Raw genomic sequence first — 72,089 nt, 5'->3', positions numbered from 1 at the left:
GGGTGCCCCCATAGAAAGCTGCTCGCTGTGGGGACACTCAGCAGGAAGGAGGGGCCAGGAGAGCCTGTGGGGGACCAGAGAAGAGGAGGATGGGGCTGCTGTGTGCAAAATCATTCCACAGAACAGGTAAGTATAACAAAAAAATTAGACTTTAGTATTACTTTAAATAGTTTTATTTTCATTAAAGAAAATCACAAAGCCGTGTTCTTTCCACACATTTTCCTGTTTCCCCACTTAAGAAAGTTGCATATCTTCATTCTTCCAGCAGTGGCAGTGAGAAGTCCTTCCATTGTACTGAAGGGGTATCCCATGAGCACTGTCCATTTCTGTAATACTAAAGAAGAGCTTATTCACATCATGTCCATTGATCTGCATTTTGCTGCACACCTCCACACATGTATAATACAGCAGGATCCATAGGAAACTATTGTATTCTATGTTCACACCATGCATGTGTGTTGTTGTGCAGTAAACGAGGGCCATCTTTAAGGCAGGGCAAAAGGGGCAGGGTCCTGTCCTGGGTCCTGTCATTGTTGTGGGGCCCAAAGCAGCTGCCCCATACTTGCCAAATATCTCAGTTTAAATTCCCTTTCTCAGTTTAAAACTTCCCCTGAAGTTTTAGTCCTGTGTTGTGTCCCGATATCTCAGTGCGAAGTGCTGGTACTAATGCTGCCCAGCTTTGCCCTATTGTTGTGTACAGATGACTCACCTGCAGACCCTGTGTTTACATGTAAAAGCGTTGGCATTATTAAGTAAATAGCTGTGGCTAGCGGCATTGATATGTAAATAAAGGTGTCAGTCATATGTATATCATGCTCCCCTGCAGTGAGGAGATGATGTGCTGTAACCTCTAGCAACCATTCAGTGAGCAGTATTACTGTACAGTAATCTCTAGCAACCAATTAACAAGCAGAAATCATTTGTTGTAACCTCTAGCAACTAATCAGTGAGCCGTAATGTGTGCTGTAACCTCTAGCAACCAGTCATTAAGCAGTAATGATATGCTGTAACTACTGGCAACAATCAAAATTGCTGCCTGATCTGATACGGTAAACGGACTTTAAGTCTAGCTGCTATTTATTGTATGTCTCAGAGCAGGTGGAGAGTGAAATTGCAGGGGGGTAGGGGGGGCCCAAGAAAATTTTTACCCAGGGTCCAATCAATATTAAAGATATCCCTGCAGTAAACGGACACGGTGTGAAGAAGCTCTGTGCCTGTTCACACATAATATGGTGACTGGCATTTTCTGCACTAGAACACCAGTCACACAGTTGCTATCTATGTGCCCCGGGTGCTCTGCAGCCTGGAGCCGCTGTAAAATGCAGACATGCTGCACTGTATGGTACGGCACAGGAAGGCACTACATGTTACATAGTTGCCAACATTGTAAAAAAAAAAATTCGGGACACTTTTTTGGCAGTTGGCAGAGTTGTATTATAATTAGGGGGCGGGGCATGTGGTTATAGGTGTGGCACAGGAAAAGGTGAAAATGTGGCGCGTGCAGCTCACGTGGCAAAATATGGGCGTGAATTACGTAAAATCGTGGGCGTGGCTTACATGGGGCGTGGCTCAAAGGGGTGTGGTTAGTGTCAGAGATGAATACGGGACAGAGAGGGAAAGGGAAAGGGGGGGCAGAGGGATGGAGGGACAGCAGCCCCCGATCCTACACCACAATAGCAATGTGTTTTCCAGAGTTTGACAATCAGCAGATAAAGATACTCCAAATACCTGGTGTTAGCGCTTCAATCATCCCGGCGCCATGATTGTTATGGTGTCAGGATGATTGAAGCGCATTATTTCTATTATTACATTGTAATATGAAATTAAATCATTCAACTCACCATAATGCAGAATCAGTGGGAGCCATGAGCACGTCACTAGCCACGTTGCCTGCTACCAGATGCCATCAGGTGCCCCCAGCAGAGTTCCTCCTTACATCAGGTGCCCCATCAGAGCAGCCTTCCTTACATCTGGTGTCCCCATCAGTCCTCCTAACATCTGGTGCCCCTTTGACTCTGACTGCGCCCTCTGACATCCAGACTCTGACTGGCCCTTCTGACATCCAGACTCACTGGCGCCCCCGACATCCAGACTCACTGGCTCCCCCGACATCCAGACTCACTGGCGCCCCCGACATCCAGACTCACTGGCTCCCCCGACATCCAGACTCACTGGCGCCCCCGACATCCAGACTCACTGGCGCCCCCGACATCCAGACTCACTTGCGCCCCCGACATCCAGACTCATTGGCGCCCCGACATCCAGACTCACTGGCCCCCGACATACACAGACTCACTGGCCCCCGACATACACAGACTGGCCCCCCCGACATCCACAGACTGGCAGACTGGCCCCCGACATCCACAGACTGGCCTCCGACATACTGGCCCCCGACATCCACAGACTGGCCCCCGACATACACAGACTCACTGGGCCCCGACATCCCGTCGTTGCCACGCAGAGACTTTGAACTGCGGCGCCGCCCACTGCACTTCAAACACACACTGGCAGTGGGGGTGGGTGGCGCCACAGCATCTCTATTGAATACCAGCTTCTGGTCTCCTTTAAAATGGCGGGCGGCCGCGGACCTCTTGCGGCCGGCGGCGAAAAACTGGAAATTTGAATTTCCAGGGACAAACCGAATTTCCCAGGACAAAATAAATTCAGGACAAATGTCCTAATCCCAGGAATGTCCCGGGAAATTCGAGACCGTTGGCAACTATGATGTTACTGTACATAAGCTCATCACACTGCACTGCTCTATGGTGACATCAATGACTTGTCCCTTTGTGCGCTTCACATAAAGTTCACACAAAAAAAGAGAAAAAAAAGAGCCGTGTGATGCGGTAGAATGTGCATCGCTCCGCCTCCTACCGCTGGCTCACATCGACCGGAATGGACAGCTGCCTGCACATTAAACCGCCCCAGTTTGATGTGTGGGCAGTATGAACAGACCCCCAATAATCAAAATAAAATATCCGGCTTCCTCTTCCTAATTATAGTTGGACAATCACACTCTTTTTTGCAAGACGATGAAAAATAAATAAAATGAATCCGGCCTCTTCCTCGCTTTATAGCCGGCCAAATCACGCTCCTTTATTGCAAAAAGTGACACTAAACTCTGGTTTACAAAAAAGAAATGTTCTGTTCAGGTATGTGTTGTTAAAGCGTTTGTTACCTCAGCACTTCATATTCCTGATATGTGCCCGCTGTACCATCTACTTGTATGAGAAAGTCTCCTGTTCTCTTTGTATTGCCTCCTTTTTGTGAAATCCCTGGTGTTCCTGCCAGTCCCCCTGCTTTCCTATTAAATAAATGACCACTGTAAAGAGGACCTGTCATGCCATATTCCTATTACAAGGGATGTTTACATTCCTTGTAATAGGAATAAAAGTGATCAAAAAATTTATTTTTGGGGAAAAAAGTGTCAAATAAAGTAAAATGAATAATAAAACAAATTTTTTTTTTAAAGCGCTCCTGTCCCCATGTGCTCGCATGCAGAAGCGAACGCATACGCATACGTAAGTCCTGCCCACATATGAAAACGGTGTTCAAACCACACATGTGAGATATCGCTGCGAATGTTAGAGAGAGAGAAATAATTTTGGCCCTAGACCTCCTCTGTAACTCAAAACATGTAACTAGTAAAAAAAATTAAAGCGTCGCCTATGGGGATTTTTAAGTAGCGACGTTTGGTGCCATTCCACGAGCGTGTGCAATTTTGATCGCCGCGGGCATACCTGCGATCGTCTCACAGGGCGGCTGAATGAGGAGATGCCATTGTAAACGGCATCTCCCCGTTCTGCCTAGCAACAAGTGACGCTGATCTCTGCTCCATGTGATTGGAGCAGAGATCAGTGTTCACTAAAACAAAGCCCAGCCCCCCACAGTTAGTAACACGCCCCTAGGAACACTTAACCCCTAAACTGCCACCCCCTGGTTAACCCCTTCACTGCCAGTGTAATTTACACAGGAATCACTGCATTTGTATAGCAGTGATTGCTGTATAAATGACAATGGTCCCAAAAATGTGTCAAAAATGTCCGATGTGTCCGCCATAATGTCGTAGTCAATAAAAATTGCTGATCGCTGCCATTACTAGTAAAAAAAAAATATTAATAAAAATGCCATAAAACTATCCCCTATTTTGTAAATGCTATAACTTATTTTTTTTTTACCAAAAATATGTAGAAGAATACATATCGGCCTAAACTGAGGGAAAAAAAAAATATTTATATATTTTTGGGGGATATTTATTATACTAGAAAGTAAAAAATAATGCGTTTTTTTCAAAATTGTCACTCTATTTTTGTTTATAGTGCAAAAAATAAAAACCGCAGGGGTGATCAAATACCACCAAAAGCTCTATTTGTGGGAAAAAAAGGACGTTAATTTTGTTTGGGAGCCACGTCGCACAAGTTTTCAGTTAAAGCGACGCAGTGCCGAATCGCAAAAAGTGGTCTGGTCTTAAGCCAGCAAAATGGTCCGGTCTGAAAGTGGTTAAAGCACAAAACTGTTTTTTCCAAAAAAAAAAAAAACATTTAAAAACATTTTTAAAAGCCTTTAAATGCCTTTACAGGTGACCACTTTAGATTTACGGAGGAGGTCTACTGCTAAAATTAGTACCCTCGATCAGACCTTCGCGGTGATACCTCACATGCATGGTGCAATTGCTGTTTACATATGACACCAGACCAACGCTTGCGTTCGACGTTGCGCCTTACCAGGGGGGACAGGGGTGTTTTTGTTTTTGTTTTGTTTTTTATTTATTTTGCTATATTATTTTATTTTTAAACTGTTCATTTATATCGTTTTTTTTTAATCATTTTTATTATTATCAGACCCTAGATCTCTACTCTGTCCTCAAAGCATCTGACCACACCAAGATCGGTGTGATAAAATGCTTTCTCAATTTCCCAATGGCGCTGTTTACATCCCGCAAAATCTAAGTCATAAAATACTCGTAGCTTCCGGTGTCTTAGGCCATAGAGATGATTGGAGCCATTCTGGTCTCTGATCAGCTCTATGGTCAGCTGGCGGAACCACCGGCTGCATTCTCAGGTTCCCTGTTGGGACAGGAGAGCCTGAGAAAACCATTGAAGATGGTGCGGGGAGGACATTCCCTCCCACTGCTTGTAAAAGTAGTCCAGAGGCTAATTAGCCGCTAGGATTGCTTTTACGTAAAAGCCGACCGCTGGTTGAAAAGAATGATACCAAGATGATACCTAAACCTGCAGGCATCATTCTGGTATAAGCACTCAAAGTCCAGCAACATACCAGTATGTTGCTGGAACTGGTTGGGCATATAATGTAATTTTTTTTTCATGCAGCCTGTGGGCTGAACGAAAAAAAAGTATTGATCGGTGGGTATGCCCACCATTAGAATACCTCCCTTCATCCACCCACTTCTAATGGTGGGCATACATGCACCATTTATATATGCCGAAGCATGGGGGCATCCTCCCGCAAAAGGTAGGAGCAAATCGCTCCTCCACCCCTTATGCCCCCATGCTTCGGCATATATGCTCTTTTTTAACTGTGGTGGTGAAATCACCTCCGACAGTGCTGGAGTCACGGCTTTATGTAGGTCAGAGTGAAGGGACTCCTTTTCGGTTGTTATTGGTCTTGGAGCCTCCACCCGCGATCTAGAAGCCGTGTCGGGGTGAAGGCTATTTTCGGTAGTAGTAGCCTGGAGCCTCCACCCGCGAGCTCAAGGCCACGTCAGAGTGAAGTGACTCCTTTTTGGTGGTAGTAGCCTGGAGCCTCCACCCGTGATCTAGAGGCCTCATTGGGTGAAAGGACTCCTTTTTAGTTATTCGTCTTGGCGCCTCCACCCGCGGTCTAGAGGCCATGTCGGGGTGAAGGGACTCCTTTTCGGTAGTAGTAGCCTGAAGCCTCCACCAGCGAGCTCAAGGCCACGTCAGAGTGAAGGGACTCCTTTTCGGTTGTTATTTGCCTTGAAGCCTCCACCCGCGAGCTCAAGGCCACGTCAGAGTGAAGTGACTCCTTTTTAGTAGTAGTAGCCTGGAGCCTCCACCCGTGATCTAGAGGCCTCATTGGGTGAAAGGACTCCTTTTCAGTTATTCGTCTTGGCGCCTCCACCCGTGATCTAGAGGCTGCGTCGGGGTGAAGGGACTCCTTTTCGGTAGTAGTAGCCTGAAGCCTCCACCAGCGAGCTCAAGGCCACGTCAGAGTGAAGGGACTCCTTTTCGGTTGTTATTTGCCTTGAAGCCTCAACCCGCGAGCTCAAGGCCACGTCAGAGTGAAGGGACTCCTTTTCGGTTTTACTTGTCTTGAAGCCTCCACCCGCGAGCTCAAGGCCACGTCAGAGTGAAGTGACTCCTTTTTGGTAGTAGTAGCCTGGAGCCTCCACCCGTGATCTAGAGGCCTCATTGGTTGAAAGGACTCCTTTTTAGTTATTCGTCTTGGCGCCTCCACCCGCGATCTAGAGGCCATGTCGGGGTGAAGGGACTCCTTTTCGGTAGTAGCCTGAAGCCTCCACCAGCGAGCTCAAGGCCACGTCAGAGTGAAGGGACTCCTTTTCGGTTGTTATTTGCCTTGAAGCCTCCACCCGCGAGCTCAAGGCCTCGTCAGAGTGAAGTGACTCCTTTTTGGTAGTAGTAGCCTGGAGCCTCCTCCCGTGATCTAGAGGCCTCATTGGGTGAAAGGACTCCTTTTCAGTTATTCGTCTTGGCGCCTCCACCCGCGATCTAGAGGCTGCGTCGGGGTGAAGGGACTCCTTTTCGGTAGTAGTAGCCTGAAGCCTCCACCAGCGAGCTCAAGACCACGTCAGAGTGAAGGGACTCCTTTTCGGTTGTTATTTGCCTTGAAGCCTCCACCCGCGAGCTCAAGGCCACGTCAGAGTGAAGGGACTCCTTTTCAGTTGTTATTTGCCTTGAAGCCTCCAGCCGCGAGCTCAAGGCCTCGTCAGAGTGAAGTGACTCCTTTTTGGTAGTAGTAGCCTGGAGCCTCCACCCGTGATCTAGAGGCCTCATTGGGTGAAAGGACTCCTTTTCAGTTATTCGTCTTGGCGCATCCACCCGCGATCTAGAGGCTGCGTCGGGGTGAAGGGACTCCTTTTCGGTAGTAGTAGCCTGAAGCCTCCACCAGCGAGCTCAAGGCCACGTCAGAGTGAAGGGACTCCTTTTCGGTTGTTATTTGCCTTGAAGCCTCCACCCGCGAGCTCAAGGCCACGTCAGAGTGAAGTGACTCCTTTTTGGTGGTAGTAGCCTGGAGCCTCCACCCGTGATCTAGAGGCCTCATTGGGTGAAAGGACTCCTTTTTAGTTATTCGTCTTGGCGCCTCCACCCGCGATCTAGAGGCCATGTCGGGGTGAAGGGACTCCTTTTCGGTAGTAGCAGCCTGAAGCCTCCACCAGCGAGCTCAAGGCCACGTCAGAGTGAAGGGACTCCTTTTCGGTTGTTATTTGCCTTGAAGCCTCCACCCGCGAGCTCAAGGCCACGTCAGAGTTAAGTGACTCCTTTTTTGGTAGTAGTAGCCTGGAGCCTCCACCCGTGATCTAGAGGCCTCATTGGGTGAAAGGACTCCTTTTCAGTTATTCGTCTTGGCGCCTCCACCCGCGATCTAGAGGCCATGTCGGGGTGAAGGGACTCCTTTTCGGTAGTAGTAGCCTGAAGCCTCCACCAGCGAGCTCAAGGCCACGTCAGAGTGAAGGGACTCCTTTTCGGTTGTTATTTGCCTTGAAGCCTCCACCCGCGAGCTCAAGGCCACGTCAGAGTGAAGGGACTCCTTTTCGGTTGTTATTTGCCTTGAAGCCTCCACCCGCGAGCTCAAGGCCACGTCAAAGTGAAGGGACTCCTTTTCAGTTGTTATTTGCCTTGAAGCCTCCACCCGCGAGCTCAAGGCCACGTCAGAGTGAAGTGACTCCTTTTTGGTAGTAGTAGCCTGGAGCCTCCGCCCGTGATCTAGAGGCCTCATTGGGTTAAAGGACTCCTTTTCAGTTATTCGTCTTGGCGCCTCCACCCGCGATCTAGAGGCTGCGTCGGGGTGAAGGGACTCCTTTTCGGTAGTAGTAGCCTGAAGCCTCCACCAGCGAGCTCAAGGCCACGTCAGAGTGAAGGGACTCCTTTTCGGTTGTTATTTGCCTTGAAGCCTCCACCCGCGAGCTCAAGGCCACGTCAGAGTGAAGTGACTCCTTTTTGGTAGTAGTAGCCTGGAGCCTCCACCCATGATCTAGAGGCCTCATTGGGTGAAAGGACTCCTTTTCAGTTATTCGTCTTGGCGCCTCCACCCACGATCTAGAGGCTGCGTCGGGGTGAAGGGACTCCTTTTCGGTAGTAGTAGCCTGAAGCCTTCACCAGCGAGCTCAAGGCCACGTCAGAGTGAAGGGACTCCTTTTCGGTTGTTATTTGCCTTGAAGCCTCCACCCGCGAGCTCAAGGCCACGTCAGAGTGAAGTGACTCCTTTTTGGTAGTAGTAGCCTGGAGCCTCCACCCGTGATCTAGAGGCCTCATTGGGTGAAAGGACTCCTTTTCAGTTATTCGTCTTGGCGCCTCCACCCGCGATCTAGAGGCTGCGTCGGGGTGAAGGGACTCCTTTTCGGTAGTAGTAGCCTGAAGCCTCCACCAGCGAGCTCAAGGCCACGTCAGAGTGAAGGGACTCCTTTTCGGTTGTTATTTGCCTTGAAGCCTCCACCCGCGAGCTCAAGGCCACGTCAGAGTGAAGGGACTCCTTTTCAGTTGTTATTTGCCTTGAAGCCTCCACCCGCGAGCTCAAGGCCACGTCAGAGTGAAGTGACTCCTTTTTGGTAGTAGTAGCCTGGAGCCTCCACCCGTGATCTAGAGGCCTCATTGGGTGAAAGGACTCCTTTTCAGTTATTCGTCTTGGCGCCTCCACCCGCGATCTAGAGGCTGCGTCGGGGTGAAGGGACTCCTTTTCGGTAGTAGTAGCCTGAAGCCTCCACCAGCGAGCTCAAGGCCACGTCAGAGTGAAGGGACTCCTTTTCGGTTGTTATTTGCCTTGAAGCCTCCACCCGCGAGCTCAAGGCCACGTCAGAGTGAAGGGACTCCTTTTCGGTTTTTATTTGTCTTGAAGCATCCACCCGCGAGCTCAAGGCCACGGGAGAGTGAAGTGACTCCTTTTTGGTAGTAGTAGTCTGGAGCCTCCACCCGTGATCTAGAGGCCTCATTGGGTGAAAGGACTTCTTTTCAGTTATTCGTCTTGGCGCCTCCACCCGCGATCTAGAGGCTGCGTCGGGGTGAAGGGACTCCTTTTCGGTAGTAGTAGCCTGAAGCCTCCACCAGCGAGCTCAAGGCCACGTCAGAGTGAAGGGACTCCTTTTCAGTTGTTATTTGCCTTGAAGCCTCCACCCGTGAGCTCAAGGCCACGTCAGAGTGAAGTGACTCCTTTTTGGTAGTAGTAGCCTGGAGCCTCCACCCGTGATCTAGAGGCCTCATTGGGTGAAAGGACTTCTTTTCAGTTATTCGTCTTGGCGCCTCCACCCGCGATCTAGAGGCTGCGTCGGGGTGAAGGGACTCCTTTTCGGTAGTAGTAGCCTGAAGCCTCCACCAGCGAGCTCAAGGCCACGTCAGAGTGAAGGGACTCCTTTTCGGTTGTTATTTGCCTTGAAGCCTCCACACGCGAGCTCAAGGCCACGTCAGAGTGAAGTGACTCCTTTTTGGTGGTAGTAGCCTGGAGCCTCCACCCGTGATCTAGAGGCCTCATTGGGTGAAAGGACTCCTTTTTAGTTATTCGTCTTGGCGCCTCCACCCGCGATCTAGAGGCCATGTCGGGGTGAAGGGACTCCTTTTCGGTAGTAGTAGCCTGAAGCCTCCACCAGCGAGCTCAAGGCCACGTCAGAGTGAAGGGACTCCTTTTCGGTTGTTATTTGCCTTGAAGCCTCCACCCGCGAGCTCAAAGCCACGTCAGAGTGAAGTGACTCCTTTTTTGGTAGTAGTAGCCTGGAGCCTCCACCCGTGATCTAGAGGCCTCATTGGGTGAAAGGACTCCTTTTCAGTTATTCGTCTTGGCGCCTCCACCCGCGATCTAGAGGCTGCGTCGGGGTGAAGGGACTCCTTTTCGGTAGTAGTAGCCTGAAGCCTCCACCAGCGAGCTCAAGGCCACGTCAGAGTGAAGGGACTCCTTTTCGGTTGTTATTTGCCTTGAAGCCTCCACCCGCGAGCTCAAGGCCACGTCAGAGTGAAGGGACTCCTTTTCAGTTGTTATTTGCCTTGAAGCCTCCACCCGCGAGCTCAAGGCCACGTCAGAGTGAAGTGACTCCTTTTTGGTAGTAGTAGCCTGGAGCCTCCTCCCGTGATCTAGAGGCCTCATTGGGTGAAAGGACTCCTTTTCAGTTATTCGTCTTGGCGCCTCCACCCGCGATCTAGAGGCTGCGTCGGGGTGAAGGGACTCCTTTTCGGTAGTAGTAGCCTGAAGCCTCCACCAGCGAGCTCAAGGCCACGTCAGAGTGAAGGGACTCCTTTTCGGTTGTTATTTGCCTTGAAGCCTCCACCCGCGAGCTCAAGGCCACGTCAGAGTGAAGGGACTCCTTTTCGGTTGTTATTTGCCTTGAAGCCTCCACCCGCGAGCTCAAGGCCACGTCAGAGTGAAGGGACTCCTTTTCAGTTGTTATTTGCCTTGAAGCCTCCACCCGCGAGCTCAAGGCCACGTCAGAGTGAAGTGACTCCTTTTTGGTAGTAGTAGCCTGGAGCCTCCACCCGTGATCTAGAGGCCTCATTGGGTGAAAGGACTCCTTTTCAGTTATTTGTCTTGGCGCCTCCACCCGCGATCTAGAGGCTGAGTCGGGGTGAAGGGACTCCTTTTCGGTAGTAGTAGCCTGAAGCCTCCACCAGCGAGCTCAAGGCCACGTCAGAGTGAAGGGACTCCTTTTCGGTTGTTATTTGCCTTGAAGCCTCCACCCGCGAGCTCAAGGCCACGTCAGAGTGAAGCGACTCCTTTTTGGTAGTAGTAGCCTGGAGCCTCCACCCGTGATCTAGAGGCCTCATTGGGTGAAAGGACTCCTTTTCAGTTATTCGTCTTGGCGCCTCCACCCGCGATCTAGAGGCTGCGTCGGGGTGAAGGGACTCCTTTTCGGTAGTAGTAGCCTGAAGCCTCCACCAGCGAGCTCAAGGCCACGTCAGAGTGAAGGGACTCCTTTTCGGTTGTTATTTGCCTTGAAGCCTCCACCCGTGAGCTCAAGGCCACATCAGAGTGAAGGGACTCCTTTTCGGTTTTTATTTGTCTTGAAGCCTCCACCCGCGAGCTCAAGGCCACGTCAGAGTGAAGTGACTCCTTTTTGGTAGTAGTAGCCTGGAGCCTCCACCCGTGATCTAGAGGCCTCATTGGGTGAAAGGACTCCTTTTTAGTTATTCGTCTTGGCGCCTCCACCCGCGATGTAGAGGCCATGTCGGGGTGAAGGGACTCCTTTTCGGTAGTAGCAGCCTGAAGCCTCCACCAGCGAGCTCAAGGCCACGTCAGAGTGAAGGGACTCCTTTTCGGTTGTTATTTGCCTTGAAGCCTCCACCCGCGAGCTCAAGGCCACGTCAGAGTGAAGTGACTCCTTTTTGGTAGTAGTAGCCTGGAGCCTCCACCCGTGATCTAAAGGCCTCATTGGGTGAAAGGACTCCTTTTTAGTTATTCGTCTTGGCGCCTCCACCCGCGATCTAGAGGCTGCGTCGGGGTGAAGGGACTCCTTTTCGGTAGTTGTAGCCTGAAGCCTCCACCAGCGAGCTCAAGGCCACGTCAGAGTGAAGGCACTCCTTTTCGGTTGTTATTTGCCTTGAAGCCTCCACCCGCGAGCTCAAGGCCACGTCAGAGTGAAGGGACTCCTTTTCAGTTGTTATTTGCCTTGAAGCCTCCACCCGAGAGCTCAAGGCCACGTCAGAGTGAAGGGACTCCTTTTTTAGTTGTTATTTGCCTTGAAGCCTCCACCCGCGAGCTCAAGGCCACGTCAGAGTGAAGTGACTCCTTTTTGGTAGTAGTAGCTTGGAGCCTCCACCCGTGATCTAGAGGCCTCATTGGGTGAAAGGACTCCTTTTCAGTTATTCGTCTTGGCGCCTTCACCCGCGATCTAGAGGCCATGTCGGGGTGAAGGGACTCCTTTTCGGTAGTAGTAGCCTGAAGCCTCCACCAGTGAGCTCAAGGCCACGTCAGAGTGAAGGGACTCCTTTTCGGGTATTATTTGCCTTGAAGCCTCCACCCGCGAGCTCAAGGCCACGTCAGAGTGAAGTGACTCCTTTTTGGTAGTAGTAGCCTGGAGCCTCCACCCGTGATCTAGAGGCCTCATTGGGTGTAAGGACTCCTTTTTAGTTATTCGTCTTGGCTCCTCCACCCGCGATCTAGAGGCTGCGTCGGGGTGAAGGGACAACTTTTCGGTAGTAGTAGCCTGAAGCCTCCACCCACGAGCTCAAGGCCACGTCAGAGTGAAGGGACTCCTTTTCGGTTTTTATTTGTCTTGAAGCCTCCACCCGCGAGCTCAAGGCCACGTCAGGGTGAAGGGTCTCCTTTTCATTGTTAATTGTCTTTAGTATATTCTTTTTCCAGCCATTATCTAATATATAACATGAAGCGCTGTGAAAAGAAATCTTTTAGTGAAGATCTCAGGAGTCACCCCCATGGATGAAAGTAAAAGATATTGGTGGAAATCCCCGGAGTCACCTCTTGGGATGGGTGTTAAACTAGTGAATAGCAGCAGGTGTGTTCGCAAGCTCCACGTGCAGAGTCCGCCAGGAAGTCGGCGCAGCGCTAATCACAGGCAGTGAGACATTGCCCGATTTCTGCAGCCGCACATCGGGACAATGTCTCACTGCCTGTGATTAGCGCAGCACTGCGCCGACTTCCTGGCGGGCTCTGCACGTGGAGCATGCGAAGACGCCTGAGCTTATCCTTACTTACCACAGGTGGTGGGAACACATGCCGTACAGCGGTGGGTTAAACGAGCCTTTAAGCCATCCACTCCGGTGGATCTTAACTGGGAAATGATGGTGTGATGGTGAACCTCGACCACATCTACAGCAGCAACCGGTGGGAGACTGGCACCAAAAATCCCGATAGGTAGACATCCCTACATGGGAATCGTGAAAAAACAATAAAAGAAAAAGGGCCTCCAGATGCAAGAATCCAAGTGAAAAAAAGATTTTGAAAAAATAAATAAAAATGTACAATCACCAATCATGATGGGTACATAAAGTGATCACATAAAAAAATGGCGTACAATAGGCCAGCAACCTGACGTATTTCGGACAATAGTCCATCTACTGGGGCATATGCCCTTTTATTTATTTATTTAATTTTTTTTTTTTTTCAGGTTGCTGGCCTATTGTGCTCTCGTTACCACGCCATTTTTTATGTGATCACTTTATGTACCCATCATGATTGGTGATTGTACATTTTTATTTATTTTTTAAATAAAACAAAAATCTTTTTTCACTTGGATTCATGTACTATGTGGAGGCTCTTTTCTTTTATTGTTTTTTTCAAGATTTTAAACTCCGACTGGATGCTATTGTAAGTACAGCAGACCATTCCAGCTGGTGATCGCCTTCCCATGTAGGGACATCTACCTGTCGGCATTTTTGGTGCCAGTCTCCCATCGGTTTCACTAAAATTTTCTTTTCACGGTGCTGCATTTTATAGTTTTCATTGTATTACACAATCTACTATATTGTTGATGTTACCTGCTGGTCCATTATTTCACCACATTCATATGCAGGAAATATAAAAAAAAACATACATATTGGTATACTCTACGTTACCCCATGCTGTTTTTGAGGCCTGTAATAAGAGAAAGGTGGTACATTAGTGGATAAACATTCGGATGCCCAGATTTCGGCGAAGCCTCGCCCAATGATGAATCTGGAAGGCAGGGGCTTGGTATGGTGAAGTCAATGCTCGGCACAGAGGACAAGTTGGCATTTGTAGAAGCCATCTGTAAATACAAGAAGAATGGAAAGTGTGAGAACATGGTAATGTTCTGGTGGTCCCTGCATTACACTCACAGAGGCAAATGGAACAGTTAGGCTGCCCCACTGCCGGTGGTCTCGGTGGTGCTGGGTGGTGTTCTGCAGCTCTGTCTCTGGGAGAACGGCTTCGGTTGTTTTCTGCCTCCTCCCGTCTCCTCCGAAGTTGTCCTCTTGTCCGGTGAGCAACTGGAGACTCTCCTCCCTCCTGACGGGATCGCCTTCCACGGGACGGACGGCGTGAAGCTCGTGGCATGGTGGTGGTGACTGATGCCGGTGTATCTGGAAAAAACTAAAAATGTTAAATACTAATAGTACTAATATATACAATAATAGTACGATAGCAATATATTTGAATAAAAAAGCTAATAATCCCAGGAGACACAATCTGACGATGTGACTCGGTCAGCTCCCAGTGCAGGAATGTTTTGAAACAACTGCAGTCCGGTTTGAACCGGTTTGCAGCCCACTGTGACATCACACACCTCATACCAACTGCCACTTTTCTAGTATGAAAACTTTGACTGGGAATACCTCAGCCATGTAACACTGTAGCCAAATATATTTTATATCATTTCATAGATTTTACATATAATTAAACTGTACTATGGTCATTCTAATGGCTGGGTATGCTGGGCATAATTCTCAGTATCTGTTCTTATTCTGTTTGTGTGGACCCTGCACAGTACCACTTCTCTTGTCCCTTATGCTGGGAGTTTTTCCCAGTATCATACTTATCTAGGTGGATGCTGCATCTGCCCCCCGGCCCCTCTACATGGAGAACTGAGCGATTGAAAACTGTCGATCCCTTGGTTCTGACAGCTCCATGAGCAGAGAGCTGCAGACTGTCAGTCACTGCTCTCTACTCTGCCCCCTCCTCACTCTCTGGAGCGCTGTGCTGTGGAGGGGGTGGAGTGGTCGGCTCAGGCTCTCAGCGGCTCACTGAGAGGCTGATTCGGGTGTTGGTCCAGGGACCTGGTGGATCCCAACTTCCATTGTTTTGATGACACAGGTTCCTGGACAGTGGCGTAACTAGAACCTTCAGGGCCCCGATGCAAGAAACCATGAAGGACCCCTCTGAACCCAAGCTAGGGCCCTTCCCTCCGAGTCCCGCGGTGCAACTCCAGGGCGTGGTCACAGGTATGACCTTTGTGAGCCCTGTAGTTCCACCACTGGCATCAGCAGTTTTTTTTTAATTATTTTTTTTTATTTTTAGGTGCCCCATTGGGGGACTGTCCCTAGGCAGGATGGGGTCCCCGTCACCAGAAGAGATGAGGTCCTTTTCTCCAGGGCAGATGAAGTTACTGCCCCCAGGTGAGAAGGGGCCCCTGTCCCCAGGAGAGATGGGGGTCCCTGTCCCCAGGGGGAGATGGAGGGGGTATGTAATGGTGTGTGGGGGATGGGGTCCTCTCACTCACCATGACCAAGCTGCAGGCTGCGCACTCATCCATGTTGGCCTGGGATCCATCCAGTGTGCTGGACGGGTGATCAGCATATCTCCCAGAAAGACTTTTCATCATCTGTGTATGACGGGGGAGGAGGGGGGCTGGCAGACAAGCCTGCAGTGTCCTCCGGGGGGCTCTCATAGGGCTGCACTGCATCTGGGTGCTAAAAGTTTATTTACCCGGGAGAAGTATGCAGTGCAGTGTGGACCGGACTTGGTGGGGGGCGGGACTCTGGCTGGGGAGAATAGACATCGGACTGAGCGGCAGTGCATGGAGCAGGAGAGGGGTACTCTGAGGAGCCGGCCGAGGACACAGGTCATGCGGGGAATGCACAACTAAAGAGCAGCCAGTGCGAAAGTCGAGCATGGAGCTCTGCTAGTCACCCTCCACCTCCAGCCACCCGTGTGCATGGTGCACTGGTACCCCTAGCTGCCTATGCTGCTGCCGGCCATATGTAGAAGGGGGCTGCATGGGCCCCCTGCAGCACAGGGCCCAGTTGCGGTCGCGACTGGTGCACCCCCTATAGTTACGCCCCTGTTCCTGGATCGACTTCTGTGACGTGTCACAGGAGTGCAAAACGAGCTTTGGCTGTACTTCCCCTTTAACCCCTTGACACCCAGGCCAATTCTGACATTTCTCTCCTAAATGTAAAAGTCATCATTTTTTTTCTAGAAAATTACATAGAATCCCCAAACATTATAGATGTTTTTTTAGCAGAGATCATAGAGAATACAATGGTGGTCATTGCAACTTTTGCTCTTACACAGTATTTATCAAACGCGCTTTTTTTGAAAAAAAAAAATAGTTTCATGCTTTAAAAAAGCAAAACATTAAAGTTAGCCCATTTTGTTTTGCATAATGTGAAAGATGAAGTTACGCTGAGAAAATAGATAACTAACATGTCATGCTTCAAAATTGCACACGTTAGTGGAATGCTGCCAAACCTTGGTACTTTAAAATTCCCATAGGCGACGCTTTAAATTTTTTTACTGGTTATATGTTTTGATATGTTTTGTTTACAAAGGAGGGCTAGAATTATTGCTCTCACTCTAGCGTTCGCGGCGACACCTCACATGGGTGGTTTTAACACCGTTTTCATATGTGGGCGGGACTTGCGTATGCATTCACTTCTGCGTGCGAGCAAACGGGGACAGGGGCACTTTAACTTTTTTCTATTTTGTTAATTTTACTTTACATTTTTTAGTTTGACACTTTAAAAAAAAAAAAAAAAATTTTTGATCACTTTTATTCATATTACAAGGAATGTAAACATCCCTTTTAATAGGAATATGGCATGATCGGTCCTCTTTACAATGAGATATGGGGTCAATAAGACCCCACATCTCACCTCTAGGCTGGGACAGCTGAAATAAAACAACAATCTCCCAGCCGAGGCGGCGCTGTTTGAATGCAGAGGCCGGGCATGATGTCATAACATCGCGTCCCCCTCTAAACAATCATAGAAATCTCTATGGTAAAGATCCGGGCCTGTCTGGACCTGGATCCGGATCTGTTTTCCTCAGCGGTAAGTCAGTAGAAGCACCGGAGGGTGGCAGGAGGGGGGGGGGAGTCCCCTCTCACCACCCATAAGAACGATCAAGCGGCTGAGTGAGTACACTGAGGTAAATCAGGGTTTTCAGAGCACCCTCTATATCACAGTTCCCCTTTACACCAGAGGCCATAGTGTTCCCCCTTACATCAGAGTCCTCACCGTGCATCAGAGTACTGAGTGTTCCCCCTTAAATCAGGGTTCTCAGAGCATCCCTTATGTTAGAGTCCCCAGGGTTCTCCCTTACATCAGAGTCTGCAGAGTCCCCCCTTACAGTGTAAGGGAACTCTGTGGATTCACATGTAAAGGGGGAACTGTGCTCCCAATGGGTAGTATGTGCCTCCTGGCAGGCATCTCTGTGCCCCCATTGGGTAGTGTGTGCCCCCTGGTGGGGGATCTCTGTGCCCCTACTGGGTAGTGTGTGCCCCCATCAGGGATTTCTGCACCCCCACTTGGTAGTGTGTGTTCCCCCAGGTGTGGATCTCTGTGCTCCCACTTGATAGTGTGTGTGCCCCCAGGTAAGGATACCTGTGCCCCCTAGCAGGGATCCCTGTGCCCAATTGGGCAGTGTGTGCCAGTGTTGCCAACTTACCAGAAATTTACTGGCACGACACCCAAAGTTTACTGGCAAAGCCAAATTTTTACTGGCATTTTAAAAAAAGTTACAAAATTACAGTTTTAAGTGCAAATTTCAGTATTTAGGCTACAAACAAGTACACTATCTGAATAGCAATGCAATTTAAAGCGGAGGTCCACCCTAAAGTGGACCTTCCGCTCATTGGAACCCTCCCCCCCTCCGGCGCCACAATTGGCACCTTTCAGGGGGGAGGGGGGTGCAGGTACCTGTACAGTACAGGTATCTGCACCCACTTCCAGCGTAGATTCTGCAGAAGGTATGCCCCTTTCCGCAGAATCTACGCCCCTTTCCGAAGGTCCCCCGCTGCCTGCTGGGAAACACACGGATCCCAGAGACAGCGGGGACCATCCTTATTGCGCAGCGCGACTCGCGCATGCGCAGTAGGGAACCAGGAAATGAAGCCGAAAGGCTCCACTTCCTGATTCCCATACCCAAGATGGTAGCGGCAGCACCCGAGAGACGATCGAGAGATCGGCTTCGGGTGCCGACATCGCGGGCGCACTAGGCGGGTAAGTGTCATTATTTTAAAAGTCAGCAGCTGCAGTATTTGTAGCTGCTGGCTTTTAAAAAAAACGAAATCTCGGCGGAGTCCCGCTTTAAGGTTCAATATTAACCACTTGCCTACTGGGCACTTAAACACCCTTCCTGCCCAGACCAATTTTCAGCTTTCGGTGCTCTCACACTTTGAATGACAATTACTCAGTAATGCAACACTGTACCCAAATGAATATTTTGTCCTTTTTTTTCCCACAAATAGAGATTTCTTTTGGTGGCATTTGATCACCTCTGGGGTTTTTATTTTTTGCGCTATAAATGAAAAAAGACCGAAAATTTTGAAAAAAAAACGCATATTTCTTTGTTTCTGTGACAAAATTATGCAAATTATTAATTTTTCTTCATAAATTTTGGCCACAATTTATACTGCTACATATCTTTGGTAAAAATAACGCAAATTAGTGGATATTATTTGGTCTTTGTGAAAGTTAGAGAGTCTACAAGCTGTGGTGCAAATCGCACAAAATTGATCACATCTGATGTACTGGTGGCCTATCTCACTTCTTGCGACCCGAACAAGTCAGGAAAGTACAAATACCCCCAAATGACCCCTTTTTGGAAAGTAGACATTCCAAGGTATTTAGTAAGAGGCATGGTGAGCTTTTTGATGTTGTCATTTTTTCCCACAATTCTTTGCAAAATTAAGATTTTTTTATTTTTTTTTATTTTTTCCCACAAAATTGTCATTGTAATAGGTTATTTCTCTCACATGGCATGTGTATACCACAAATGATACCCCCAAAAAAATTCTGATACTCCTCCTGAGTATTACAATACCACATGTGTGGAACTTTTTCACAGCCTGGCCACATAGAGAGGGCGAACATGCAGGGAGCGCCGTCACATGTTCTAGGAGCATAAATTACACATCTAACTTGTTGACTACCTATTACACTTTTGAAGGCCCTGGAGCACCAGGACAATGACACGTGACACTGATGACAGATGGCACTGATACGGGGCACTGATGACACTTATACGTGGCACTGATGACAGATGGCACTGACATGTGGCACTAATACGTGGCACTGATGACACTTATACGTGGCACTGATGACAGATGGCACTGACATGTGGCACTAATACGTGGCACTGATGACAGATGGCATTAATACGTGTCACCGATGACACGTGACACTGATGACAGATGGCACTGATAACACGTGACACTGACAACAGATGGCACGTGACACTGACAGGTGGCACTGATGACAAATGGTACTGATACGTGGCACTGATGACACGTGACAGGTGGGGTGTTGGGGGCCCCTGTCGGTGGGGTCAGGTGTTCAGGCCCCTGTCGGGTGGGGTGTTGGGGGCCCTTGTCGGTGGGGTATTCGGGGCCCCTGTCAGTGGCGTCAAGTGTTCGGGTCCCTGTCAGGTGGGGTGTTGGGGGACACTGTCAGTGGGGTGTTTGGGTCCCCTGTCGGTAGGGTGTTCGGGGGCCCCTGTCGGTAGGGTGTGTGGATGCCCCTGTCAAGTGGGGTGTTGTTGGGCCCTGCCGGGTAGGGTGTTGGGGGCCCCTGCCGGGTAGGGTGTTGGGGGCCCCTGTCGGTGGGGTGTTGGGAGCCCCTGTCGGCGGGGTCAGGTGTTCAGGCCCCTGTCGGGTGGGGTGTTGGGGGCCCCTGTCAGTGGGGTCAGGTGTTCAGGCCTCTGTCGGGTGGGGTGTTTGGGTCCCCTGTCGGTAGGGTGTTCGGGGGCCCCTGTCGGTGGGGTGTTGGGGGCCCCTGCGTCGGTGGGGTGTTGGGGGCCCCTGCGTCGGTGGGGTGTTGGGGCCCACTGCGTCGGTGCGTTTGGGTGCCCCTGTCGGCGGGGCTTGTGGGACCCCTGTCGGTGGGATGTGCAGGGGCCCCTGTCGGTGGGGGTCAGGTGTTCGAGCCCCTATCAGGTGGGGTGTTCTGGGCCCCCGTCAGGTGGGGTGTTGGGGGCCCCTGTCGATGGGGCCAGGTGTTCAGGCCTGTCGGGTGCGGTGTTGGGGGCCCCTGTCAGAGGGGTCAGGTGTTGGGGGCCCCTATCAGGTGGGGTGTTCTGGGCCCCCGTCAGGTGGGGTGTTGGGGGCCCCTGTCGATGGGTCCAGGTGTTCAGGCCCCTGTCAGTGGGGTGTTTGGCTCCCGTCGGTAGGGTTGTTCAGGGGCCCCTGTCGGGTGGGGTGTGTGGGACCCCTGTCGGTGGGGTGTGCGGGGGCCCCTGTCGGGTGGGGTGTGCGGGGACCCCTGCCGGGTGGGGTATGCTGGGGCCCTGTCGGGTGGGGTGTGCGGGGGCCCTTGTCGGGTGGGGTGTGCGGGGACCCCTGCCGGGTAGGGTGTTTGGGGCCCCTATCAGGTGGGGTGTTGGGGTCCCCTGTTGGCAGGGTCAGGTGTTCAGGCCCCTGTTGGGTGGGGTGTTGGGGGCCCCTGTCAGTGGGGTCAGATGTTCAGGCCCCTGCTGGGTGGGGTGTTGGGAGACACTGTCAGTGGGGTGTTCGGGGCCCCTGTCGGCGGGGCGTGCGGGGGCCCCTGTCGGCGGGGTGTTGGGGCCCCTGTCCGTGGAGTGTTGGGGCTCCTGTGATCTCCATTGGCAGGAGAAAGGAGGAGAGAAAACACTGACCGATCATTACAGTACAAGCCGCGCCCCTTCTCTATTGTCCCCGCCCCCCCCCACACATCCCGACACTGGACCCGATCTCACTACTAAGGTGACATCACTGGTAAATGACACTTACTATAACTCCGATGAAAAGCTGTGCCTGTAATCTCCAAAAATTCCGCTGTATGGCGCTGTTCCTCTTCTGTGACCAGAGCCTTGGAAACACAGAAGAAAATGGCGCCGGTCGGCTGGCGAGTTCCTGGTATGATCGTTAGCCCACTGTCCCCTCCGCCAATCAGCGTAAGCGCGTCCCCGCCCCCTCCGCCAATCAGAGTAAACCCGACCCCCCCGCCGCACAGGGCATGCGCGGGCTGTGTGCACCGCTCAGCCCCAATGTACTGACAGAAGACAGATAGCTGGAGAGAGAATTCGGCTTTCTTCTCCCTCCAGCCTGCAGGTGGAAATAGAGAGCGCCGCTGTGCAGTGAGGGAAGGCTGTGCCCGTTCTCACTCATTCTATGCCCTTGTCACATGACTGGAGGGAGGAAGAAGAATATATTTCTCAGTGGGTACGTAGAAGGAGGGAGAGGGGACAACTTACCACAGACCTTCCCTCTCTGCTCCTCACACAGCCCCCCTCTCTCCTCTCTCCTCTCTCCTCTCTCAGGGCTCATTATAACACATGGAGGTCACACTACTAGATTGTTCTGTGTGATAAGAGACGAATTCTATGCTCTGCACTGTCTGCCTTTCTCCAGAATAAAGCTTCTCCCATCCATGTAGATCTATACCTTATCATTACAAGAATGTCATTAAAAATGATCCTCAGTCATAGAACAGAACATGAAACCAAGATTAACCTCTTCAGCCCCAGGAGATTTACCCCCCATGACCAGGCCATTTTTTGCGATACGGCTCTGCGTTACTATAAGTTACAATTGCGCAGTTGTGTGACGTCTTCTGCCAGTATGTGCCCACAAAACAGAAGATTTTGTGCGGCATCTGGACAGCAAGCACATGGTATGTGTGATGGAGAGAGAGGAGGCAGCCAGGAAGATGTTCAGCAAGTGAGTATAGCAGATCAGCAACTGCGGGCACCTTGTGGAGATGGCACTTAGATTTCACTTCAACTAGTTTTCTTAGAGCCTTGGAAGTGCCTAAATCCCAGGCTATACCTACAGCCTGGTGCTAATAATAAGCCCGGTCTCGCCAGCCTACATGTGGAAGCCTTTATAGTCAAGGTGCTTATATTGGATATTTGAACAGCAGAGAGATTATATCTGAGGTGGACGGAGCTCATCAATCACTACAGACAAAACTCAAGAACTTATGTAAGGTGTGGGCCTGGAATTGGAGGGTTGCCCAGGAGCAGAAAAAAGTACCTTATGACTAAGCAGTGTGTGCTACTTGCTCACTTAAAGAGGAAGTAAACCCTGATGAGTTTACTTCCTCTTTCATTCCCTGCAAAGGTAAAGCATAATGGACTACTATGCATCGCATAGTAGCCCATTATGTGTCACTTACCTGACAGGAGCCAGCGAAGTCACCGCTGTCCCCTGTAGTCCGGAGCATCCATCTTCTCGGTGGGTCTCGCCGCTGTCATTCAGTGAAGCTGTGTGACGTCACTCCCGCGAATGCGCACGGGAGCCTCCACACGCTGCATATCGCCTTTGGCGGGCGCCGCGCTCAGTGCGCCTGCGCGCCGCTGTCTATGGCACATGCGCCCTAGACAGCGGTGCCCGTCTTTCGGCAAATATCTCCTAAACCGTGTAGGTTTAGGAGATATTTCTTGGACCTACAGGTAAGCCTTAATCTAGGCTTACCTGTAGGTCAAAGTGTGTTGTAAGGGTTTACAACCACTTTAAATCTTCAGTTATGCGAGCATTATTGACACATTCGTGTGATGTAGTTGTGTTGTAGCAAGAAGAGGCAAGGGCTGGGATGCCTTGGCATACTTTGCTTAGTGAAGGTGATATTCAGTCTCCCTTACAGCAGCAATAATTTAGTTCTTTAGCATAGGTAAGGGTTTACAAGCTTTTACAGTTATCCCTGGGTTTCTTTATTTTGGCACTAGAAATGCGGTCACCTGGTAAATTCACTTTTAAAGCTCTATATCCAGCTCAGAAAATAGTGTCTTAGTGAAGCTCAGTTTTTATAGAGATGCTCTGTACTATGCTTAAAGCGGAGTTCCACCTAGGGAAAAAAAATAAGTTGGCGGCTTCACTCCTGGCTCCCTACTGCGCGTGCTCGAGTCGCATTGCACGTTCTAAATGGTCCCTGCTGTTTTCTGGGACCTGTGTCTCCCAGAAGACAGTGGTGGGGGGTGGGAAAGGGCAGGACATGGCGCAGTTTGCAGCAGAAAGTGCAGCAATTTATGCCCTGAAGTGGGAGCAAATTTCTGAATTTGACAGATATCTGCTCCCTGCTTTTCTTTTTCTTTTTTTTTATCGCAACCTTTTTAGAATCGCTTTAATGCAGGGCTTTGGCTTTTAGTTCAGGAAGAAAAAGCCTCCACTGCTGGTTTTCCAAAGTCTTTCTGCGCAAATGATGGGTGGCGTAATGTCTTCGTTTATTTTGACATAATGGTAAAAGTGCTTGCTGACCTGGGATGAGCATTGGTAGGACAAAGCACTGAGGAACCATCTCCCGTAGACTAGGACGTGCTTGTTGCATTTTTTTTTTTAAATCGGACATATCCTAAAATGTTTTATTATAATTGAATATTTGTATCGCATGCACAGATCAAAGCAATGGTTGTTTTTTGCCGGATATCCAGGAGACTCGGCAGTGGCAGCTGGAGCTCATCTATGTGCAGGCTCTCCACCAAACAAATTAATAAACCACTTAATGAATGTATTCAGGAAGATGCTGACCAGCCCAAGAGAATGACCCGGCAATGGAAACAAGCCAGCACAGCATGCATGCCAGTATTGGAGAAACCACTGCAAGATCTTGCTAATGCATCCAATGATCGCATCTTGCAGGTGAAGATCCGTGCTGAAGAACACCGTAGTGCAGAACAGCGATGTGAAGAGATGATTGCACTGGGCTTAGTGAAAAAAGAGAATCCAGAAACTATTGTCCCAACTGTGCCAGTCTCCTCCTTCAGTGACCATCACACAACCCCTTGATTCTATCACCCCTGAAAACAATGGCCACACACAGCTAAGTTAAAGATTGCAGACAGCTTCACGCCTAAGGTTGCTTATAAAGAAATGATAGACTTGACAAGTGAAACGCCCCAGCGTGTTGAAGAAGCCGCTAAAACGCTGTCATTAGAATTGTCAAGTCACAGCACAACACCTACAGGCTCTAAGTCAGACGGACGCTCAGTGTGTCACAAGCATTGTGGGTCGCAAGTTGGTCAGCTGTCATCCTTCCTTAGCTAACCAGTTCTCCCTAGCCAAGAAGTGTGAATGCATGACTCGAGAAGCTGTTTGGCAATCCATTCGTCACTCAATATCGAAAAAGAGAGCTACAGAGAATTCTGCTTCTAGCTACAAGAGTTGTAAGTACTCCTCTTTGCCCCCCTCCCCCAATTTCAAGGTAATGAAACCCCACTTATCTTTCCAACTATGTTGTATTGATAATTTATAATGCACCCAAGATTGGGCTGGCACCAGCACCATCTTGTTGTGCTCACTGACAGATGAACATGAGGACAGATGGAGATGTTGGGATGATGGAGATGAGGACAGATGAGGATGATGGAGATGACAGATGGAGATGATGACAGATGGAGATGAGGACAGATGGAGATGTTGGGATGATGGAGATGAGGACAGATGGAGATAAGGACAGTTGATGGGAGGATGGAGATGAGGACAGATGGAGATGAGGATGATGGAGATGAGGACAGATGGATATGAGGACAGTTGATGCGATGATGGAGATGAGGGCAGATGGAGATGAGGACAGATGGAGATGGTGAGGATGATGGAGATGAGGACAGATGGAGATGGTGAGGATGATGGAGATGAGGACAGATGGGGATGGTGAGGATGATGGAGATGAGGACAGATGGGGATGGTGAGGATGATGGAGATGAGGACAGATGGGGATGGTGAGGATGATGGAGATGAGGACAGATGGAGATGAGGGCAGATGGAGATGAGGACAGATGGAGATGGTGAGGATGATGGAGATGGGGACAGATGGAGATGGTGAGGATGATGGAGATGAGGACAGATGGGGATGGTGAGGATGATGGAGATGAGGACAGATGGGGATGGTGAGGATGATGGAGATGAGGACAGATTAAGATGGTGAGGATGATGGAGATGAGGACAGATGGAGATGGTGAGGATGATGGAGATGAGGACAGATAGAGATGAGCCCACTCAGCCTATAGACCTAATATTTACATCCAGCAACCCTTGCAGGCTGCTGCGCTGTGTGTGTGGAGTAGAAGCGCAGCAGGCCGCTTGGCATTGGCCCAGAGCTGGGCACGGCGCCCGTACACTGCGCATTACGGTAGCAGAGAGGAGCATCGCCCGGAGCTGCAGCAGCAGCCGAGCATCCCAGTGAAGAGCGGGGAGCCGTGCCCGCAGCCATGGCCAAGGAGCGGCCGGAGAAAGCCGAGGAGACCGAGCAGATGATAGAGAAGGAAGCCGTGAAGGAGGCGGCCAAAGAGGAGGCGGTAGGAGCGGCGGATGGCCAGGAGATGAGAGCCGTGCTCCTCTCCGGATTCGGAGGACTCAACAAGCTGCGGGTTGCTAATATTCCCTTTTTTTTTGGAAGGATTAATCATCTTATTATTCCAAGTATGGTGTGCATTTTGTCTTTTTAGCCACTTGAACTGCAGATAACTATTTAGTTTTTTCTAGCCCCACCTTGAAAGGATTATTCATCTGATTACAGTGAAGAGTGACCAGCAATGAGCAATCCGTTTATAAAACTAAATTTGTTCTTCCTTCACAGATTCCAGAAATAAATACGGAAAGCAATGCACTAAATCATGCAGTAGTAATAATTCCTATATCAATCCGCCATGGGTAGCTGAAAAACAATAGCGTCCATTATATCGTCTGATGAAGATGAAGCATTGATGACCAGCCAGTGTAGATGATGCTTGTGATAGGTGTACAAAGTTTAGAAATAGTCACATGCTGGCCTGCTCTATGCCGTGGCATCCTGATGACATCCTTCTCGCCTTTGCTGATTCAAACTCACAATGAGTAGATCCACAGTTACTGAAATGACAGAAAAAAATACTTAGGATCAGCCAAACCCCATCCCCTATTAGTGCAATGAGGTTTCTGGGAGAATGTATTTATAGCAGTGATTCTCAACCAGGGTTATGTGGAACCCTGGGGTTCCCCCAGAGGTTGCTAGGGGTTCCTTCAGCATTGACCCATTTCTGCCTCTCCGATAAGTTCCCACTGACACCATTGATCTTTTTAGCTATCTGTAAGGGGGTCATTCTTCCCAATGACCACAAGTGTAAGGAGCATTCTTACCACTGACCATCACACTAATGTATCATGAGTTGTAGATTTCGAATTGAAGAAGTGAAAGATCTTCTGAAAGCAATGTTAACCCCCCTGGCGGTATTCCCGAAACTGACTCGGGGTGGATTTTTCATACCAAAAGCGGTATCCCCGAGCCAGACTCGGGACCGCGTCGCTGGATCCAGGAGGAGGTTTACTTACCTTCTCCCTCGGATCCAGCGTTGTCTCCCCGCTGTACGAGCGAGCCGTGTCTCGCTCGATGCATTACATCGCCGATCTCCGTGCCCTGCGAGCGTTGCGACGCACGGGCACGGAGATCGGCGCCAAATTCAAAAAGTGAAACAAACAGTAAACATACAGTATAATGTAATCTTACAGATTACATTGCTGTATGTAAATATTTCACATCCCCGTTGTCCCTAGTGGTCTGTCCAGTGTCCTGCATGCAGTTTTATATAATAAAAACTGTTCTTTATGCCTGGAAACTGGAGATTGCCCATAGCAACCAAAACTGTCACTGGACATCAAAAATGATTTTAGACCAGCTAGAAAACAGCGATAATAAATTAGAATCACTCGCAGAATTGAGCGATAGCGATTTGTGGGGAGATCCGTCATCAAATACTGAAAAGTAATGACAGCGACAATTCTGCAACTGAGCAAATTTCAGTGTTTTTGATTTGATTACATTATTGAATAATTTTTATTATTGTTATATTATTATTTGGTACAATTATTTATAATTATTTATTATATTATAATTTATGATTTAATTTTTCAAACTTTATCATACCCAGGATGTCTGCTAGACTCTGGTTTGGACAGATTTAAGAGAGTTATTCCTAAGAATTGCAGGACTACAATATAAAACGCCAAATTTTCATGCAAAATAATGGTACCGCTTTTAGCACCTAAAATCCGAAATAATCGTACCGCCAGGGAGGTTAATAGGGAGAGGGCTCACAATCATGCCTCTACTGGTTGATGAGCCAGATAGGTTCACAATCATGCCTCTACTGGTTGATGAGCCAGATAGAGTGATACCCTGGCCCTCCAGGCAGAAGGCTAGGAATGGAGTGTTGAAACTGGTTTTGCAAAATACAGTGTTTGACTAGAGGAGGTGTGAGATTCAAGGGACCAGACTGATTAGGCAAGTGACCATGTGCTCCAGTGTTCCGATTTCAATCCTAAAAGGTGTTCAGTAGGGTTGAGGTCATGGCTCTGTGAAGGCCACTTGAGTTCCTCAACACTAAACCAGTCGAACCATGTCTATACGGAGCTAGCTTTGTACACGGGCACAGTCATACTGTAAGAAAAAAAAGGGTCTTCCCCAAACTATTACTCCAAGGGTGGAAAATAAAAATTGTCTACAGTTTCTTTGTATAACCCAATATTACCATAGCCTAACCTTTCAGTGAAAGCACTTGAACTCCTTCATTTGGAGGGAGGCCCACATAGGTATGGCCAAATCTGTGGGCCTGTGAAGCTGAGACCCCAGCCAGTTCCTAGAAGAACATAAGCTGGTTCTTTATTTGCCCAAATCCCTCTATTGACCCATGACCCATTCCTTTGGGACTAAAATTAAATAAATAATTTGAAATTTGGTTTGTTTTCAATCCTGATGGGTAGTCTGGTTTCAGCCTCACTGTTTCCAGCCATCAACATTTATGTAATCTGAGTGAATACATTTATAAGTCTAGTTACCTCCAGCAGATGGGCGATCCTTGGGATTCCTCTGTAAGAGGTGTTTGATGAGATCACGGAACATATCAGGGCATGAAGATGGAAAGTCATTGTCTAGGGAGGCCCACCACTTCTCCTGCATCTCCCCCAGATTGTCTGCTGTCACCTCCAGACCTGAAGAGATCATGAAACAATAGTTATTAAAAGGAAGGCTCTTCTCTTGAATGACAAGTAATGTGTGTATTAATATTATTATTATTTAAGGTACTTGTATAGCACCGTCAATTTACGCAGTGCTTTACATATACATTAAAAAATTCCCATTGGTCCCTATCCTCCAGGACTTTACAATCTAAGGTGTGTATGAGATATATTAATGGGATTTCTATTCATTCAAAGGAGAGGAGTTTATACACAGATACCCCCTACAGCTACTCAAGCAAGGAGCTTATTTTAGGATTTAGGAAGAACACAACACCCAGAGACACAACTAGAACCTTGAGGGCCCTGGTCCAAGAAACCATGAAAGGCCCCCTGACCCCTGGCTGGGGCCCTTCCCTCTGCACCCAGTGGTGGAATGCCAGGGACCAGTTGCAACTGAGATCCTGGTAGTTCCACCACTGGTGTCAGCAGTTTTTTTTTTAAATTATTCTTTTTTACAATTTTTTTAAATTATTTTTTGCGATTATTTTCGTTTTAGGACCCCTGTTAGGGTGCTTTGGTGAGATATCAGGGGTCCTTCCATCCGAACCCAATGGTGGAATGCTGGGCACCAGTTGCAAGTTTGATCCTGGTAGTTCCACCACTGGTGTCAGCAGTTTTTTTTTATTATTCTTTTTTACAATTTTTTTAAATTATTTTTTGCGATTATTTTAGTTTTAGGACCCCGTTAGGGGGATTTGGTGAGATATCAGGGGTCTAAACAGACCTCTAAAGTTTCACCTTTAATAAGACAGAGAAAGAAGATTGAGGAAACAGCTCTCAATCTCCATCTCTGCAGCCTCAACAGCACAGAATAAACAGACAGGAATAGCTCTGTGCAGAGCTTCCCATTCAGTCACAAACAGAACCACAGTAAACACAGTTTACTATGCTTACGTTATGAATGGACAGAGTTAGTGATCAATATCAATTACTGCCTCTGTCCATTCAGAAAAGGAAGGGGCTGGTAAATTACAAATTGACCAGTTTGATCCCTTTCCCTTATCCTGACGCATCCCCCGCAGCAGCTGTTTAGGGATAAGGTGGCACATAGGGGAACCAATGCCCTCTATTTCCCCCCTACAGCTGCTGAATGCCTGCAGAAGGGAGGGGAAGCAAGCTTTAAGCAGCTGCAGAAGAAAGATGGAGGGCGTCGGTTCCTCTATATGCCACCCCTGCTGCCCCTCCTATCTAGGTGTACAGGGGAGCCAAACAAGGCCCCTGTGGTTACGAATCTGGGAAAAATAAATCACAGGGACATACATGGAGATCACAATCTGCCCCCATACAGTACTGGGCACAAGAACTTTAGATAGTCAACAAAAATATCTGTCTTAGGTTATGTATTACTATCCATCAGGGTTTACTTCCTCTTTAAAAACTATTCATGGAACTTATTTTTATAGCGTTCCAGCTGTGGAGTACTTTTTCACAATTGCCTGAAACCTTTGCATAGTTCTGTATTATTAGGTTGGCTCGGTTTTGTATACTAGAGCAGGAAATTCGGGTCATAGACTCACCGTGAAAGGGCGGTTTTCCTGTAGCGATTTCATACATCACCACCCCCAGGCTAGAAAAGAAGAGGACAATTAATCATTAATTATTTCAAAAAACATTGATGAGGAATATCATGGTTATTGTACAGACCTCTGACCCCAAGTACACTCATAATTGGGACATCCCAATCCTCCTATGAATTAGATTTATTCTTGGTTTACACCCATGTGTTTAGTGCAGAAATGCACTACAGTCCATTTACCATGGTTTCCTATGGATCTAGTTCACATCTGTGAGTTTTGAGCCAGTACAGTTTTTTTTGGAAAGGGTAGGGAATGTTTTTTTCTGGCAGCAGATTGCGTTTTGCGTGTAATAGACTTCAATGGACCCACACCAAAATGCAAGTGGTGTGGCAGGAAAGTATGACAGTTCTGTTCATGGAGTACGCTTTTGATGCGACTTTACAATCTCTGGCAAGTAGCATCAAAGTAGTGCAGGAACCTTCATGTGTCCAAACTTGCATGTTAGGGTTAAGGGCTAGGGTTAAAGTGTTACTAAACCCACAACAGTAAAATCGATCTGTATATGCAGTAAAGCATGCTGGTTAGACTCACTGTGGAACCTAAGGGGTTAGTCCTCTGCATTGTGTAAAAAGGCTGTTTGATCCTGTCCTCTCCGATCCTCCCCTGCTTTTACTGTCCCCAATCCATCAGCTGATAGAACATAGTCTTGGAGGCACTCTGCATATGCTCAGCTTGGTGTGTATTGCTAGGGAGTTATTTTTTTTTTTTTTGGAAGGGTGCATGTGATCAGCACTGGGCCAATCAGCACTGTTGTGTCAGAGGTCATGCAGCTTCATAGGACAGTCAGAGGAGAATGAAAACTCCACGTACAAGCTTTAACCAGACACTGATAGAAGTCACAGGACTGCTATATACTGCTGATGAGAAAAGGTATTTAGCGGTTTATATTTACTAAAATAATTGCATTTCCATGTTCTGCATACTGTGGGAGACCAGATATAGTGAATGCAGGGTCCTGAGTTTAGTAACACTTTAAATGTTAGAGATAATTTTTACTGTTAGAAAGCTAACCCTAATGATTACCGCTCACCATAAACCTAGTCCTTAAGCCATAGTTACATATAGTTACATAGTAGGTGATGTTGAAAAAAGACACAAGTCTAACCTATGTGTGTGATTATATGTCAGTATTACATTGTATATCCCTGTAGGTTTTGGTCGTTCAGGTGCTTATCTAATCGTTTTTTGAAAACCATAATCCCCCTGCTGAGACCACCGCCTGTGTAAGGCCTCTTTCACACCGACGTCCCGTTCAGGCCTGCCTGTCAGTTTTTCAGGCGGACCTGAACGGGTGCTCCATAGAGCTCTATGGAGCGTCGGATGTCAGCGGTGACATGTCCGCTGACATCCGACCCGCTCCGATCCGAAAAAGTGTAACGGAGGAAAAAGTTATTTTTCCATCCGTCTGCGGATCGGATCGGGTGACGACGGGCACTGCGGTCCGTCGTCATCCGATCTCCCATAGGGGAGAGCGGCGCTGTGACAGATCCGTCCCTGCGCAGTGTGCAGAGACGGAGCTGTCATCTCCCTGCTCAGCGGGGATCGGCGGAGTGATCCCCGCTGAGCAAACGGACATCCACGGGGCGGATCAGAACTGATCCGCCCCGTGTGAAAGGACCCTAAGGGAATTCCATATCCTTGCCGCTCTTACTGTAAAGAATCCTCCACATAGTTTATGGTTAAACCTCTTTTCTTCTAATTTTAAGGAGTGTCCACAAGTCTTATTAAACTCCCTTTCGCAAAAAAGTTTTATCCCTATTGTGGGGTCACCAGTATGGTATTTGTAAATTGAAATTATATCCCCTCTCAAGCGTCTCTTCTCCAGAGACAATAAGTTCACTGCTCGCAACCTTTCTTCATAACCAATATCCTCCAGACCCTTTATTAGCTTTGTTGCCCTTCTTTGTACTCACTTCATTTCCAGTACATCCTTCCTGAGGACTGGTGCCCAGAACTGGACAGAATACTCTAGGTGCGGCTGGACCAGAGTCCTGTACCCTTTTTAGTATGCTCTTAAAGCGAACCCATCTCTCCTCCATGTTCTTAGTTCCTAAGATTTTATCCCAATTCATGCCTTCTAGCAAGGTTCGTAGTTTAGGGAATTTGGCTCTTTTGAAATTCAGTGTCTTTGTATTCCCCATATGTTTCCTATTTGTGTGATTTATACTGAAGCCAATTGACCTGTAATCGCTGTTTCCTAAATTACCTCATATTTCCACATTCGTGATCAGGTCTGTATTGTTGGTAATCAGTAGATCTAGTAACTCTTTATTTCTAATTGGTGCGTCTACCATGCATCTATCCATGAAATTGTCCTGCAAGACATTTAGGAACCTGCGAGCCTTAGACAAATGCGTGGTTTCCTCCGCCCAGTCTATGTCTGGATAATTAAAATCCACCATTATGATAACACTTCCCATCCTTGCGGCTAATCTAAATTGTGATAGGAGGTCCTCCCTCAGGTTAGGGGGTCTATAGCATACTCCCAGTATTATTTTCCCCTTAGCTTCATCCCTTTGGAGCTCTACCCATAAGGATCCCACCTCCTCCCTAGCACCCTTATTTTATCTCTCACATTCACTTGTACATTATTCTTGATATATAGACATACCCCTCCCCCCTTTGTTTACCCTCTCTATCCCTGCGATTAAGGAAATAACCTTGAATGGTTGCCAGACAATCATGAGAGCTGTTGAACAAAGTCTCTGAAATTCCCACAAAATCCAAATCCTCCTCGTACAACAGTATCTCTAGTTCACCCAAACCCTAACATGTGACTTTGGGCACAGTATCCTGCACTACTTTGATGCAACTTTCCTATTAGCCAAAAAAAAATAATACAAATGCAATAACGCATCAACCAAGACATGTTTAAAAATGCAAAGCATGCTGGAAAAACACATCAACTACAACTTGCATGGATGTGAACCCGGCCTTATGGATCGTGGTTTGGAATTTCTTGTCCCTGTGAAATTCTCTTCCATTTCACTAGTTATGGGGATTAAATTCAAGTTGATGTTTGACCTGAATTTTCAGAGTTTGGATCAAATTTTTCTAATTGCATTAGTGAAAGGCAATAGGGAAGAATGTTTTTGGATGGTGACTGGAGTCCATAGACCAGCTTGATGTACAGAGAATTTTACTAATATAAATAAGAAACATCAGATCAGAAAATAAATATACTACATAAAAAAAATAAAAAAAAATAAATAAATCACCACAAAATTAATGGTTTACTGGCTCTTCAAGTTGCTGATGCATCTTTACTGGGAAATCACATGGATGAGATCCAACAAGTTTAGAATTGGTTGCCTGCAGGACTGTATCATATTACTGTACTTTTTCTAATTTGGAGGGAATGGCGATGATAATTGGTGTAAGCCCTTGTACACATGGTCACAGATTCCGACGGAATGTGTCCTATCGGACCGTTTGGTGGGATATTCCGACTGTGTGTGGTCTGCATCGGACTGTTTCCGTCAGAATATCCGACGGACCAAGTTTTCCAACTTGCCGGTAAAATTTTCCGACAAAATGCTCCTATCGGACATACTCTGATCATGTGTAGCCTACTCCGACAGACAAAGTGCCATGCATGCTCAGATCAAATTCCTAGACCAAAGCTATTGGCTACTAGCCTGAACGTAGTCTCGTCTAACTAAATAACGTCATCACGCTATGTACAATCGGATTTTCCGACAACTTAGTCCGACCGTGTGTATGCAACATCACTTCCGGACCTCTTCCGGAATTAATCCGTCGGAATTACTCCGACGGATTTGGTAGTCGGAATCTCCGACCGTGTGTACAAGAGCTAAGAGTTAGGACTACGTAGCATGCAGTAGTTCCTGTTTCCATTAATGAAGAACACTTGCTCTGAGCGGGTTACTGTGTAGCATTCAGACAGTTCCTGCTTGGTTTTCTCAGCAGACAAAATTGCACAATCTGAAGTTTCCTCGTAGAAAGTTAAAATTTTGGGAAGTTGTTTCACCAGGAGAAGAGTCAAGAAGAGGTACCAGTGTCTTCACAATAAATACTTCTACGTTTCATCAGAGGGAAATTTACTGGATAAAACAAAAACTGCAACAATGTACTGTATTTGTCATTCACTGAATACTAAAAACAAAAAAACAAAAACAAAGTAGTGTAAGTCCTAGTTCACACTGCTGCGACTTGCCATGTGACACAAAGTCAGATGACAAGTTAAAACGTATTTATTTAAAATGGTGGCCTTTACAATCGATTGACTCAAGTGGAAGCAACTTTTAAAAAGGTTGCTGCACTACTTTGATGCAACTTCAAACATACAATCTAATGTTGCAAGCAAGTCGCACTGGAAATTGTACGACAAAGCAGAGTTCAGGCTAACAGAGGGGAAAGCATCACAGGGAGCTAAATTATATGTGCTGCAGTAAAAGGAACCTGCAGATAGCAGGAGAGAACAGAGTGAAAAAAAAAGAAAATATAAAGAATCAGGTCTCCTGCTCAGTCAGACAGGCCTGTGCAAATCTCAGGACTGCATGAACAAATACAAACACTGTGGTGGGTAAAACAGCTCTCATGTATGTACTATTTCAGCTGTGTTTTTGCTCTTTTCCTAGAGTTCTGTTTTAAGCCAGATACCGACATCAGTACAGGCTGTGACATGAAGATGTTGACGGCGCTGTAGCACCCTTCTGGATAGGTGCTAGGTGTTGATAGGTACATTAAGTTGTCCCACTGTAGACAGTGTGGATGTTATTGTTGCTAGGCAAAAGCATAACTCGCACGCTGTAATCAGTGTTGCTGTGCTTAATAGTTAGGTCTTCTCAGTTTACTCAGCTGCTGCTAGTCTGTCTATAGCTCATTCCGTATCCAGGAAACTTGAGAAGTTTCCAGATGATAGGTGTGGAATTATACAAATGGCAGCATGACTACTGATGTAGCCCCAGCCTATCTCAGAGAGACTGGCTTTAAAGGAATGCTGGGTCTATATTCAGTGAGCACACAGAGTTCTGGGTTTTTCCTATATAGGATTTTTCCAGCCTGGGAGAGGACACATTGCCCTCCCAGGCAACTACTGCCACGTGGCCTCAGGTGGGCGACCTCTGGGCCTTAATGCTGAGACCTGGGTTCTACTGAATGGACAGAGGGGCCATCTGGTCTGGTATCATGAAGGAAGGCGTCCATTTGCTCTTGGGCCTTGTGAGTACAGATACCACTAAAGGTTCTTAGAGACTGTGTGCTACCTAACCCACTCTGGTGCTGGGAAGTCTGCTGTGGGTCTAGGCTAAAAGGGACACTGGCTGGTGTTTTGAAGAGCTTTGTCCATTAAACCTCTTGCTACAAGGGACAGTGCTCAAGTTTGCTACTACCTTTACTGTTGTCTTAAAGCTGAAGTCTACTGTTTGCTTTAACCACTTGCCGACCGCCGCACGACGATATACGTCGACAGAATGGCACGGGCAGGCATATGGGTGTACCTGTACGTCCCTGCCTTCCCGCGGGTGGGGGGCCCGATCGGGGCCCCCCCCCCCCCGGTGCCAGCGGCGGTCGGTATCCATGCAGGAGCGATCCGGGATGAGGGGGCGGCCATTCATTCATGGCCACCCCCTCGCGATCGCTCCTGACGAATGAAAGTGAAGCATTGCATCACTTCCTCTCCTGTAATGTAAACACAGGCAGAGGAAGTGATGTAATCTCTCCTCCGTGTCGGTATTTTTCGTTCCGGCACCGAGGAGAGAGGATCGGTGAGTTGCACCAACACGACACTACACAGTAGAACATGCCAGGCACACTCACACCCCCCAATCATCCCCCCAATTACCCCTGCCCCCCCAGTCACAGTGACACCAATTGCATTTTTTTTTTTGCATTGGTGTCATTTGTGACTGTAATAACTGTTAGGGCAGTTAGGGTTAGCCCCCTTTAGTTCTAATGAACCCCCCTAACCCCCCCAATAAAGGTTTAACCCCGTGATCACCCCCCGCCGCCAGTGTCACTAAGGCTGGGTTCACATTGCAGCGGTTTATGAGAACGGATGTGATTCGCACCGCACTGCAGTGCAAATCACATCCGATCTCTGTGCGATTCGAGTTCAGCCATACAGATAGTATGGCTGAATTCGCGCCGCACCCGCCGCAAATTCGCACGGGACCCTTTTGCTGGTCCGCAGCAGAATCGGATCGCATGGGTGTTCACACCATGCGATCCGAGTTTGCAGATCGCACTGCGATATGCGAACTGATCTGGGGGTGTCATTAACATTTCACTGACACTCCCAGCAGTTCGCATAGGGCAGTGTGAACTGCCGCAGGGAGGCATGCGATGCGGGAACCCGCCGCGCATTCGTGGCGTTCCCGCATCGCTCCAGTGTGAACCCAGCCTAATAAGCGATCGTTTTTCTGATCGCTGTATTAGTGTCACAGGTGAAGCTAGTTAGGCAGGTAGGTATTTAGGTTCTCCGCAGCTTTTTATAGCGCCAGGGACCCCCATATACTACCGCATAAAGCCCCCTGATTGCCCCCTAGTTAACCCTTTCACCAGTGATCACCATATAACTGTTACAGGTGACGCTGGTTGGTTAGTTATTTTTTTATAGTTTCAGGGCACCCGCCATTTATTACCTAGTCTCACTAGTGTACCCCTAAATTTAGGGGTGTCTACTTTCCAAAATGGGGTCATTTGGGGGGGGTTTGTGCCATCTTGGCATTTTATGGCCTTCAAAACTTTAACGCCCTTAGAAAGCCTGAAGGCGGTGCTTGGTTTTCGGGGCCCCGTACGCGGCTAGGCTCCCAAAAAGTCCCACATATGTGGTATCCCTGTACTCAGGAGAAGCAGCAGAATTTATTTTGGGGTGTCATTTCACATATGCCCATGGCATGCGTGAGCAATATATCATTTAGTGACAACTTTGTGAAAAAAAAATAAAAAAAAAATAAAAGTTTGTAATTTTCCCGCAACTTGTGGCAAAATATAAAATATTCCATGGACTCAACATGCCTCTCAGCAAATAGCTTGGGGTGTCTACTTTCTAAAATGGGGTCATTTGGAGGGGGTTTTGTGCCATCTTGGCATTTTATGGCCTTCAAAACTGTAATAGGTAGTGAGGCGTGAAGTCAAAAATTTACGCCCTTAGAAAGCCTGAAGGCGGTGCTTGGTTTTCGGGGCCCCGTACGCGGCTAGGCTCCCAAAAAGTCCCACATATGTGGTATCCCCGTACTCAGGAGAAGCAGCAGAACTTATTTTGGGGTGTCATTTCACATATGCCCATAGCATGTGTGAACAATATATCATTTAGTGACAACTTTGTGAAAAAAAAAAAAAAGTTTGTAATTTTCCCGCAACTTGTGCCAAATATAAAATATTCCATGGACTCAACATGCCTCTCAGCAAATAGCTTGGGGTGTCTACTTTCTAAAATGGGGTCATTTGTGGGGGTTTTGTGCCATATTGGCATTTTATGGCCTTCAAAACTGTGATAGGTAGTGAGGAGTGAGATTACAAATGTATGCCCTTAGAAATCCTGAAGGCGGTGCTTGGCTTTCGGGGCCCCGTACGCCGCTAGGCTTCCAAAAAGTCGACCACATGTGGTATCCCCGTACTCAGGAGAAGCAGCAGAATGTATTTTGGGGTACAATTCCACATATAACCATGGCATGTGTGAGCAATATATCATTTAGTGACAACTTTGTGTAAAAAAAAAAAATTTTTTTTTTTTTGTCATTATTCAATCGCTTGAGGCAAAAAAATAAAATATTCAATGGGCTCAACATGCCTCTTATCAATTTCCTTAGGGTATCTACTTTCCAAAATGGGGTCATTTGGGGGGGGGTTTTGTACTGCCCTGCCATTTTAGCACCTCAAGAAATGAGATAGGCAGTCATAAACTAAAAGCTGCGTAAATTCCAGAAAACGTACCTTAGTTTGTAGATGTGACAACTTTTGCGCAAACCAATAAATATACAGTTATTGACTTTTTTTTTACCAAAGACATGTGGCTGAATAGATTTTGGCCTAAATGTATGACTAAAATTGAGTTTATTGGATTTTTCTAATAACAAAAAGTAGAAAATATCATTTTTTTTCAAAATTTGCGGTCTTTTTACGTTTATATCGCAAAAAATAAAAATCGCAGAGTCAGTCAAATACCTTTAAAAGAAAGCTCTATTTGTGGGAAAAAAAGGACGCAAATTTTGTTTGGGTACAACATTGCATGACCGCGCAATTACCAGTTAAAGCAGCGCAGTGCCAAATTGTAAAAAGACCTCTGGTCATTGACCAGCAAAATGGTCCGGTCTGAAAGTGGTTAAGCACAGACTTTGTCATAGCTTATCCAAGAGAATGATTAAAGTCCTCAACTTTACATAGTTCTTGGAACAGAGTAACCTTGGATCGGCAGCATACCCACACAGAAAGTAAAGTGTAAAGTCTTTATTGAAGCATAAATATTAAAAGCACTGGATGGGTACAGGCAGGGGAAATGCAGATAGGTTGACGCATTTCACACTATAGAAGTGCTTTGTCAAAACATTATTTTTGGAGTATCCCACCTAATTCTCCATCCCTATCCAAGTTCTCCAAAGATAAAAACAATCATTGATCATTGCAGAAACGAGTGAATGAGCCTGTGTGCCTGGCTGTGGGGCAAACTATCTGGGGAGGACTTGGGCAACATTATTGTTTGTACTCCTACGGGAGTAGAGCTACAGCTATGTTCTTTTGGTAGAAAAAAATCTTTGGGTGTAATTCGCTGGTGTGATTTGCACCTGGCAGGTTGACTGGAGTGAATATTGGAGTGGAGACCCCATCTTTCCCAAACATTTTGCCGTATTTACTAAAGAATATGCTATGTTAGTGTATGGATTATGTGTAAAAAGGAATTCATATATTTGCGGAATTTACTAGGCACCTGCCAGGATTATGAATGCATATATGCAGACAGCAGCATATGTAAGCAGAAGTTACAAAGGTTGGCTTTCTATAGAATGAATGATCTGGTCCTATAGCAGATCATCTCTGAGTATACATAATTGTAGCACCTTACCTGTAAATTTCGCTGTATTTGTCGTATGTTTTGATTTCTTGCCATTTCTCAGGAGCGATGTACTCCAGCTCTCTGGCCTTCTTTCTTATCACCACATTGGAGGGTCTCCGGATGGACGATTCTGTCTTGGAGAGCTCAAATCCTGACAGCTGGGCACATCAATGGGCAAATTAATGGCATGGCATATATGATTGGAGAAATTGTAGAAGTTCAGGCCTTGTGTAAGAAGCAGTAGGTTTCATCTTCCACACTGCCATGGTGGAGCTCACCCACACTGCCATGGTGGAGCTCACCCACACTGTCATGGTGGAGCTCACCCACACTGTCATGGTGGAGCTCGCCCAGACTCTTTGCAGTCACTGACTTGAGCCCTTGTTGTCTGCAAGCCTTGCTTCTTAAGTGTACTATGTCTACTCTACACATTATACAATATGGAGGTGATTTACTAAAACTGGTGGACTCAGAATCTGGTGCAGCTGTGCATTGTAACCAATCAGCTTCTAACTTCAGCTTATTCAATTAGGCTTTGGCAATAAAACCTGGAAGCTGATTGGATGCTATGGAGAGCTGCACTAGATTTTACACTCTGCCGCTTTAGTAAATAGCCCCCTCTGTGTACATGGACAGACAGCACTCCAGCCCCCCCAGACCCTACTACAGGAAAAATTGACAATGAAAATCCATCTCAGCAGATTCCAACCCAACTATATCATGGAACCCAGCAATTTTGCAGCTACAGTGCAGCTATGTACAGCTGAATGGTCTACATCAGGGATGTCCAAACTTTTTTCAAAGAGGGCCAGATTTGATGAACTGAACATGCACGAGGGCTGACCATTTTGCCTGACATTCTTTGAACCATTAAAATTCAGTCTAAGTGTGTTCGTCCGAGCACTAATACACTGCCCAACAAGAATTCTCTTGCCTTTGTGGCTGTGTGTGGTGAAGAGATGAACTCAATTGTATTATTTGGATACACTGTATTTATTGGCGTATAACACGCACCTTCACTTTAAGAGGGAAGCTTCAGGGGAATTTTTTTTTTTTTAATTTTAAATAAAAGAACTGTGAAGCAAAATAAGGGTCAGTGCCCATCTGCAGACCCACAATTGCCAGGAACGCATCGCCCACCATTGCCGGGAATGCAGCGCCCACCATTGCCGGGAATGCAGCGCCCACCATTGCCGGGAATGCAGCGCCCACCATTGCCGGGAATGCAGCTCCACCATTGCTGGGAATGCAGCTCCACCATTGCCGGGAATGCAGCTCCACCATTGCCGGAAATGCAGCTCCACCATTGCCAGGAATGCAGCCCCACCATTGCCAGGAATGCACCCACCATTGCTAGGAATTCACTCACCATTGCTAGGAATTCAGTCACCATTGCCAGGAATGCACCCACCATTGCCAGGAATGCAGCACCATTGCTAGGAATTCACTCACCATTGCCAGAAATTAACCCACCATTGCCAGAAATGCACCCACCATTGCTAGGAATTCGCTCACCATTGCCAGAAATGCAGCCCTGCAATTGCCAGGAATGCAGCCACCATTACCATCAGTGCAGCCATGGAGGGCAGGGCGAGCGCCAAAGACATCCTACAGGAGAATTTCCTGTTTACACAGTGGCCTCTTTAAGAGAAAGTCCCGCCTCCTCTGATGCACAGAACAGTCGTCCAATGGCAGAGATGGGACATACTATTACAGCTGCCGTGTAAACAGGAAATCCTCCTCCTGTGTGCATGGCACTTGTGCCGCCTCCTCCCTCCGAGGCAGCCGGACTATATATCTTTTGTGACTCCGGCACTGGGAGATCGCCGGGGGCCACAAAAGATGTATATGTTTAAACAACCAGGTGGGCCGTTCAAAACCTGACCGCGGGCCGGACTTTGGACATGCCTGGTCTACATGATATCAGTCCATCCTCATGTTGGACATTTGATTGGAGTTTGTGTTGTTGAGGATACATAATCTGGTACCTTAACACAATACGTTCCATCCACCAAAAACTTGGAGCTGCTCAGATTTCCATGGAGGATGGCTTTTTCATCAGTGTGATGCAACCTGTAATTAGAATGACCTCAATAAGTAATGGTGGGTTATGATAAAAGGTAAGCTATGTTCACATTCCTTAAATTGTGAGTCAATATTTTACACTTCCAGCTACTGATTTCTAACACCTAATAAATGCAGTCACTTGTCTCTCGCAGCCTCTGACTATCTTCAACCTAAAACAGCTTTGTCAAGTAATTCAATGCTTTTAATTACGAGATAAAATGGAGATGTCTCACCTGTACAGTGCTCTGGCTGCATCTAGAGCCATAAGAACTCTCAGATCCCAAGGCAAGTCTGGTTCAGCCTTTAGCAGTTCCCGTAGTGTCCCTTTCTCACATAACTCCATCACCAACGAGTAGCAGGTTTCTGGGCCTGAATCAAAGGATGAGAGAGGATGAGGATTGAACAGAGACAGAAAACCAAGATAGAGAGATAGAGAAAAGAGAAGAGTGGGGGGTGAACAGACAGGAGACCAGGTCAAGAGAGCTGCAGAGAAGGGGCGAGAGGATGAGGATGGGAACAGATATAGGAGACCAGGACAAAGACCTGAAGAAAAAAAATGGAAGCAGAGATGTGATACCAGAACAGAGCTGCAGAGAATCTGAATGAGAACAAAGAAGAAAGAACAGAGATCAGGGATATGGAGACGGAATTGATGTTACCATCCTCACCTGAATTATCTATACAGATACCATAGAGTCGTAAAATATTTAAACACTCAAATTTCTTCATTGTTTTGCTCTCAGACAGAAATGTCCTCCGAATGAATCTGTAAAACAGAGAAATGGTCACCTTCTGCCCTTCCTTCCATGAAATAGAAGAGGACTGGTCTACCTCCCATGAGATAGAAGAGGACCGGTCTGTGTGTCCCCAGGAACTCACTCTTCACTCTGCACATTTTGATCCTTGAACACTTTGATGGCCACAGGACTGCGGTGGAGCTCTCCACAGTACAGGAAATGGGTGGGTCGCTCCAGCAATAGGTCTCCTCGCTTCAGATCCGTCGCCCGAATCTCTGTGATGCTCCATTTCGGCCGGATATCTAGAGATAGAAAGTGGAGAATTTCACTTTGCTTTCCTAGAGCACTATGAGCTACCTAAAGGGCTTCTTCTCACCCTGTTTGCTTTGCTGCACACCGCTGCAGATGTATAATGGGCCAAAAAGACAGTACATTGCAAGTAGCCTGCCTTGTAGCTCCCTTTGACTGAAATCTCAGTCTTTCCCACCCAGTAAGGGTGGAGTCACTGAGCTGTGTCATTCAGTTCACAACACAAAGGCTAATAGGAGCCTGTAAATATGTGAAAAGGAGAGTATAGCTCCACCTTATGGCACCATTGATGAATGCTGAAATTGCTATTTACCTGAAAGACGTTACTATTAGCATACCTCCCAACTTTTTGAGATAGGAACAAGGGACACCTATTAGCAAAAATATATAGGCATAGAACAAACCCCCTGCCACACCCCTTAAAGGAGAATTAAACATGATTATTTAAACCAAGTGGCTTTTTAACCACTACTATTACTTTATACTGGCTTATGAAATTTACCAATGTAGAAAAATAGAAACTGGATGGATGGTTTAGCACTGGGAAATACTTTTTGAACGATAAATAGTACATTTTATATGCAATTATATAGATCAGACCAAAATGAGGGACAAATGAGGAGTAAAGAGGGACTGAGGGACTTTGTTCCAAATCAGGGACAGTCCCTCAAAATCAGGGACAGCTGGGAGCTATGCATTATTAGTGATTAATAGAATCCAACTTGATTTACAGTAGCATGTGCCAATCATGCCACAGCAGTTCATTGTAGGTATTCGATACTTACTCTCTGGAACTAGTCTTTTAAATGAACATCCACTTTTCTTTTTTTATACACATCTTGAATTTTGGATAGAGGGTATAGTATGGTTACCTATTTAAAGGTTGGGGATTTGGCCTATGCTGTCCCCATGTGAAAGTTGAAGATGGAGGCAATAATGAGCATTTTCTTAGTATATATGAGTGCCATTTTCTTGGCTATATCAAAAAAGTCTGGACTACTGACTATACGCCTACCTGTGTGCCACTGTGCTGGTGTTCTGAGTACTTACATGCTAAATTAATTTCAGCCAGTTTAGCATTCAGTTTGCTCATTGAATCCTTCATGTTGTCCATCTTGTCCTCTATTTGGGGCACATGACCTGCATCAAACAGAAATAAAGACGTTTTCTTACATTTTCAATTGGGTGAAATCACAGTGTAAGCTCATATGGAGAATGCTATGGAGCTCCTATTCTTGTCACTGAAATTATCAGTTCAACCACCAAACTCCACCCAATAACTGGCAGGGGATGAGTCATGAAACACGCTATATGGCCACAAAAAGTTTGGACACCTATTTGAGATTTTTGGACATTTCACCTGAAAACCATGGACCTTAATATGGAGCACACACCTCCCCATAACCATTCATATGGAGTTGCCCCCCCCCCCCACCATTCCCCCGCTCTTCTGGGAGGACATTCCACAAGATCTTGGAGTGTGTCTCTGGGAGTTTGTGCTCATTTGTGAAGTCAGCTACTGATCTTGGATAAGAAGACCTGGCTCACCATCTCCAATTAATTTCAGACATGTTTACTAGGGTTGAGGTCAGGGCTCTGTATAGGACACTCCAGTTCCTCCACACCAACCTGGTCACACCATGTCTTCATGGAGCTAGCTTTGTACACAGTCGTGCTGGAACAGAAAAGGATCTTCCCCAAACTGTTGCCACAAGGTAGGAAGAGCACAAATATCTAAAGGTCTTAGCCCTTGTACACACGGTCGGAAATTCCATCGGAATGTTTCCTATCGGACCGTTTTGTCGGATATTCCGACTGTGTGTGGTCTGCATCGGACTGTTTCCGTCAGAATATTCAACGGACCAAGTTTTCCAACTTGCCGGTAAAATTTTCCGACAAGATGCTCCTATCGGACATACTCCGATCATGTGTAGCCTACTCCGACGGACAAAGTGCCACGCATGCTCAGATCAAATTCCTAGACCAAAGCTATTGATTACTAGCCTGAACGTAGTCCCGTCGTAACGAAATAATGTCATCACGTTATGTACAATTGGATTTTCCAACAATTTAGTCCGACCGTGTGTATGCAACATCATTTCCGGACCTCTTCCGGAATTAATCCGTCGGAATAAGTCCGACGGATTTGGTTGTCGGAATATCCCACGGTGTGTACAAGGGCTTAGTATGGTATGATGTAATATTAACAGTACCCTTCACTGGAGACACCTAAACTCCATGGGGCCATATACATAAGAGACTTTGGACTTTGAATTATACTCTTATGCTGATTAGAAGGAGATAGAATTTATGGTATACACACCCCCCTGGCTGCTCTATGCAATGGTTTTGCATAGAGCAGCCCTAATCCTCTTCATCTCAGTCCACTGCTGGTGCTCCTGGCTCCCCCCCCCCCCCCACCAAGTGCCACCACAGCAAGCTACTTGCTATGGCAGCACTTGTGTATGCTCGCTCCTGAGCCCTGTCCACCTTCTACCTTTACAACCCCTTGTGGCCTTTGGCACTGTGCTGTTAAAACATGATACATATTCTGAACAGATGGACCTTTACTATTATTTTTAGAAGATTTATAAAAATAGGATCCAGACCTACTAATACTTGTCTGGAACATGAAAGATCTGTAGAGAACCCTACATACATTAGCTAGTAGAGCTGCACGATTCTGGTTAAAATGAGAATCACGATTCTCTCACAATTCTCGCGGCATAACATCATCTTTTACATTAAAACATAAAAAATTAGGCTAACTTTACTGTTCCTTTTTTTTTATTTATTTTTTATATTAATTGAAGTGTATTTTTTCCCAAAAAATTGTGTTTGAAAGACTGCTGGGCAAATATAATGGGACATAAAATATTGCAGCAATTGACATTTTATTCCCTAGGTTCTCAGCTAAAATATATATAATGTTTGGGAGTTCCAAGTAATTTTCCAGCAAAAAAATATTGATTTTTACCTAAGAAACAAGTGTCAGAAAAATATTTAGACTTTAAGTGGTTAAATTTCCTGCATTTAGAACCTTGGCAGACTCCCTGGATTTTTTTCTTTACGCACAGAAGTTTTTCCCTTTGATCTAAGAAGGAAGAGTTAATTACAATATTTCATGTTAAAGACTTGGCAGACTGCCTGGGTGTTTTCTTTTGACAGCTGAGTGAGCAGATAAGTCTGTCCACTTGTTATATGAAAGAATTGGCAAACTCTGCAATAGAGATCGTCAGGGGGGTTCAATCGAGATCACAATTTTGTTAACGATTAATTGTGCATCTCTATTCGCTAGATCATTAAAGTGGTTGTAGACCCTTTACAAACCACTTTGACCTACAGGTAAGCCTAGATTAAGGCTTACCTGTAGGTCCAAGAAATATCTCCTAAACTGTATAGGTTTACAAAAAGACAGGCACCGCTGTCTGCGGCGCATGCGCCGCAGACAGCGGCGTGCAGGCGCACTGAGCAGGCCGCAGATCACGGCGATATGCCGCTCGTGTTGGCTCCCATGCACATGCGCGGGAGTGACGTCATCTGGCTCCGGCGATTCGCCGGAGCAGCGAGACCCGGAAGTCACTCCGGGATACATGGCAGCGGTGAAGATGAAGAAGGAGGACCGCTTCGGGGGCTTCGTTCTCAGGTAAGTTATTCATAATGAGCTAGTATGCTATGCATACTAGCTCATTATGCCTTTGCCTTGCAGGTTGCATTAAAAAAAAAAAATAGCCTTTACTTCCTCTTTAATACTGCTCAGAAAGTATTTATGATTAAATTAATGGCATATCTATATGTCGTTCTGCATATCAATAGGTAAGGCTATGGTCTACATGATCTGTAGTGGGAGCAAAAAAAAGAAACTCACTGTTGAGGTAAGTGCGGAGCTCCTGCAGGTCTTCCTCTATATCCTTTTCATTCTGCCTTTTCCTAGTGTTCTCCATGAAGAACTGAGAAAATTTAGACCTGTGTTCAGCAGCCAGCAGGACAGAGAGCTCGGTGGCAGCATCCCTCAGGCGGTCGTTGATTAGTTGAAATTCTTCCTTGATGCCATTGGCCTGGAGTACCTGTTTCCACCAGGCATGGTGGGAATATTTAATGACCCAACACTTGGCGTTCTCTAACGTGGTGGCCAGCTCCCCCACTACTACCAGCAGAGCCATTGACTTATCCTGCTGCTTCTCCAGAGACTTTGCAGTCAGAAGCAACATTTTGATCCTCTTCTCTAGGCGGAGGCATTGCTTCTTGTTGGAGCTGGCCTGGTCACACAGGTCATAGATTGTCTGAGCAACAGTGAAAAGGGGACCCAATGCCTCCAACACCTCCATCTCCTGCAAAGACAAAGGGATGAAGTTTCTTAATTAGTAGCCTCCTCTGTACATTCTCAGTCCTGTGCCCGAGATGTACTATCCTACCCTGGTATCATACAAAAGTTAAAATCTCCACCCATGATGGCTCCTTCTCTCTTTAATACATTTTTTTATGACGTCTATTAAATATTTTATTGGGTTAGTATTTGGGAAGTAGATATTTGCCAGGAAGTACTCCACCTCATTTATTCTACCCCTTGGGAATATATATCGCCCTTCCGGGTCAGTCTTTCTATCTTCCAAAGTGAACCTGACTCGTTGGCAAAGCCTATAGCCTCTCCCTTTGCTCGTTTTGTGGGGGAATCCCCATAGAACCAAAGTGGGTAATCTTTTGACATTATTTTAGCGTTGGAATCATGTGAAAGATGTGTCCCTTGTAGTAGCACTACATCTGCTTTATGAGACTTAATCTCTCTAATTGTTTTGAACCTTTTTATGGGAGAGTTCAGCCCACGTACATTGTATATCATAAGTTGTCATCTTTGTTCACTGTACTCCAGGTCCCCATTTCCCTTTGTCGCCATGGCTCCCAACCGTTACATCCCGGGGAGCACAGAGAACCCTGACTTTAAATGTTACTACCATTTTTCTTGAACTATGCCAGAGAAGTACCCCTAGGTAGGCTGGGAAGCCCCAGGAATATTGTATATTATTCAACTTCAGATGCTTCAGTAGGGGTTTAAGTGTTCTTCCTCTGGCCAAGGTCTCGGCTGCAAAATCTGGGACTTTCTGCAGGGTGGACTCTTCATATTTGATCGGCTGTTTATTTTTTAGGCTCGTCCAGATCTGCTCCTTATCCTGAAAATAATGAAATGTCGCTATTATGTCTCTCTGTATTTCTGCTGCTAACTAGTGATGGCCGAACGGTTCGCCCGGCGGTCGTTTCGCGGCGAATTTCCGACTTTCGCCGTCCGCGGGTTCGAACGCCTTTTTCCGTCGTTCGCCCCGGCGGACTTACGTGTTTAATGTATACAAGAACTTTAACCTTTCGTGACACGTTTATCATGTGTTACAGGACAACCAATTGAGACATGACAGCTCATGGACACTTGGACATTCCCCCTAACCTATAAATACACCCGATCCGGTGGCCATTTTACATTCTTTCTTCTGTCACTGTAGGGAAAGGATCCTGTGTGGAGTAGGGACAGAGAAAACGCTAGCTATTTGGTACACAAAAGTTCTTTTCAGGACTGGTATAGGTGTTAGGTCAGCAGCCTGAGTTTCTTTTGTCAGTTTAGATAAAGGGACAGAGCGCTGTATGCTGCTATTTTAGGGACAGCTCAGCCAGATTAGTCTTTCTTCATCATCATCATCATCATCATCATTAGCTGTTACTATCAGGTCCACAAAAGAGCTGTTCCAGCTAATCGTTCCAGCCTACTCTTTTTTGCCAATTTGTATAGGGACAGGCAGGAAGCAGTGTGTCAGGCAGTGAGGATAATTTTAAAGACTTGCTGTTACTATTAGTTCCACAAAGGTTCTTTTCAGGACTGGTATCAGTGGTACGGTAATAGGCTTGTACACGTATAATATTCTTTCTTCCAAATATAGAAAGAATATTATACTTGACTGCTGCCCTTCTGCTGCAGTCTGCTAATCATTCACAACTCACTTGTTCCACAAAGCTCTTTATCAGGACTGGTAACTTGGTCTGTCTAGGGTGCTACGGTACATAGGCTTGGGTGCGGTACAGTCTGCTGTTCTGTAAGGACCGCTATCGGTCCACAATACATAGGGTTGCCGTGCACTACTGCTGACCGCTGCCCTATACTGCAGCAGTCCTTCAGCGGTATAGGGACTGACGCACAGTCTGCTAAACACTAATACACAACCTGCTTGGTCCACAAAAGTTCTTATAAGGACTGGTAACTTGGTATAGGGTGCTACGGTACATAGGCCTGAGTGCAGTACAGTCTGCTGTTCTGTAAGGACCGCTATCGGTCCACAATACATAGGGTTGCCGTGCACTACTGCTGACCGCTGCCCTATACTGCAGCAGTCCTTCATTGGTATAGGGACTGACGTACAGTCTGCTAATCACTAACACACAACCTGCTTGGTCCACAAAAGTTCTTATAAGGACTGGTAACTTGGTATAGGGTGCTACGGTACATAGGCCTGAGTGCAGTACAGTCTGCTGTTCTGTAAGGACCGCTATCGGTCCACAATACATAGGGTTGCCGTGCACTACTGCTGACCGCTGCCCTATACTGCAGCAGTCCTTCATTGGTATAGGGACTGACGTACAGTCTGCTAATCACTAACACACAACCTGCTTGGTCCACAAAAGTTCTTATAAGGACTGGTAACTTGGTATAGGGTGCTACGGTACATAGGCCTGAGTGCGTTACAGTCTGCTGTTCTGTAAGGACCGCTATCGGTCCACAATACATAGGGTTGCCGTGCACTACTGCTGACCGCTGCCCTATACTGCAGCAGTCCTTCAGCGGTATAGGGACTGACGCACAGTCTGCTAAACACTAACACACAACCTGCTTGGTCCACAAAAGTTTTTATAAGGACTGGTAACTTGGTATAGGGTGCTACGGTACATAGGCCTGAGTGCAGTACAGTCTGCTGTTCTGTAAGGACCGCTATCGGTCCACAATACATAGGGTTGCCGTGCACTACTGCTGACCGCTGCCCTATACTGCAGCAGTCCTTCATTGGTATAGGGACTGACGTACAGTCTGCTAATCACTAACACACAACCTGCTTGGTCCACAAAAGTTCTTATAAGGACTGGTAACTTGGTATAGGGTGCTACGGTACATAGGCCTGAGTGCGTTACAGTCTGCTGTTCTGTAAGGACCGCTATCGGTCCACAATACATAGGGTTGCCGTGCACTACTGCTGACCGCTGCCCTATACTGCAGCAGTCCTTCATTGGTATAGGGACTGACGTACAGTCTGCTAATCACTAACACACAACCTGCTTGGTCCACAAAAGTTCTTATAAGGACTGGTAACTTGGTATAGGGTGCTACGGTACATAGGCCTGCGTGCGTTACAGTCTGCTGTTCTGTAAGGACCGCTATCGGTCCACAATACATAGGGTTGCCGTGCACTACTGCTGACCGCTGCCCTATACTGCAGCAGTCCTTCAGCGGTATAGGGACTGACGCACAGTCTGCTAAACACTAACACACAACCTGCTTGGTCCACAAAAGTTTTTATAAGGACTGGTAACTTGGTATAGGGTGCTACGGTACATAGGCCTGAGTGCAGTACAGTCTGCTGTTCTGTAAGGACCGCTATCGGTCCACAATACATAGGGTTGCCGTGCACTACTGCTGACCGCTGCCCTATACTGCAGCAGTCCTTCATTGGTATAGGGACTGACGTACAGTCTGCTAATCACTAACACACAACCTGCTTGGTCCACAAAAGTTCTTATAAGGACTGGTAACTTGGTATAGGGTGCTACGGTACATAGGCCTGAGTGCGTTACAGTCTGCTGTTCTGTAAGGACCGCTATCGGTCCACAATACATAGGGTTGCCGTGCACTACTGCTGACCGCTGCCCTATACTGCAGCAGTCCTTCAGCGGTATAGGGACTGACGTACAGTCTGCTAAACACTAATACACAACCTGCTTGGTCCACAAAAGTTCTTATAAGGACTGGTAACTTGGTATAGGGTGCTACGGTACATAGGCTTGAGTGCGGTACAGTCTGCTGTTCTGTAAGGACCGCTATCGGTCCACAATAGATAGGGTTGACGTGCACCACTGCTGACCGCTCACCTATACTGCAGCAGTCCTTCAGCGGTATAGGGACTGACGTACAGTCTGCTAATCACTAACACACAACCTGCTTGTTCCACAAAAGTTCTTATAAGGACTGGTAACTTGGTATAGGGTGCTACGGTACATAGGCCTGAGTGCGTTACAGTCTGCTGTTCTGTAAGGACCGCTATCGGTCCACAATACATAGGGTTGCCGTGCACTACTGCTGACCGCTGCCCTATACTGCAGCAGTCCTTCATTGGTATAGGGACTGACGTACAGTCTGCTAATCACTAACACACAACCTGCTTGGTCCACAAAAGTTCTTATAAGGACTGGTAACTTGGTATAGGGTGCTACGGTACATAGGCCTGAGTGCGTTACAGTCTGCTGTTCTGTAAGGACCGCTATCGGTCCACAATACATAGGGTTGCCGTGCACTACTGCTGACCGCTGCCCTATACTGCAGCAGTCCTTCATTGGTATAGGGACTGACGTACAGTCTGCTAATCACTAACACACAACCTGCTTGGTCCACAAAAGTTCTTATAAGGACTGGTAACTTGGTATAGGGTGCTACGGTACATAGGCCTGAGTGCGTTACAGTCTGCTGTTCTGTAAGGACCGCTATCGGTCCACAATACATAGGGTTGCCGTGCACTACTGCTGACCGCTGCCCTATACTGCAGCAGTCCTTCAGCGGTATAGGGACTGACGCACAGTCTGCTAAACACTAACACACAACCTGCTTGGTCCACAAAAGTTTTTATAAGGACTGGTAACTTGGTATAGGGTGCTACGGTACATAGGCCTGAGTGCAGTACAGTCTGCTGTTCTGTAAGGACCGCTATCGGTCCACAATACATAGGGTTGCCGTGCACTACTGCTGACCGCTGCCCTATACTGCAGCAGTCCTTCATTGGTATAGGGACTGACGTACAGTCTGCTAATCACTAACACACAACCTGCTTGGTCCACAAAAGTTCTTATAAGGACTGGTAACTTGGTATAGGGTGCTACGGTACATAGGCCTGAGTGCGTTACAGTCTGCTGTTCTGTAAGGACCGCTATCGGTCCACAATACATAGGGTTGCCGTGCACTACTGCTGACCGCTGCCCTATACTGCAGCAGTCCTTCAGCGGTATAGGGACTGACGTACAGTCTGCTAAACACTAATACACAACCTGCTTGGTCCACAAAAGTTCTTATAAGGACTGGTAACTTGGTATAGGGTGCTACGGTACATAGGCTTGAGTGCGGTACAGTCTGCTGTTCTGTAAGGACCGCTATCGGTCCACAATAGATAGGGTTGACGTGCACCACTGCTGACCGCTCACCTATACTGCAGCAGTCCTTCAGCGGTATAGGGACTGACGTACAGTCTGCTAATCACTAACACACAACCTGCTTGTTCCACAAAAGTTCTTATAAGGACTGGTAACTTGGTATAGGGTGCTACGGTACATAGGCCTGAGTGCGTTACAGTCTGCTGTTCTGTAAGGACCGCTATCGGTCCACAATACATAGGGTTGCCGTGCACTACTGCTGACCGCTGCCCTATACTGCAGCAGTCCTTCATTGGTATAGGGACTGACGTACAGTCTGCTAATCACTAACACACAACCTGCTTGGTCCACAAAAGTTCTTATAAGGACTGGTAACTTGGTATAGGGTGCTACGGTACATAGGCCTGAGTGCGTTACAGTCTGCTGTTCTGTAAGGACCGCTATCGGTCCACAATACATAGGGTTGCCGTGCACTACTGCTGACCGCTGCCCTATACTGCAGCAGTCCTTCAGCGGTATAGGGACTGACGCACAGTCTGCTAAACACTAACACACAACCTGCTTGGTCCACAAAAGTTTTTATAAGGACTGGTAACTTGGTATAGGGTGCTACGGTACATAGGCCTGAGTGCAGTACAGTCTGCTGTTCTGTAAGGACCGCTATCGGTCCACAATACATAGGGTTGCCGTGCACTACTGCTGACCGCTGCCCTATACTGCAGCAGTCCTTCATTGGTATAGGGACTGACGTACAGTCTGCTAATCACTAACACACAACCTGCTTGGTCCACAAAAGTTCTTATAAGGACTGGTAACTTGGTATAGGGTGCTACGGTACATAGGCCTGAGTGCGTTACAGTCTGCTGTTCTGTAAGGACCGCTATCGGTCCACAATACATAGGGTTGCCGTGCACTACTGCTGACCGCTGCCCTATACTGCAGCAGTCCTTCAGCGGTATAGGGACTGACGTACAGTCTGCTAAACACTAATACACAACCTGCTTGGTCCACAAAAGTTCTTATAAGGACTGGTAACTTGGTATAGGGTGCTACGGTACATAGGCTTGAGTGCGGTACAGTCTGCTGTTCTGTAAGGACCGCTATCGGTCCACAATAGATAGGGTTGACGTGCACCACTGCTGACCGCTCACCTATACTGCAGCAGTCCTTCAGCGGTATAGGGACTGACGTACAGTCTGCTAATCACTAACACACAACCTGCTTGTTCCACAAAAGTTCTTATAAGGACTGGTAACTTGGTATAGGGTGCTACGGTACATAGGCCTGAGTGCGTTACAGTCTGCTGTTCTGTAAGGACCGCTATCGGTCCACAATACATAGGGTTGCCGTGCACTACTGCTGACCGCTGCCCTATACTGCAGCAGTCCTTCATTGGTATAGGGACTGACGTACAGTCTGCTAATCACTAACACACAACCTGCTTGGTCCACAAAAGTTCTTATAAGGACTGGTAACTTGGTATAGGGTGCTACGGTACATAGGCCTGAGTGCGTTACAGTCTGCTGTTCTGTAAGGACCGCTATCGGTCCACAATACATAGGGTTGCCGTGCACTACTGCTGACCGCTGCCCTATACTGCAGCAGTCCTTCAGCGGTATAGGGACTGACGCACAGTCTGCTAAACACTAACACACAACCTGCTTGGTCCACAAAAGTTTTTATAAGGACTGGTAACTTGGTATAGGGTGCTACGGTACATAGGCCTGAGTGCAGTACAGTCTGCTGTTCTGTAAGGACCGCTATCGGTCCACAATACATAGGGTTGCCGTGCACTACTGCTGACCGCTGCCCTATACTGCAGCAGTCCTTCATTGGTATAGGGACTGACGTACAGTCTGCTAATCACTAACACACAACCTGCTTGGTCCACAAAAGTTCTTATAAGGACTGGTAACTTGGTATAGGGTGCTACGGTACATAGGCCTGAGTGCGTTACAGTCTGCTGTTCTGTAAGGACCGCTATCGGTCCACAATACATAGGGTTGCCGTGCACTACTGCTGACCGCTGCCCTATACTGCAGCAGTCCTTCAGCGGTATAGGGACTGACGTACAGTCTGCTAAACACTAATACACAACCTGCTTGGTCCACAAAAGTTCTTATAAGGACTGGTAACTTGGTATAGGGTGCTACGGTACATAGGCTTGAGTGCGGTACAGTCTGCTGTTCTGTAAGGACCGCTATCGGTCCACAATAGATAGGGTTGACGTGCACCACTGCTGACCGCTCACCTATACTGCAGCAGTCCTTCAGCGGTATAGGGACTGACGTACAGTCTGCTAATCACTAACACACAACCTGCTTGTTCCACAAAAGTTCTTATAAGGACTGGTAACTTGGTATAGGGTGCTACGGTACATAGGCCTGAGTGCGTTACAGTCTGCTGTTCTGTAAGGACCGCTATCGGTCCACAATACATAGGGTTGCCGTGCACTACTGCTGACCGCTGCCCTATACTGCAGCAGTCCTTCAGCGGTATAGGGACTGACGTACAGTCTGCTAAACACTAATACACAACCTGCTTGGTCCACAAAAGTTCTTATAAGGACTGGTAACTTGGTATAGGGTGCTACGGTACATAGGCTTGAGTGCGGTACAGTCTGCTGTTCTGTAAGGACCGCTATCGGTCCACAATAGATAGGGTTGACGTGCACCACTGCTGACCGCTCACCTATACTGCAGCAGTCCTTCAGCGGTATAGGGACTGACGTACAGTCTGCTAATCACTAACACACAACCTGCTTGTTCCACAAAAGTTCTTATAAGGACTGGTAACTTGGTATAGGGTGCTACGGTACATAGGCCTGAGTGCGTTACAGTCTGCTGTTCTGTAAGGACCGCTATCGGTCCACAATACATAGGGTTGCCGTGCACTACTGCTGACCGCTGCCCTATACTGCAGCAGTCCTTCATTGGTATAGGGACTGACGTACAGTCTGCTAATCACTAACACACAACCTGCTTGGTCCACAAAAGTTCTTATAAGGACTGGTAACTTGGTATAGGGTGCTACGGTACATAGGCCTGAGTGCGTTACAGTCTGCTGTTCTGTAAGGACCGCTATCGGTCCACAATACATAGGGTTGCCGTGCACTACTGCTGACCGCTGCCCTATACTGCAGCAGTCCTTCAGCGGTATAGGGACTGACGCACAGTCTGCTAAACACTAACACACAACCTGCTTGGTCCACAAAAGTTTTTATAAGGACTGGTAACTTGGTATAGGGTGCTACGGTACATAGGCCTGAGTGCAGTACAGTCTGCTGTTCTGTAAGGACCGCTATCGGTCCACAATACATAGGGTTGCCGTGCACTACTGCTGACCGCTGCCCTATACTGCAGCAGTCCTTCATTGGTATAGGGACTGACGTACAGTCTGCTAATCACTAACACACAACCTGCTTGGTCCACAAAAGTTCTTATAAGGACTGGTAACTTGGTATAGGGTGCTACGGTACATAGGCCTGAGTGCGTTACAGTCTGCTGTTCTGTAAGGACCGCTATCGGTCCACAATACATAGGGTTGCCGTGCACTACTGCTGACCGCTGCCCTATACTGCAGCAGTCCTTCAGCGGTATAGGGACTGACGTACAGTCTGCTAAACACTAATACACAACCTGCTTGGTCCACAAAAGTTCTTATAAGGACTGGTAACTTGGTATAGGGTGCTACGGTACATAGGCTTGAGTGCGGTACAGTCTGCTGTTCTGTAAGGACCGCTATCGGTCCACAATAGATAGGGTTGACGTGCACCACTGCTGACCGCTCACCTATACTGCAGCAGTCCTTCAGCGGTATAGGGACTGACGTACAGTCTGCTAATCACTAACACACAACCTGCTTGTTCCACAAAAGTTCTTATAAGGACTGGTAACTTGGTATAGGGTGCTACGGTACATAGGCCTGAGTGCGTTACAGTCTGCTGTTCTGTAAGGACCGCTATCGGTCCACAATACATAGGGTTGCCGTGCACTACTGCTGACCGCTGCCCTATACTGCAGCAGTCCTTCATTGGTATAGGGACTGACGTACAGTCTGCTAATCACTAACACACAACCTGCTTGGTCCACAAAAGTTCTTATAAGGACTGGTAACTTGGTATAGGGTGCTACGGTACATAGGCTTGAGTGCGGTACAGTCTGCTGTTCTGTAAGGACCGCTATCGGTCCACAATAGATAGGGTTGACGTGCACCACTGCTGACCGCTCACCTATACTGCAGCAGTCCTTCAGCGGTATAGGGACTGACGTACAGTCTGCTAAACACTAATACACAACCTGCTTGGTCCACAAAAGTTCTTATAAGGACTGGTAACTTGGTATAGGGTGCTACGGTACATAGGCTTGAGTGCGGTACAGTCTGCTGTTCTGTAAGGACCGCTATAGGTCCACAATAGATAGGGTTGACGTGCACCACTGCTGACCGCTCACCTATACTGCAGCAGTCCTTCAGCGGTATAGGGACTAAGAGTTTTGTCACAGGGTCATTTAAAAAATGACATGCAGAGGAAGAGGCAGGCCCTTCCGCAGGGGTGGTAGGGGTAGGGCAGGAGCAACAGGCTTGAGCCAAAGTGGGAAGTTGCAGAAGGTGCGTTCAATTACTTTAAAGGATGCACCAGACTTGGTTGAGTGGCTCGCTCAGCCTTACTCTTCTGCACCCTCCTCATCCTCTCGATCTGCACCCTCTTCTTCACTCTCTGCTATGTGCACCCCCAAAGACACTACCACCAACAACACGACCACCACCACCACCACCACATACCTTCCGCTTGAGTCACTGGAATTATTTTCCGATCCATATCAAGAGGACATTTCTGATGCGCAGCCACTCTTGGTATTGGATCAGGAAGAGGAGGTAGCAACAAGCGCTACTCAGCAGTCTGACGCCAGTACCCAGATCAGCCCAAGGAGGAGGTTGGTCCCCGGTGTTGCTGCCTACTCTACTTATAGCGGTGGGGAAGGTGACGTTGATGATGACGTGTCTAGTGATGTCACGTGGGTGCCCACAAGAGAGGAAGAGGAGGGGAGTTCAGAGGGAGATATGGACCAGCAGATAGGGAGGAGAAGCAGCAATGACTTACATTGCACAGCAGGGACAAAGCAGACTGCAAATGTATCAGGAGCGAGTCATCGACCATGTACGGTCACATCTGGCGCTCCCAGGACACCGGCACATGGCTCCGCAGTGTGGGCTTTTTTTAACGTGTCCGCTGCTGACAATAGCGTTGCCATCTGCAATCTTTGCAGTCAACGCGTTAGTCGCGGTAAGCCCAATACTCACCTAGGGACGACCGCCTTAAGAAGGCACATGAGCAGCCATCACCGAGCCCAGTGGGAGCAACGGAACACACAAAGCCACACTGCAGGCTCTCACCGTCCAGCCTCGTCTTCTACTTCTCCTTCTCCTCTCTCCTCACAATTGTCCTCCACTCCACCTTCCATCACGCCAAGCTCACATTTTTCTGCAAAAAGGCAGGCTTCCGTGGGCCTAATGTTTGAGCGTAAAAAAATGATGACGCCGGATAACCCTCTTGCCCAACGGTTGGCGGCTGGCTTGTCAGAACTCATAGCCCGCCAACTACTGCCATATAAACTGGTGGACTCGGAGGCCTTTCGCAAATTTGTGGCCATTGGAACACCACAATGGAAGGTCCCAGGAAGGAAGTATTTCTCAGAGAAGGGCATCCCAGAGCTATATGGCCATGTTCAGCGGCAAGTGAATGTATCTCTGGCACACAGTGTCGGTGCCAAGATACATCTGACCACAGACACGTGGTCTAGCAAACACGGGCAGGGAAGGTATATCAGTTTTACTGCCCACTGGGTGAACCTTCTGACGGCCGTCAAGCATGTAACCCGTGGCACCCGTGTAGATTTGGTTTTACCGCCACGGATTGCATGCAGGCCTGACTCTTCTTCTCCTCCTCCTACTCCATCCTCCTCCCTCTCCTCCTCAGCTGCCTCCTCCTTTTCCGCTGCTAGCGTCTCTTCCACTGCACCGCCCAAGCTCCCCAGAACCTATTCCACATGCCAGGTGAGACGTTGCCATGCCGTGCTGCGTCTGTTGTGCCTGGAAGCAAAGAGCCACACTGGCCCGGCACTCCTTTCAGCTTTGCGTTCACAGGCAGATGAGTGGCTAACACCGCTCAATTTGACAGTTGGTAAAGTGGTGTGTGACAACGGTGCCAATCTGCTTAGCGCATTGAAACAGGGCAAAATCACGCACGTGCCGTGCATGGCACACGTCTTAAACTTGGTCGTGCAGCGATTCCTTGTCAAATACCCTGGGGTCCAGGACATCTTGCGGCAGGCAAGGAAAATCTCGGCCCATTTCAGAAGATCTTACACGGCCATGGCTCGCCTTGCTGACATTCAGCGGCGACACCATCTGCCGGTCAGACGTCTTATTTGCGATTGCCCGACGCGATGGAACTCAACCTTCTATATGCTTGATAGGCTGCTCCAGCAGAAACGTGCAGTTAACGTCTACCTGTATGAACTCTGCGAAAGAAACGGTTCTGGGGAGCTGGGTTTTTTTTCAGCGCGCCAGTGGCTGCTCATGCGCGACACATGCAGACTTCTGCGGCCATTTGAGGAGATCACCAAACTGGTCAGTCGCAGCCATGGCGCCATCAGTGACATGGTACCTTATGCCTTCTTTCTGGAGCGTGCATTGCGTCGTGTCATTGATCAGGCTGTGGAGGAGCAGGAGCGGGAAGATGAGGAAGTCGCAATGCTGGATGAATTCCCAGGGGGGGCTACTCTATCTGAGACAAGTCAACAACAGGAGTCTGATGAGGAGTCAGAGGAGGATGGTGCCGGGGCGGATGAGCAGGAGCAAGAAGAGCATGCTTTAAACCTTTCTGGGATCCCTGTTGTGCGAGGATGGGGAGAGGAGAATGAAGAGGACGACATTATCCTGGATGATGAGCAGGAGCCAGGCCACCACACCGCTTCCACTTTAGTGCAAATGGGGGCCTTCATGCTCCAGTGTTTTAATAGGGACCCCCGTATAAAAAGCATGAGGGTCAAGGACCAGTACTGGGTGGCAACGTACTTAGACCCCCGGTACAAACACAAAATGGCGGAAATGTTACCGCCGTCGCAGAGGGCTGTCAGAATGCAGCACTTCCAGGCCTTGCTTCGAGAAATGCTGCATTCTGCTTTTGCGTGCGCTGGCAGAGGAGCAATTCCCACTCCCAGAGAAGGATTTGCGGGTACCAATCCAACAGCGCCTGCAAGAAGAGGCCGGTTTGAAGATGTGTTGGTGACTTCGGATATGAGGTCATTCTTTCAGCCGACCCATCGACAGGTGTCATCCGGATCCAGCATCAGGGAACGCCTAGACCGTCAGGTGTCCGACTACATTGGGTTAACGGCCGATGTGGACGCTCTGAGGAGTGATGAACCCCTAGACTACTGGGTGGGCAGGCTTGACCTCTGGCCAGAGCTTGCCCAATTTGCAATCGAACTGTTGGCTTGCCCCTCATCCAGTGTCCTGTCCGAAAGGACGTTCAGCGCAGCAGGGGGGATTGTGACCGATAAGCGTACTCGCCTAGCTCACCACAGTGTTAACTACCTCACATTTCTAAAAATGAATGAGGCATGGATCTCGGAGGAATTCAACACATGTGATCAGTAGACCATGTATATGTCTATAAACAATTTTTGGAATCAAGCACACAGACCTTCTTAATTCATTTGGCTCACTTCCCTGACCCAAAAAAGCACACCGTACTATATGCCCCTACCCTCCTCTTTGAAGAGGTTGAGCGGTGTCATATTTCTACTGGGGCTGCTTATTATGAGGGGTTCCCACCATCCCTGTGCTGTGCTGACTTCCTCCTGGGTGTTCTTATTATGAGGGGCTCCCACCATCCCTGTGCTGTGCTGACTTCCTCCTGGGGGTTCTTATTATGAGGGGATCACACCATCCCTGTGCTGTGCTGACTTCCTCCTGGGGCTGCTTACGGTGCTGCTGTCAGCGCTGTATGTCACGGAGCTGCTGTCAGCGCTGTATGTCACGGAGCTGCTGTCAGCGCTGTATGTCACGGAGCTGCTGTCAGCGCTGTATGTCACGGAGCTGCTGTCAGCGCTGTATGTCACGGAGCTGCTGTCAGCGCTGTATGTCACGGAGCTGCTGTCAGCGCTGTATGTCACGGAGCTGCTGTCAGCGCTGTATGTCACGGAGCTGCTGTCAGCGCTGTATGTCACGGAGCTGCTGTCAGCGCTGTATGTCACGGAGCTGCTGTCAGCGCTGTATGTCACGGAGCTGCTGTCAGCGCTGTATGTCACGGAGCTGCTGTCAGCGCTGTATGTCACGGTGCTGCTGTCAGCGCTGTATGTCACGGAGCTGCTGTCAGCGCTGTATGTCACGGAGCTGCTGTCAGCGCTGTATGTCACGGAGCTGCTGTCAGCGCTGTATGTCACGGAGCTGCTGTCAGCGCTGTATGTCACGGAGCTGCTGTCAGCGCTGTATGTCACGGTGCTGCTGTCAGCGCTGTATGTCACGGAGCTGCTGTCAGCGCTGTATGTCACGGAGCTGCTGTCAGCGCTGTATGTCACGGAGCTGCTGTCAGCGCTGTATGTCACGGAGCTGCTGTCAGCGCTGTATGTCACGGAGCTGCTGTCAGCGCTGTATGTCACGGTGCTGATGTCAGTGCTCTGTATTACGGTGCTGCTGTCAGTGCTCTGTATCTCCTGCACCCTCTTGTTTGCCTACCCTGGTCCCTGACCTTCCCTCTCCTCCATTGCCTTCATTAGCTCCATAGTCCTGAATTGTCAGAACAATTTCCCAAATAAAAAAAAAATGCTTGTAGTTATCGATCCCAAATTCACCTCATACATGTATTATGCTATTGTCCAGGTGGTGGGACTACGTGCTACCCCCTAATAATTACCCCGTGGCCGCAAATTCGACCTAAAGGTTTGCGAAATTCGCCTCCCATTGAAGTCAATGGAGCCCGCGGCGAACGGTCGTTTTCGCGAACGTTTGTGTCCGTTCGCGTTTCGCGTTCGCGAAACGTCCCGTCGGAAGTTCGTCCATCACTACTGCTAACACAGCTGGCTTTCTAACCCAGTGGACCCTTTCAAACTTTATTTTCTCTGTCTCTGTTAGGCCTAACATGTGCTCAAATATATTATCCATTTTTGCTTGTAAATGTTCCCCCTGCAGATCTGGTACTCCCCTTATTCTAAAGCCCCATACACACTATAAGATTTTCTGCTGATTTTTTTTCCTTCCGATCTACCAAAACCATATAATGTGAGGTCAAACCTTAGGAGTTTCAATTTGTATGCAATCAGACAGGCCCTTACACTACATGGTTTTGGTAAATCTGAAGACAAAAATCAGCAGAAAATCTGATAGTGTGTATGGGGCTTAAGATTTTTCCTTCAGTTACTATTTTCCTGGTCTTCCAACCGGTACAATGTGTATCTATGGTTTCTCTGTAATCCTGCCATCTGGTCTTTTAACTCATTTATTGCCGATGATCCACCCTTCTTAGAAAGTGGTTTAGGTCATCATGGAGAGTGACCATTCTCCTTTAATGGACAATTCCAATTTGGCAAACATCTCTGCTTTAGTTGACAGTTGTTTTTTTTGTCTAGGTTTAACTACCAAATTTTCCTCTATATTGGCACTTAGGCCGCGTACACACGTGGGGACTGTTCGCCCAACTTTGTCCGTCAAACAGTTTCGGCAAACAGTCCGCTCAAAATTAGCATGGACGGACATGGCCACACACGACGGACGAACAGTTTGCTGAAACCGTGCGCGATGACGTGAACGGCACGTACGACGGGACGAAAAATACGACGTCCTATACACTGCATTATAACTTTCGGCGTGAAAATCCTTTCTGAGCATGCGCGCAACTTTGTTTGACGAACAAGCCTACACACGCGGGGACTGTCCGCTGAAACAAGGTTTCAGCGGACAGTTTTTCGGAATTTCCGAAAAACCTTGTTCAGCGGACTGTTCGCTGAAACTGTCCGCTGAAAGCCCACACACGAGCGGACTGTCCGCTGAAACTTGGTTTCAGCGGACAGTTTCAGCGAACAGTCCCCGCGTGTGTACGCGGCCTCATACTTGTTGATATGTCTGTTGTATCTAAGTCCCTAGGTTGTTTTCTCTGACCATTTTTTAGTGTTCCCTCTGTTTCCCAGGGCTCTCTGTCCCGCCATCCTGTGTCATGTATTTATTTATAGAGACTGGGCTCGCACTCTCTTTGGGGGTGTTCGCACTTGCCCCTCTTACGGGTTTCCCCCTCATCCTGTTTTCTTTAGTTAAATACAGATCTGGTGCAGCGATCCTCAGAAGTATCAGTTATTCTGCTTTTCCCGTCAATACTACTGGGCATGGAAAGGCCCAATGACGTAGGGAGTGAGTGGCTAATTTAATTAGTGCGTGTCCTTGTCCACAGTCCAGGGTTCCCCACCCGATTATTACAGGTTGTTCTTAGTCTCAATTCAGTGGTTCCCCGATATACCATAGAAATGAACTTGGAAGTTTGCCTTCCTTTCCGTCTCTCAGTATATCCCCTTTTAATGGGGCTCTGTGTGTTAATCATGCATACAATTGTAAAATGTCATATTCTGAGAGTTTTTCCTAGTAACGGGGGGGGGGGGCCCTCATCTTCCCTTTTCTTTAACCGCACAGCCTCTCCGTTTAAATTTTGCATCCACATTTCCTCCATATTCATCATTAATGCATCCATATTACATCAGTGGTCTGTTACACACAGATCTTCAATACATCCCGGTTATGCAGTCTGCCTAATAGTCAAACCAAAATTCTACTGCCAGCTTTAACCACTTGCCAACCGGCTCACACCGATATACGTCAGCAGAATGGCACGGACAGGCATTTTAACATACCTGAATGTTGCAGTTTAAGACGCGGCACTGTGGGCGCGCACCGCCGGCGGCCTCCGTGTGATCGTGGGTCCTGATGTAAACAAGCATTTCCCCGTTCTGCCTAGTGACAGGACACTGGTCACAGCTCCCTGTGATCAGGAGCGGTGATCAGTGTCGTGACACACAGCCCTTTCTCCCTACAGTTAGAACACATCTCTAGGACACACTTAACCCCTTCAGTGCCCCCTCCTGGTTAACCCCTTCACTGCCAGTCACATTTACACAGTAATCAATGCATTTTTAATCGCAGTGATCGCTGTATAAATGTGAACGGTCCCAAAATAGTGCCAAAAGTGTCCGATCTGTCCGCCATAATGTCGCAGTCACGATAAAAAAAATTGCTGGATCGCCGCCATTACTAGGAAAAAATACATATATTAATAAAATTGCCATAAAACGATCCCCTATTTTGTAGATGCTATAACTTTTGGGCAAACCAACCATCAATATACACTTATTTCGATTTTTTTTTAACCAAAAACATGTAGAAGAATACGTATCGGCCTAAACTGAGGGTGGAAAATATGTTTTTTTTAATATATTTTTGGGGGATATTTATTATAGCAAAAAGTAAAAAATATTAAGTTTTTTTTAAAATTGTCCTTATTTTTTTGTTTATAGTGCAAAAAATAAAAACCGCAGAGGTGATCAAATACCACCAAACAAAAAGCTCTATTTGTGGGGAAAAAAAGGACATCAATTTTGTTTGGGTGCCACATCGCACGACCTCGCAATTGTCAGTTAAATTGTCGCAGTGCCATATCGCAAAAAGTGCTCTGGTCTTTGGCCAGCCAAATGGTCCGGGGCTTAAGTGGTTAAGAGGCATGCCAAAAATGTTTAGCAGGGATATTTCCCTATGTCACGGTGATCTAATCAGTCCGACAGTATTTGAAGGTAAAGCAGAGCCACTCACCCCCTGTTGGTTCCGTTCCTCTAGAGCAGGGATCTCCAAACTACGGCCCTCCAGCTGTTGTGGAACTACACATCCCATGTGGCATTGTAAAACTCTGATATTCACAGCCATGACTAGCCATGATGGGAATTATAGTTCCTGAACAACTGGAAAGCTGTAGTTTGGAGACCCCTGCTCTAGAGTTCCAGGCAGTGTCTCTCAGCAGCTGCTTTGCAACAACTTCTATTGCTGTAGTTCAAGCCCCTGGGCTCAATAGATCCAGGAAATCGGGATCTGTCTTTCAGTCCAGGGGGCTGACTTGTCCCAACATCGCTTCCCCTCTCTCTTACCAAGCCGACACCAATGCTGTTTATGGCCACTCTCCTTCCTGCTGCTTATACCACTCAAGGACCAGGTAAGCTTCTGGGAGTGCTGCAGCCTTTCTGTGTGTGTCGCTGGCACGACTGCGGTCTCTCATAGACACTCTGACAGGCGCGCTGATGATCTTCTCCCTGTGCACTCGCCGGAACAGCAGGGGATACAAGGACAGAGAGGGAATCCCTTCCTCACACTCATGTTGGGGAAAGTTTGTGGGCTTCACCGGGTCATCAGCAGCAGCTGCGTCTGTCTGGTTCCCACATCAGGCCCGTCCCTCGCCTTGGGTCACTATGACCAATCACTGAAATGTTATATAAACTCTAAGCCCTTGTACACACGGTCGGACATTCAACGGAAAATGTCCGATCGGACCGTGTTGTCGGATAATCCGACTGTGTGTGAGCTCCATCGGACTGTTTCCATCGGAATATCTGACGGACAAAGTTTTAGAGCTGGCCATAAAACTTTCCGACAACATGATCCGATCAGCCTTTGTCCGACTGTGTGCAGAGAATTCCAATCGGACAAAGTGCCACGCATGCTCAGATCAAATTCCTAGACCAAAGCTATTGGCTACTAACCTGAACGTAGTCCCGTCGTAACGCAATAACGTCATCACGTTACGTACGATCGGATTTTCCGACAACTTTGTCCGACCGTGTGTATGCAACACCAGTTTCGGACAAAATCCCATGGATTTTGTTGTCGGAATGTCCGACCGTGTGTACAAGGGCTAAGCCCTTGTACACACGGTCGGACATTCCGATGGAAAATGTCCGATCAGACCGTGTTGTCGGATAATCTGACCGTGTGTAGCCTGAACGTAGTCCCGTCGTAACTAAATTACGCCATCACGTTCCGAACGATTGGATTTTCTGACAACTTTGTCCGACTGTGTGTATGCAACACCAGTTTCGGCCAAAATCCGACGGATTTTGTTGTTGGAATGTCCGATCGTGTGTACAAGGGCTAACAATCATTTTAAAAGTAATTTTTAATTTTTCTGATCCTCTAGCTTCATTAAAATATTCCATGGTGATCCTGCCATGAAGGTTCTTGATCAGACCGGTCATAGGGTGATGACAAAAAAAAAAAGATCACCTCTTATATCAGTATTTTGTTGGACCACCTTTTTCTTTAATTACAGCCTTTAGTCTGTTGGGATATGTCTCTACTAACTTTAATATAGATTTTGCAATATTTTCCCACTCTTCTTTGCAACCAAATATACAAAACATGTTTTATTATTATCATTATAATGCACCTCAACAAAACCCTAACCTCCAACTTAAACACACCCTCAGGCTATGAAACGATGAAATATTCATCCCAAGCATGCAGCCTTTTTTCTTATAAAATCTAGGGGACATGAAAGACAGAAAGAAAAGCCGTGTACCCAGAGACTGACAGCCTGCAACTACGGGACCTGACATTCCTCCACCCCTTTGTCCAGGCCTCCTACCGCCACCTTTCTCTCTCAAGACCCAACATTTTCTTAACCTCACCCAGAATGTTGCGCACCGCCACTTCGACAGGAAAGGCCTTTTTTTCCCCCTCAGTGATAACCTGACCCCAGGCAGTAACAAACTAAGCCAACTAGAAAAACCTGTCTCGAAATCAAAATCCTAGTGGAGTCTGAAAAAAAAGCCCCATATGCCCATTTCATATAACAAGCGGGAAAGGAAAAATCAGAGCCCCACCCACTCGCTTATAGACTTCTATATTAAAAGGGGCACTGAAGCAAGAAATGGTCCTTCGTCTCCTCCACCCCACCACACTCCACTCCACTCTTTGACAGCCACGGTTCTCCACAGAGCGATGCTTCAGGTTGCCCTTCACATAAAGTCTGCCATGGAACGATTCTGGGCAATCCTTCAGGGACAGTGGCTTTCTAAAGGCAGATTCAACAACCCTCCTCTCCATGCCTTCCTAGGAAGAGACTTAATTTCCTCCCCTGTCACTTGCCACTGCCGAAGCATTTTCAGGCATGGAGCAGTCTAAGCCAGGAGCTCACCATGTCGGACCCTCGGGCTTTTCTCTGGCCAACTGTTCTATCTGCTCTGCAGAAAAGGCCTAAACCAAGACTGAAGAATACCAACCCACCCAGGCTGTTCCTATACAAGCAAGTTACCAAAATTATGGTTTAAAACATCAGAGAAAAGAATACTACTAGGTTAACCCTACCTAGGCCACCCTTCCACCTGGGAAGGTAGGTTACAGACCTCTTAATGAGGTTCAGTCTGTTCCTCTCATAACAGCTGGAAGCTGTAGAACTTTGCAGCTGTAGATCTTCGCATAGAGAGAGCCTGGAAAACTACAGACAAAGCTGACATATAGAAATACCAGGTAAGTTTTAATCAGGTCAACTTTTTTCCTGTAAGAGAGTTTTCAATCCTTCCAGCTGGCAACCTTGGCATTGGCATCTTGTAGCCTGCTTACCCAGGTTTGCAAGGCAGTAATCACCGGGACCAAATTTGATGACTAAAACTTTAATTTCCTACCAGGGCTCTGGGAAGGCATCCAGCAGCCTAAAGCCTTTGCCTTCCTATCTTCTCCAGAAAACTTCACACCTATCCTGATGTTTGAACCAGATGCCTCAGCATACTGCCTAATCACAGAGACCACCTCCTCTATCCCAGAGATGAAAAACAGACACATCATCAGCATAGGCCTTGACCCTCAGAGGAGGCTCACCAGGAATTCCCAAGGGCACTCTGCACAATGGTCCACTCCAGTGGTGGCTGGTGCTAAAAAAAACACTGCCACTGTGCCCATAAAATGCTGCCACTGCGCCCATCAAACGCTGCCACTGGGCCAGCAAATGCTGCCACTGTGCCCATCATATGCTGTCAGTGTGCCCATTAAATGCTCCCAGTGTGACCCCTGCCCGCTCACCCTCTGGCTGGCACTTATCCTGCCTTGGTGGGGCAGCGGGTGACGGCGACGAGCGGGGTCCTTCGTGTGTCTCCTGTCGTCCTCATCTCCTGTCCTCTCCTCCTGATAGGCGTTCAATAGCGGCGCCTGTCGTTTCAGCTAATCAGGTGACTGGTAACAGACCCGAGCACCTGATTGGCGGAGAGGTAGCTTAGTGTTAGAAAAGCTAATTAATATTTGATTTCCTAACACACAGCATGGCGCTCGCAGGTCACCTTTTTTGATGCCTATTACAGCCTATGGCTCTAATCAGGTGCTTCAAAAACACCCCCCACCGCTGTAACTTAGGCGCCCTGTGCTCGAAAAGGGGCCGGGTGCCTGGATAGGGGGTAGCAGTGGCGACCATAGATAGATTCATGCAATGTATGAATCCATCTATAGGTGATAGAGGGGGTGGCAGGAGAGAAGGGGCGGTGCCCATGCGCCCTTAATGCACAAACCGCCACTGGTCTACTCTGTAACCTCCAGATGAAGAGATTGATTGCGAACGCGTATAGCAGAGGACTCAAAGGACACCCTTGACGCACATCCAAGTCAACCTCCAAGGGCCGTCTGATCCAACGATTTACAAGCATGAAGCTCTCAGCTCCTCCATACAAGGTCTTTGGAGTGACTAGTGATCAATTTAACACACATGATACAAGACACGGCCCATTGTTTCCATAAGGTAAGAAATGCCATGCAGCCATCACTGGAGTGCACGTAGACAGGAAGTGGCTGAAACGAGGCCACAGGAGATCAGCAGCACTGAGATGAAACAAAAACTTTAATTAAATTAGGTTTTACATTTAGTTTAAGTCTCACATTAACCTACACTCCATTGAACTGCCTTGGCTCATAGAAGCAGGCAAAGTCCATTCTCAGTCTGAAACCTACCAGACCACCACCAACAAACGGAGACGCCAGAACGTTCAGTAACACACCTGAGATTCATTGAAGCTGCAGAGAGTGCATGTTCACCTCAGGCCTCATTTCTTTCTCAAACATCAAGTTCCACAAAGAAATTACGTGTTTACAGCACAAGCAAATATTCCCAGCGTGCTTCACTAGATACACCACATTGTTTGAAGTTCTTTGTACAACACTATGCACAGAGATTGATGTGAATGGCTCAGTGTTCTCAGTACAACATTGTGTTATATGTCAGAGCTATATAAATGTATAATAATAAGAGTGTGTGACTGTGGGGGGACATTAAAGTGTAAGCTCCTCTGGTACAGAGATTGATGTGAATGGCTCAGTACAGCATTGCGTTATATGTAGAGCAGGGGTGTCCAAACTTTTTTCAAAGAGGGCCGGATTTGATGAAGTGAACATGCGCGAGGGCCGACCATTTTGCCTGACATTCTTTGAACCGTTAAAATTCGGTCTAAGTGTGTTAGTTCGAGCTCTAATACACTGCCCAACAAGAATTCTCTTGCCTTTGTGGCTGTGTGTGGGAAGAAATGAGCTTGGGCGTATTTGTACATACTGTATTAATTGGCGTATAACACACACCTTCACTTTAAGAGGGAAGTTTCATGAAAAAAAAATGTTTAAATAAAGAACTGTGAAGCAAAATAATGGTCAGTGCCCACCAATGCAGCCTAATCAGTGCACATCTGCAGACCCACCATTGCCAGGAACACACCCACCACAGCCAGGAATGCACCCACCATTGCCAGGAACACACCCACCACAGCCAGGAATGCACCCACCATTGCCAGGAATGCACTCACCATAGCCAAGAATGCCACCAGCATAGCAAGGAATGCCCCACCATAGCCAGGAATGCCCCCACCATAGCTAGGAATGCCCCCACCATAGCAAGGAATGCCCCCACCATAGCAAGGAATGCAGCACCATAGCGAGGAATGCAGCACCATTGCCAGGGACGCAGCACCATTGCCAGGGACGCAGCACCATTGCCAGGGACGCAGCACCATAGCCAGGGACGCAGCACCATTGCCTGGGACGCAGCACCATTGCCAGGAATGCCTCCCCAAATGCCTCACCATTGCCAGGAATGCAGCACCATTGCCAGGAATGCAGCACCATTGCCAGGAATGACTCACCATTGCCAGAAACGCAGCACCATTGCCAGGAACGCAGCGCCATTGCCAGGAACACAGCACCATTGCCAGGAATGCACTGACGAGCGCCAAAGGAGAATCTCCTGTTTACACGGCAGCTTCTTTAATAGAAAGTCCTGCCTCCTTTGATGGACAGAACAGTCGTCCAATGGCAGTTGGACGACTGTTCTGTCCATTACAGAGGCCGCCCGTAAACAGGAAATTCTCTTGTGTACGGCGCTCGGTCCTGTCCTCCCTGTACCTTCCGAAGCATATATATCTTTTGTGGCCCCGGCGCTGGGAGATCGTCGGGGGCTACAAAAGATATGTATGTCCAAATAACCAGGCGGACCGTTCAAAACCGGGCCGCGGGCCGCGATTGGCCCGCGGGCCGGACTTTGGACATGCCTGTGTTAGAGCCAAATAAATGTATAATAATAATAGTGTGTGATTGCAAGAGGCACATTAGAGGGCTGCTTCTTTGGTGCAGAGACAGATGTGACTGGTTCAGTGTTCTCAGTACAGCACTACAGTATATGTCAGATCTATATAAATGTATAATAATAATAACGGTGTGTAACTGTAGGGGGCATTAGAGTGTAAGCTCCTCTGGTATAGAGACAGATGTGACTGGTTCAGTGTTCTCTGTACAGCACTACAGTATATGTCAGAGCTATATAAATGTATAATAATAATAATAATAACGGTGTGTAACTGTAGGGGGCATTAGAGTGTAAGCTCCTCTGGTATAGAGAGAGATGTGACTGGCTTAGTGTTCTCTGTACAGCACTACAGTATATATCAGAGCTATATAAATGTATTATAATAATAATAATAATAATAATAATAATGACGGTGTGTAACTGTGGGGGGCATTAGAGCGTAAGCTCCTCTGGTGCAGAGATTTGTTGTGACTGGCTCAATGTTCTCTGTACAGCACTGTGGTATATGTCAGAGCTATATAAATATATAATAATAGAGTGTGATTGCCAGGGGGACAGTAGAGTGTAAGCTCCTCTCGTACAGAGACTGATATGCCTGGCTCTGTGTTTTCTGTACAGCACTGCAGTATATGTCAGAGCTACATAAATTTACTGTGGGATCACATTAGAGTGTAAGCTCCTCTGGTGCAGAGAATGGTCTCTGTACACCACTGCAGTATATATCAGAGATATATAAAATGTATAATAATAATGGTGTGTGACTGTGGGGGAACATTAGAATGTAAGCTCTGTGGTAAGGCATAGAATAAATGTTTCTATGTCCTCTGAACAGGACAGAACGATTACTTACTCAGTGTCCAGGCTAGGAGGTGGATGTGGAGTCTCAGCCTTTTTTATCCTGATGAAGAGGATGAAATTGGGGCTTTGTATGAGGCTTTCAACAACTAGAAGCATATGCCTCCATTCCTAGTATATGAAGAAAAAAGGAGGAGAATGTGGGACTTTATATGTATCATGCAGCCAAGGAGATAACACGACAGGGTGTGTCTGGTGGTTTATACATAATTGATAAGAACCGCACATGTTACAAAATAGCACGCTGCAAAAGTAAATAAATAGAGTAAGTAGAGTTTATTACATACAGATAGACAACATGTTAATAACATAGCATGGTAACATGTAAGTTCATATTGTAGGCAAAGACAAAAACCAGACTCACTGACATGGCAAAAATGATAAAAATATTAATTCAATCGGTGGCACCTGAAGACGCAATTATCTATTTGCGAAACGCGTAGTGGCTGTTTGAACCCCGCGATTTGGAAGAGAGATTTGTGCATCCATGGGACACCACTGAAGGCTGTGAACGGAGGGTGAGGTAGAATTTTCTTCCCACATCCACGTACATTGCTGGACAAGCTTAGTGCCGGCTGGGGCACTGGCCCATGTGAGTGCACATCTGATTGATTTTAAACGTTATTTTAAATAAATTTGCATTTGCTTGCTACACTATGATGGTCGTTTGCATGTCTTTTTTGAGCCATATTAGTACTTTCCTTGGGGAGAAACCATTGATGTGACCAGTGAAGGAATGGTTATCCTTAAATGAACTAGGCGATAACACAGACTAGGTCTGGTGAGTGGCCAATCTTTCCGGTGGTGGTGAAGCACTTGTTTTTTGTCCCTAGCTGACACTTTGGGTGGAGATAGAAGCATTATCAGGAAAATCCTAAGCACTGAAGAGACTGTTTAGATTTATGTATTATATGCACACAACATTTTTTTTCCCACAGGAGATATTTAAGCACTTGTAATTTTTCTTACAGGAGATATTTTAACCACTTAAGGACCAGGCCTCTTTTTCAGATTTGTGGTTTACATGTTTAAAACATTTTTTTTTTGCTAGAAAATTACTTAGAACCCCCAAACATTTTATATTGTTTTTTTTTCTAACACCCTAGAGAATAAAATGGCTGTCATTGAAGTACTTTTTTTCACACCGTATTTGCGCAGCGGTCTTACAAGCACACTTTTTTCGGAAAAAATTCACTTTTTTGAATAAAAAAATAAGACAACAGTAAAATTAGCCCAATTTTTTTTATATTGTGAAAGATAATGGTACGCCGAGTAAATTGATACCCAACATGTCACGCTTCAAAATTGCGCCTGCCCGTGGAATGGCGTCAAACTTTTAGCCTCAAAAATCTCCATAAGCGACATTTAAAAAATTCTACAGGTTGCATTTTTTGCGTTACAGAGAAGGTCTAGGGCTAGAATTATTGCTCTCGCTCTACCGATCGCGGCGATACCTCACATGTGTGGTTTGACCACCGTTTTCATATGCGGGCGCTACTCACTTATGCACTCGCTTCTGTGCGCAAGCTCGTCGTGACGGGGTGTTTTTAAAAACCTTTTTTTTTTCTTATTTATTTTAATTGATTTTATTTATTTTTACACTGTTTAAAAAAAAATAAAAAAAATGGATCACTTTTATTCCTATTACAAGGAATGTAAACATCCCTTGTAATAGAAAAAAGCATGGCAGGTCCCCCCACAGTCACACATTGGGGTTTATTTACTAAAGGCAAATCCACTTTGCACTACAAGTGCACCTGGAAGTGCAGTCGCTGCAGATCTGCAGGGGACATGCAAGGAAAATAAAAAACAGCATTTTAGCTTGCACATGATTGGATGATAGAAATCAGCAGAGCTTCCCCTAATTTCAGATGTTCCCCACAGATCTAAAGCAAGTGCACTTGCAGGGACTCCTCTATGAGATCGGGGTCAAAAAGTCCTCAGATCTCATATTTGGACTAAAATGCAAAAAAAGAAAAAAGGAAAAATGACATTTAAAAAAAATATACCTTTAAGAGGTATGGGCGGAAGTGACGTTTTGACGTTGCTTCCACCCTCCTATGGTATAGAGACGAGTGGGGGCCATCTTAGCCTCACTCGTCTCCATACCCAGCTAGGAAAAGGACCCGATCGCCTCCGCCGCTACTGACGGCTCCGGTAAGCGATGGAAGGTGCGGGAGGGTGGCGGGAGGGGGGTGGCACCTCTCCCGCCGCCGATAGCGATGATCTCGCGGCGAATCCACTGTTATCGTACAGACGACCGGCGCCTGAAGAGATGGATATCTCGGTTGTGGCAGCAGCTGCTGCCGTTACCGAGATATCCCTCTTCAAAAATAGGACGTACATCGGCGCGTGCTGGTAGTTAAGTGGTTAAGCACTTGTAATATTGATGGTACATTGGAACCTATTGTGACATATACTGTTTATGTTATAGAGTAAGCAGCAAGTGTTTTTTTTCACATACCGTATATACTCGAGTATAAGCCGAGATTTTCAGCCT

General features: G+C 47.4%; 1 protein-coding gene across 1 annotated transcript; it reads right to left on the bottom strand.

Annotated features, from left to right (window-relative positions):
* Window positions 1–25,520: 25,520 nt before the first annotated feature.
* On the bottom strand, window positions 25,521–69,723 carry LOC143930258 (mixed lineage kinase domain-like protein). The gene is made up of 11 exons (XM_077454413.1): window positions 69,585–69,723; window positions 45,578–46,040; window positions 42,760–42,849; window positions 41,543–41,702; window positions 41,332–41,429; window positions 40,897–41,032; window positions 40,585–40,669; window positions 38,606–38,754; window positions 29,521–29,570; window positions 27,821–27,973; window positions 25,521–25,858 (listed from the first exon to the last, which is right to left on the bottom strand). The coding sequence occupies exons 2-11, from the start codon at window positions 46,035–46,037 to the stop codon at window positions 25,785–25,787; spliced, it is 1,455 nt and encodes a 484-aa protein (XP_077310539.1). The 5' UTR covers window positions 46,038–46,040; window positions 69,585–69,723; the 3' UTR covers window positions 25,521–25,784.
* Between the last annotated feature and the right edge of the window lie 2,366 nt (window positions 69,724–72,089).

The sequence above is a fragment of the Lithobates pipiens genome, unplaced genomic scaffold, assembly GCF_037356315.1.
Source record: "Lithobates pipiens isolate NorthernLeopardFrog02 unplaced genomic scaffold, aLitPip1_a1.2 Scaffold_10, whole genome shotgun sequence".
NCBI lineage: Eukaryota > Metazoa > Chordata > Amphibia > Anura > Ranidae > Lithobates > Lithobates pipiens.
This window is presented reverse-complemented; position numbering and strand designations above follow the sequence as displayed.

What these genes read in the sequence shown, in the direction of transcription:
- LOC143930258 (XM_077454413.1), bottom strand. Translation starts at nt 46,037, where the DNA reads ATGGAGGTGTTGGAGGCATTGGGTCCCCTTTTCACTGTTGCTCAGACA. An exon ending in ATGGAACGTATTGTGTTAAG is followed by an intron (nt 38,755 to 40,584) that starts GTACCAGATTAT and finishes TGATGTGCCCAG; the next exon opens with CTGTCAGGATTTGAGCTCTC. An exon ending in AAATACAGCGAAATTTACAG is followed by an intron (nt 29,571 to 38,605) that starts GTAAGGTGCTAC and finishes CTTCTTTTCTAG; the next exon opens with CCTGGGGGTGGTGATGTATG.